Source organism: Nelumbo lutea, chromosome 2, assembly GCF_056320005.1.
Source record: "Nelumbo lutea isolate HS-2025 chromosome 2, American lotus-T2T, whole genome shotgun sequence".
Classification (NCBI taxonomy): domain Eukaryota; kingdom Viridiplantae; phylum Streptophyta; class Magnoliopsida; order Proteales; family Nelumbonaceae; genus Nelumbo; species Nelumbo lutea.
In genome coordinates, this window is record NC_142685.1 from 47,676,648 (window position 1) to 47,735,953 (window position 59,306).

A 59,306-nucleotide genomic window follows, 5' to 3' on the forward strand; every position below is an offset into this window, starting at 1 on the left:
CTTTTATTTGTCTTATTCCCAAAAAAGGCAAATAGTACTACAATCACAGACTATCATCCTATCAATCTCTATAATGTTTTGTACAAAATCATCTCTAACATTTTAGCAAATAGACTATGTACTGTCTTGGACAACTGTATTTCCCCCCACCAATCCGCCTTTATTCAATGAAGACAAATGACAGACAACGCTATAGTTGCCCATGAAATGTTTCACTTTCTAAAGCACCATAAACAAGGCACGAATTTTGTGGCTATTAAACTTAACATGGCTAAAGCCTATGACCACCTAGAATGGCCTTTCCTTCTTGAAATCCTCAAAGCCCTAGATTTCAATCAAGACTTCTACCAAATCATATTTGAGTGTATTTCTAATGTTTCATATTTTGTTTTTATCAATGGTACCCCAAAAGGAAAAGTCCTACCCTCTAGAGGAATTAGGTAAGGAGATCATTTATCTCGGTACCTATTCATTATAGCTATGGAATGCCTAACCAGAATGACTACGAAAGTTGAATCTGATAACCAACTTCATGGTATGCAGCTGTCAAGACAAGCTCCTATCATCTCTTATCTACTTTTTGCAGATGATATTTTATTATTCCTCAGAAGTCATAGAGATGAATTAGATAATATGAAAAATCTTCTACAACAATTTCAAGAAGCTTCAGGACAACTTATAAATTTAAAAATATTAGGAATTTATTTCAGCAAAAATACTCGTCCCAGACATCAAAGAATGATTAAAAGACAACTCTAAATTAAAAACATTCCTAAAAATTCTAAATACCTTGGGCTCTCTCTAATCTGGGGTAGGAATAAACACTCACAACTTTCTTTTATTCTTAATAATCTAAAAAGCAAACTCAATAATTGGAAAGCCTCTTCTATTAGTCAAGCAAGAAAAATAATCCTTATCTAATCGATTCTTCAATCCATTTCTTCTCATGCTATGACAGTAACACAATTACCCCAAAAAATAATCAACAACATTGATCAAATTATTAAAAATTTTTTGTAGGGTAAATCTGAAATGAACCCTCATCCCTATCACTAGGGACCTTGGCACAAGTTAACTCTTTCCAAATCTTTTGGTGGATTAGGCTTTCGGCAAACCAAGCTAGTCAATATAACTTTCCTAAAAAAACTTGCTTGGTGATTCCTTAATGAACCTCAAAAATGGTGGGCTCAAATTTGGAAATCCAAATATTTACCCCATAATACCTACTTTCCTTACTTCATTCCTAAAACCAGCTCTTTCTTTTGAAGATCATTTGCACCCAAACTTCGAGATCTTTCTCATGAGGTTGGCCATGTGGTATTAAATAATTCCAATGAAAATATCACTTCTTTCCCTTGGATACAAAATGCAGAAAGTTTTTCAATGATAAGTCAACCCATTACTTCTCATTTAACAAACAAAACCTTTGTTGACCTTATTATTAATGGACATTGGCATACATCTTCTATTCAGAATATTTTTTATGCTAATCAAGTATCTAAGATTCTTGATACTCCTATTCTCCCAAGTAATACAACAATCCAATGGATTTGGACCAAACATTTTTCATTCAAAATTTCCCTAGTTTACAGAGATCTTATCCAAGGTTGCATCCCTCAATTATCAAACCAACTACAATGTTGTAACAAATGGATTTGGTACTTGAGTTGCCCTCCTTGATATAAACTTCTCCTTTGGAGAATTATTCATAATTTCATTCCAGTCAAAGAAAAATTTGTTTCTAGTCAACAAGATAGATCTTGTGTCTTATGCCAAATGGAAGTTGAATCAGTGAACCATTTATTCCTTGATTTCCTTTTTACAAAATTAGTTCTATTTGCTGCTCCTTGGAATATTCTATCTCCTCATATTCCGTATGACTCTTGGATTAATTGTATTCTTTATCTTGTCCATAAGATTCCAGATAAAGTTTTTCTAAGGCAAATCCTTTCTTGATATGCTATTTCTTTATACTATATTTGGTTTGCCTGAAATGAAAAAATGTTTAGAGATAATAACATTTCAAACATTTGGGTCATTTGAAAAACTAACACTATTTTTCATGGAATTTCACCATCTCGGTTAAATACAAACATAATTGCAGAACCACCTCCACAATTATGCATACAGATTAAGATATTGATTGCATTATCTTCACTGATACAGGAAAGATCAACCAACTCTCATTCTCTTATGGTATTATATTTGTCAATTCTCAATTGGATTGTCTTCAAATTGCAGGAGGTAGACAAAGATTAAAATCAGTTGAGGAAGTAAAACTTTTTGCAATTTACTAAAGACTTTTAATCCCTCGAGATTTAGGAAAGTCTCATCTTTTGGTATATTCAGATTCCCAATCTGTCATCCAAGCGCTCCAAGATCTCTCTTCTCTGCATTGGTCCATTCTAGAACTTTTAACAGAAACCAAAAACTTGTTATTACCATTCAGCTCTTTTAAATTATTATTATATATAAGAAGAAGGTACAATACTCCTACACATCAAATAGCTAAACTAAGTAAACAATATTTGGAGGAATCTTTTGTATTTTCGAAATACCCTCCTTATCCAATTGTACAAAACTTTGTATTTTGCTCTTTTCGTTAATATAATCCTTTACCTGTCAAAAAAAAAAAAGTGGTTTTCAATATACAAGAGAAAATTTTAATCATTAAAAGATATTTTTAAAACTTAAATATCTAAATTATTCCAAAATATAAGAACACATTTCTAAAATTCTTTTAATTGGATCAAAGCTAAAGTGAAAGTCCGTCTAACATAATAATCACATAGAACTTTTTATCCCGATTATAAATTCCGAGGCATGCCCAAAGTCCAAAGTTGGAAAATGTAGTAAAAATTTTCCCGAGATTTTAATTGTGATCGATTTAGTTCGCCCTAGCTGAAACCAAAATTGCACTGAACTCCAGCTCAAACAGAAAATAATAAAATATAGATGAAAAACAGAGTAGGAACTCTTAAAAAAAAGAAAATCGTACAAGGATACCGTAGTACTAGGACAGTGAAGACAACCGACGGAGAATGCAAACGTCTAATCAGTAAAAGAAGGAATGAATGCAGCAATGCCACCCCCTCCTGTGAGCCGTGTGAGCTGTGGCCTGCTCCTGCTGTGAAGCGGGAAACCCCTCGTGTGTAGCAGTGTAGCAGTAGAATGTCCAAGTCCAATCTACCATTACAATACTAGCTCAGAGCCTCAGACCCCAGATACTATAGTCGGTGCGGTGTCAGAACTCTCTCTCTCTCTCGGAGAAAGAAAATCCGGGGAAGGACGAGAATCGAAGAGGGGCGTCGGATTGTGGGTCCCAGACCAGCAGCTCGTTTTGACTGGATGTTGTTGCGGTCGCCGACAACATATCCGAAGCCTAGATCTTCACAGACGGTGAGAGTCCCGACTGCGAGGCGAGGATTTGTTTGTCAATCCAATCGGGACAGGCCTTTGTCCCTCTCCGGCTCAGATATTTCTTTCTTCAAACTTCAAACTTCGAAGGATAGAATATAATACTCCTTATTCCTCAATTCCATTCCATACCAATCAGTCACAATACACAAATGCATACACGCATACTAGAGTTGGAGCAGAGAACTATACAACTATTAAACCACCCGTACCAAATTTGATTCCATCCATGTAATCAACCGAGAAGAAATTTCAATTTGGGCCCATCCAAATAGAGAAATTTTTTTCAAAGGAATATTGCCGTACAAGAATGAACGTGGAAGAGGAAATATGGCACCCCACGGACCACGGTGTCTGAAAATGAGGCTATAATAATTATAATACCAGCCAAGCCATGAAAGAAGAGAAAATCGGATTTGGTTCTTACAAAACCGTCATACAGCCCTTTCGCAGCGGTGCATGAGAGACGGGGATGTTCCCATTGTCCACCGAGGGAGTGGCTGGTTCGTTCCATCAGCTTTGCAAACTTCTGTTTCTGTGTTTCTTTGGTTTCAAAAAAACTTTATTTTGAAAACTTCCTGAAACGGATAGGCATTTATTGATATTTTACTGATGTGCATAATGACGCCTGTATCATAAATGCCCTTATTAAATGTGCTTCTTTTAGATAATTGATGTAATTCAAGACATTAACTCTTAGTTCCTCTGCCATCATATCCACAGTAAGACGTGTATGTCCCATAAGTCTGTCCATCTGCTATGAAACCCACCATTAGATGAGTTATGGCATTTGTTGCAACCATGGTTACTTTATTTTCTTGCAAGACAAGTACACAGCCAAAAAGCAATGTTTTAAATTTAAAACAAACTGGGATAGTATCCATGTTTTATTAGGGTTGCAAGAAAATGCTGCAATTATTGTCACCGCAGATTTAGTTCCTACTACATCTGGCATGTGTCAACTGTCAACCTGTAATACCTAGATGTTTCAAAATCGGAAGTTGGAACCATCTCATGTCTCCCAAGTCCCAACACAACATAGCTCAAAAACATGACGTGTATTTTTATTTGAAGAAAAACATGTTTTGTTTAAACCATTTGTAAGCCCTAGTTTTATCGAACTCACAAGTAAATAATCCATGCTGAAGAACACCCCCTGATGTAAGACAAGGAGAAAGTCCTAGGGATGAACGTGATGGTAAGGAGAATTAAGAATATGAGCCGTGAAGAGGATGAGATTCATCATTAATGTGTCAATAAAAGAAGAGAAAAGAAATAGCGCACTTTTAATTACCTATTTAGTCCTTTTTTGTGAAGAATTACCTATTTAGTGACACCCTAATCATAAAAAACTGACAAGTTTTGACCCCAGAAAAATAGACTCAAAGAAATAGTGTGATTGCATCTTCAACTTTTTCAAAATTCCAAAACTCGACAACAAGACTATATAAACTAAGAAATCCTTTGAAATAAGAATCCAAATGGTCTATTCCCATAATCATTAAGACAGGAATGAGAATGGGAATTGAAATCAGCAGGAATGAGATTTCATTCCTAAAGGAGAGGTAGGGAATAGTCATTCCCTCAAATGGAGGAATGACATTCCAGATCCCTATTCATGCAAACCAAACAGGGCCTAAACCAATCCTTTCAAATTACTAACTCTATTCCTAAGACACTAACTAGAAAAAATAAATAACTCAAAAATACTAAAATGTATACTAATAAATTACAAATGCCAAAACTTTATTTTCTCTCAATGGGTACTTTCCTTGTTTCCATGCCCGTATCACCCCCTTAGTTGCGTATAACCATGAATCATTTAAGATAAGGGTGAACAATTCAGAATGGACAACCATGTAGTGCCCCAGGGCAAGGATCCCTTGTGCAGAAGGGATGGAAAAAGTCAGCATCATATCTCAGTCAGCTTCTATAGATATTTCTTACTTTCCAATGAATACGCTAAAACTACATTATTATCATCATCCAAGTATCCCAACTATACGGGATTCCATTGTTAAATTATAAGTGCTTATGAATAAACTAAAAGCACATAGTTTTCATAATTATGATCCTGCAGAAATGAAACATGTAAGTGTAGTACAGATCCTGTAGCCCCATATCCACACAGACAAGTTGCGCTAAATGCCTCAGCCACACTATGGAAACTACTAAAGCAACTAGAATAATTATATGGAGGGAAAGACTGGCACCTCTAGTCATCTACTGGATCCTGCATCAGTGGGACGCCAGAAACCCTTTCTACCAACAAGAAGCAGCCCTTCGTGTAGACTGGTCTCCCAATGCAGTGACTGCAACAATGGGTTTATCTTATTAATGATTTCCATGTTGTCTCGCACCAAAATCCATCCACCTGGCCTTAATATCCGGTCCATCTCTACAACTACATATACAATGTCACACCTGAAAGAGGGCATTAATATTAAGAAATTAGGATGCCATGGTTCTCTTTTATTTTCTGGTTGGAGGTAAAATAACCCAAGTCTTAGTGAGAACTGTTGAAGTGTCTTTTTATCTTATTTCCTATTTATGGTCACAGGGGTATAGTTAGGATTTCATATTATGTTATGTTATTTTTCTTTTCTTAGATCAGAACCAACCACTGGGAAGCAATTATAAGGGTATTGAGGTATGTAAAAGGTGCTCCTTGCCAAGGGTCGTTATATAAAGGGAGGTGAGTTATCCCTAGAAGGGTATTCAGATGTAAACTAGGCAGGGTCCAACACAAACAAGAGGTCCACCAGAAGTTACTGCACCTTGGGGATAATTTAATTTCTTGGAAAAGCATAAGTAAAATGGAGTTGCTAGAAGTAGTGTAGAAGCGGAGTATAGAGTTATGGCTCATACTTGTGAGTTAGTGTGATTGAAGCACTTATTACAGGAAATTTGGATAGATGTACCCTCTCCTATGGAGTTGCTTTGTGATCATCAAGCTGCAATCCACATATCCACTAACCCAGTATTCCATGAGGACCAAACACATGGAAGTGGGTTGCAATTTTGTGAGAGAAAAGGTAGCAAGTGGTACACCCAATGTGAAGTCAGAAGATCAGTTAGCCAACCTCTTCAACAAAGGTGTAAATCAAGCAAGAACGAATTCTATTTGTAACAAGTTGGAGCTTTGTGATACTTATGCTCCAACTTGAGGGGGAGTCTTGAAGTGTCTTCATTTATCTTATTTTCCATTTATGGTTGGGAGGGGCATAGTTGGAATTTCATATTATGTTATGTTATTTTTCTTTTCTTTCTTACTTAGGGGTAAAGTTGTCATTTGCTACTTATTAGTAAATCAATAAAAGTGGGTGGCAGTTAGAGAGACAAACTGACTCAATTTCTATTGCTTTCATCCCTAGTTCTCATATCTCTCTCTACTCTCTCTTTCAGGCTGAGACTTCTAGGGAAGATTTCTACTAGTTTTCCCTTTTATTTTATTCTACTTTTATTTAATTTGAAGAACCAAGTAAATAACTTACCCAGCTGTAAAACTCATCAAAAAAAAAAAAAAACTTACCCAGCTGTAAAACCTGACACAAGCAAATCAACTTGGTCAATTAGCAAGGTTTCAGTCAAGCATAGATCTTAGTTTCTACAAAATCACAACTTTTTCCAATTTGTAATCGAGATTTTGGAAATATTATAGCACTATAAGCACAAGGTTCTATACAATACTTGATCAAGCAAAGAGGAGAACTTCAGTAGATTCAGACTTTGAGACATATTTCGGGTCTACCCGCATGACGGACCATTTTGACTTCTCCTATCCCCTGTTTTTGTAGGAGATACCTTGGACCCTTCACTAGGCATGTACCCTAGAATACTAAACCCTACCACTTCACCGGTTCAAACCCCTATTGCCATATGAAGTGCTGTCACTTACCCTTTTATGAAGTCTTCTGGACTTGGTAAAACCAGGAAATAAAAAAGAAATGGAATCAACTGACTCTTCTCATGCTGAGTTGTCAAAGTTGCAAGTATAAACAAAAAGGACCATTGTTATACCTTTGTATAAGATTTCCAAATAGGTTACTTGAGTGTAGAATATCATAAGTCCGAGGGTACGTGTTGAAAGCCTCACACCAATCATGATAAACTCCAATCAACCCTCTGTCAAAAATTACAGGTAGAGTATCTGGTCCATCAACAGGGACAACATTCATTACCCAAAGGGGTTGACCAATAAGTGCTGCAGCAAATCTGGTAAGGGGCAGAAAAATCAATTACACAAGATATACTAATCTTAAACAAGCACAACAAATATAAACTAGACATGTTAAAGGAGACTAAAACATGACAAGACACTTTTTATTGGTAAACATGGTAAGACATGTTAAGTAAAGCATTAAATAAATTTCCTAACAGATCATATGAACTGAAATGCAAAGGCAAGTTCAACCAAAGTTATAAGAAACCAGTTTCATTTACTGCATCCTTAAAATTGAACCAAATTTTCCCCTATAACAAAATGTCACATTGTAACTATCACGAACTCCTTCAAAATGTACCTTAGAAAGGAGATTTTAAAGACCCACCAAATCACTCAAAATCACCAAGTGCATAATTTCCTACTTTTGGCTACAAATATTTCCATGAAAATGTATAAATTAGCATGGGACATGATAGATAACAACTAACTTGTGGAATTAGTGAAAGAACCAACAGAAGCCATTCAACATATCCGGGCTTACAAATAACCTGATTAAAGTAAAACAAGGAACCATAAGTCCAGGAATAGTGATAAAAAATAGCACTCAATTTTACTACCAAAGAGTATTTACCCAAACAAAATTACTACCAAAGAAAAGGACTAAAAGGAAAGGAAAACAAGCACTCAATTTTACATGTAAATACAAAATAAGTTGTCATGCAGTGTTGCATGGACTCCTCAATGGATGAAATGTCTGTGTAGGACACATTGGATTTTGACACTCCATGGGTTCTTGAAGAACATTTCTACGCGACACTTTTCTTTTTCTCCTTGCTTATTCAACAAAACTGAACAGATGATGTGCACAAGGAATGTCATTGTTCCTATAAAATATCATTAAGTTATAAAGATAATCTTTTAAACCTTTTTCTATAGGTTTATAATTTTAAAGTTCAATATAACACTGTCAGTATATAAAAAAAAATCTATAGCATGATTTTAGATATTGTAATCAACATCTGATATATTAAGTGCTAACAGTTATATGGACTATTAACCTATACTTTTCTATAAAGATACCAAAAAGTCCTTTCTTTGTCTTGCCAAGTCAGACTCTGAGACATGTCAGATTCTGATTACCACGTACATCCATATAACACTGTCAGTATATAAAAAAGAATCTATAGCATGATTTTAGATATTGTAATCAACATCTGATATATTAAGTGCTAACAGATGTAACCCTAAAAAACCACACAACAAAAGATTAAAACGCAATTAAACTAACAGAATTTTGAAAATGAATCAAAATGAGATGGAACAAATGTATTCATCCAATAGACACCTGCCAGCAAATTCATCCAATGTGGATGCAAACATTACAACAGAATTAATATTATATGTAGAGCAGGTCAACTATTAGTTGTTAGTAAAACATTAGAAAAAGGTCATTTCAGATTTTTGAGAAACATAATTATTTTTCAATTTTCTTAATAACCATAAATGACTCCATTTAATATAATTTATTATAAGCCTTTATGCGACTGAAAACTAAAATCAAATTATTCATGCCACATTGCATCAGGACAGGGGTTACTAATGAACATTACCCTCCATAACCAGCATTCATATCAATCACATTCCTAATTCTCAACCAGTCAATGCCCAAGCCATTCAAGTAAACATCTGATACAAGCGCAGACCAGTATTTACTGTCCTCATAGAATAATTTTTCAGCACTCGGTTCCATTGATAGACTTGGAGGTTTACTGCTGAGCCTTACAGGCCAGTGTGTGGGCCAGTTGTGGTCACTGAGTGATCCAGCTGCTGACAGTGGGAGAAGACAACTGTCAAGGGGTGTATACCTGCCTCAACAACAAAGACAAGAAACCAGATCTTAGCAACAGTAATGGAAATTAGTTGGTCCTACAAACAAATATAATTCAGAACAGGAAAAGAAAAATACCATGAAATTTTGTTTCTATCCTTTTGATGACACAAAGGAATGATTCTTTCTTTGTGTTCTTCATAGCAAGAATTTGAGACAGGTTTCTGATATATTACAAGCCCAATACCAGCTGAATCCACAGCTTTTGCCACCATCTTCCAGCAGATAGATTCTGTCAATGCTACCATGGCTGCATGAAGCATCATAAAAGGAAAATAAGTTTAACAAGATCATATCATAGTACTGTTGTTACTAAACATGAAAAATCATTGATAGAAAAGGTAATTGAAACAGATCTGAACATGTTTCTCAACTTTCAAAAGCATCAGTCAGCATCATTGACAAAGCTGAAGTGTGAAGGACTGTAACTAGCATGAGATAGCATGTCTTCTAGAAAGAAAAACAGTACGCTCACAAACCATTCCAAACATTCCGATGCTTTTCATCATCACGATAAACTGGTGTTGCAGACCATATAAAAAACCCTCCTGGCCTAAGAATCCGGTTGAGCTCCAATAATGGCTTTCCACCTATAATTTCAGTCAAAAAATCTATAAAGCTTTATACTAGCTTCATAATATAAAGCATCAATAATGGTTTCCAAGATATGCATATATGCATATCTACAAACAAGGACATGGCATTAATTAGAACAGAGTGGAAAAACAGGATTCATGTAGCCGACCCCATACAGTTGGGATGAGGCTTGGATGATGATGATGATGATGTATAAACAAGGACATGGCATACCATCTTCATACCAGTGAACCCTACATCGTGAACAGTGAATCAAATCATATACATTATCAGCAAAATTCAATCTCTGTGTCCCAATGACAGCAAGAATTGCCGGAATTCCCCGTTCTAGAGCAAACTGTATCTGAGCTTCATGTCCATCCTTTGGGGCAAATGACATGGTAATGGCATTTTTTTCTAGCAAGTAGCCACCAAAGCTAGCCACACCACAGCCAACATCTAGGACAACCCTTGTGTGCTTCCCCCATCCAATAACTGGTAGAGTCTAGTGAAAACCAATGAAGATTTAAATCAGCCTGAATCAACGCCAACTCAATGATCAAATATTTATCAAATGAACATAAAACAAGAAACTTCAACACTCAATATATAATTAATTGCAGTCCAAATTGGTAACTAAGTATTGGATAATATTCTTATCCAGCACTATCTACTTAGCCAAAAACCCAGCTAAAAAGATCACAATTTCTTTTAACACCAATAAATCCTACTCTTCTTAGGAAGAAGAGAGTGATCATATCCCTCTATCACTTATGAACTTTTTACTTTGAGAGAAATAACAGTGCTCTAGTTTCTAGATAACAGAGTTAAGATTTTAATTAGATGAGTACATTCCCCTGTTTTAACTTAAAATGAAAGAAAATTTTGAATGGGTACAAGTTATAGGAGCACAGCAATAGAAAAATAACTTGCAGAACAAAGTTACATTTCTGAATATACGAGTTTGTTGCCTTCTTTCGGTTAACATATAAGAAAATCCAACAAGCATAAGCTAAATGAAGATAACAATCGAAGAATAAGTCCTGGATGAACTGTTTCATCTATGTACACGAATACACAGTGGCAGACTTTTAACCAGTAGGACAGATATACCACCTTTTCTATAAACTTGACATAGCTCGCCACTCCTCCTCTAAACTGCGTACCACCTCCAGGAAAAACAAAGTAATCACCAGATACCCGAACCCAGTTTTGGGATTTCTTGTACTCAGCGAGTTTAGGATGAGGGACATTGTTAAACCAAATCTGCAAATTAAAAAGTTGGACAACATCAACAATATTTTCTTGGTAGATAAGCTAAGAAGAAAAAAATGCTAATGATGACTGTTAAAATTCTTTTCTAGATGTATCTTGATAGCTTCAGAACTTGAAAGCAACTAGTTTTAATGAAATGCACAATAAGTTTTCTGTAGTTGACCTAACTAGAAGTTCTTAATATGTTAACTGATTATGAAAAGTTGCCAAGTTACACGTCAAGAAGTGGAAAGAGACAAAAGAAACTAAGAAAATACATAAAACATGTAACAGAGCATCCATTAATATGGAAATAATTATGTTTCCTTATGCTTGTTCTGAGAACCTATCATGATACATTCATCAATTTCAGAAATATAGATAGTGTAGCTAAAGCAGTGGCAGCATGTGAAAGAAGTAGAGAAACAAACAAAATAAAAAACAATACAAGCACATATATGGCTTGAAAAGTGAAATAATGTAAAAAACAAACCAGGACAATTCAGATTGGCCAGTACCAGAATAAATCTTGCACCTAACAGTCACAGAGAGAAGTTTGCCGTTAAGCATTGTATAGGAAACCACATGATAAGGCATGCTTTTATCTAGAGTGCTGGACCATCAAAATGTTTGTTCCTATGTTCAATTTTTACCAATAATAAGTTCTAAACAGTCAACAACCAAATAAAACCAACTTTTAGACTACTACAATCATCTGACCAGTACCAACTAGCACATCCAGAGATATCACCCATAAATACTACAGCTTGTAAATGAACAATCATGCACAATGAGTATAGCTATAGATATAGCTGAGATGAAACCTACAGCTGACAATATGCATAACCATTGCCTTAATAGCCATTGTATTATTGTGTAAGAGCATATTCTCAAAATAAGAAATAGATTGGCTTAAACCTGTATATTTTTTTGTGCAAATGTTTAATAATCACAAAACAATATCAACCATACACTGCATTCCCTTCAGATAGTAATAACTTTTTCCCTGCTTTTATTAGGAATCAGTGTTACGGCATTTCCTCATCTAAGCATTCTTCAAGGATCAAGTCATCATTCTCTGACTTATCGACCAAACCAAGGCCGGTTCGTAGTTTGTAGATTATGATCGTAGCCGCATAAGAAGGAATAAGGGATAAGTAGACTACACTCTACCTCAGAATTCTGAATTAATATATTTCTGGGGGCGTGTACTAATATATTTCAGGTTGGGGGTACCGCATTAGTGTCTGAAGTTTGAACTTTCTGGGGGCGTGTAGTAAGTATTTCAGTAAATCATTTAACTAATGAACAGTAAAGTTCTTCTAAGTCCTAAAAACTTTAGATTCCTCCAATTCAAAGTAATCTTGAATTGTGACGCGTGCCGTTATATGTCATAAACCAATTAAGAAACCAAGAAGGGGAAAAGAAATTGGGAGATTGGAGTGATCAATAAAATATTAAATTCAGAAAAATAATTATTTAAAAGAGTATTTAACCAAATTATGAAGCTATGCAGTTCAACATGCAAGAAGAAGAGAGGAATCATTACAGATAGAAATGAAACAGACTCCCTTCCTCTTCCCGAAGTATTATTCTCACCATATCCCTGCTCCTAGGCCACGGGACCGGGGTTTTATAACCCTGCGGAAGAGAAACCAAGCACAGCAGGCTAGGTTTAGGGCAATGCCGCTCTCTGTGTTCCATATGGCTTCTTGACTTCAACGCCTTTATGGCTTTCATGTTGTCAAGGCACGGTATGTAATCAACAGAAACTGGAACTTTACAGGACTCCCAGCTAATCGAGTTCAGTCCATTGCTGCCACTAGAGGTCCCATCCAAGGAAGGGACGTCAGCTTGCTTGGGTTTGGAGGAGGAGGAGGAGGAGGAGGAGGAGGAGAGCTTTCTTGACAGTCGTTGAGACTGGAGGAGGTGGAGGTGAAGGTGGTGGTAGTGGTGGTGGTGGAGGAGGAGGAGGAGGAGGAGGAGGAGGAGAGCCTGATGCATGAGTAGGAGACAAAGAGATTGCTTGAGAATTCTCGAGATTGGTAGCAGATAGAGAAGGGTATTGATCGTTTGTGTAGATAAGAACCCAGACGCAGACAAGCAAGACAAAGAAAGCACAGAGAAATGGATATTTTCTCGCTCTCAAGAGTTCTGGTATATATTGTGCCATTCCTTTGCGGGTTAGAGACCAAAAAGTCGGGTAGTTTGAAGCTTTTGGGGGGTCTGGGTGTGAGGGAGAGAGAGAGACAAAGAGAAAAGAGTTGAATGGGTCTGTAACTCGAGAGGGTGCCCATGAGCAAGCATTGTAGCAGAAAGAATGGCGGTAAAAAGATGGTAAAAATTCTGGACCTCGAAAGGAGCAGAAAGGCAATTGTTGGATCTCAATGAACCCCACTATTATAGTTTAATATATTGTCGATTACCAAAAGAAACTTTATTATAGAGTCCAGACTATATTAATAGTCAGTAAAGCACATTTGAATTAATTGATCTACTATATGTTTGGTATTTTGGTATAGATCCGTATATTCGGTGCATACTAGCGCAGATTCGTGATATCTTAAGCGAAAATTAAATAATAGAAATGGTTATTTATTAAAAAATAATTTTTATAATTTTATGGATTTACTAAAATCAATTTTATATTAAGCATTTTACTAAAATATCATTTATAATTTGTAATGTATTTAATAAATATTTTATTTGATGACAATGGAAAATGACATATTGATCCTCATGTTCATTTAAATAAATTTAATCAAAAGAAAAATAAAATAAAAATACCATTTTATCCTCAATAAGACATCGACAATCACTCTATTAGCTATATTTGGTCCATTTTGTTTTCTATACAAAAAAAAGTGTTAATGATATTTTTGGAATAAAAAATCATGGGTCTAATAGTAAAACAAATACTCCTTAATAAAAGATTAATTAAGTAAATAAGTTGTAAAATATATGGAATGTTTTAGTAAAATAAAAACTATAAGATAGGTTTAAGTAAATATGTAAAACTATAAGGTGTAGGAATGGCAATGGGACAGGGATCATATGCCCTGTCGCCCGACCCCAATTTTGAAATTAACCCCCATCCTCAAACCCTAACGGAAATGGATTCCCCGTGGGGACCCGAATCCCCAAAATGTTTTCAGATAATACTATTTTTTTAAAATAAATTTATTTTAAATAAATAAAAATTATAAATTATAAATAATTTTTAAAATATGTTTTGATATATATATATATATATATAATATAAATAATATAATAGTATATTTAATATAAAAAACATTTAATATATATAATCGAGGTCGGGGCGGGACGGAGACCTCAATCCCCATCCCCGACCCCGGTTGGGGATTCCTATTAATCCCCATCCCCACCCCCGCCCCCGCCTCTGCCCCGCTAAAACAATCCCCATCCCCAGCCCAATTGAATCGGGGAAGTCGGGTCCTTGTCGGGGATGGGGAAAATTGCCACCCTAAAGGTGTGTTCTAGTAAATAATACAAAAATAACAATAATTATTTTTTAGTTAGGTTTATTCATCAAACCGATGAAACCAACCAACCCAATCAACTCGACTTGAGTTGCTCATTTTTCTAGTATTTTAGGTCAGCTTTGGTTAAAAAATTTTCCAATTTGACCAACTTGGATCAGTTTCACTTTGGCCATTTACAAACCAACCAAAATCGAACGACCAAACCATGGATATATTAATATTTTATATTTTAAATATAATTTTTAATATGGAAAAGTGGAAAATTTCCCATATTTCTTAGTCTAAAATGCTTTATATCATAAATCTAATTTTTAAATTTATTTTTTAGTAATTGCACTATAATTTTTAAAATTTAATTTAATTTTTAATTTTAAATCTTTTGAACTGACTAAATAAACCAAAAAATCAATCCAAACTAATACAGTTCGAGTGGGTTGGATTTCACAAAAGCTCAATCGGTTTTAGCTGACCAACTCCCCAACCCAACCAAGTCATTTTGGTTGGCCACTACGACCAAACTGAACCAACTCATGAAAATTCATAATTTCAGCTAAATTAATAGTCTCATCTCTGATAAATAAGAATCATTTAATCTCCAATAATTATTAAAAATTTATAGTGAAAATACATAATTATTGAAAATATATTGATAATGAAAAAATACAATAATTACAAAAATACAATAAGTACTAAAAATATATTAACTTAGTCAATAAATAGAATAATCTCAAATAATAGTTTAGTCTCTAATAAAAATTAATCAATAAAAGTTATAACAAAAATATAATAAATACAATAATTATAATAAATTATATTTAAAATTGTCAATAATAGTAGTTTAATCTCCAATAATTATAAAAAGTTTTCTATTAAATAGCAAACAAAATAATTTATACATAATCATGGAAAATACATTTATCACAAAAAATAATAAATAATTACTGAAATATAATAAATATTAATTTTAGTATATATAATTATATAATAAATACAAATCAAGAGATTAAAATTATTATAATAAAATATTATTTTTGAAAGTTATTTTCTCGAATTATTACTTAATATAAATGAAATTAGTTATTTACAATATTATGTAAAAAAAATAAATTATTATTAATTTCAATATTATGTTTTAAATATTTTTCTACTTTGAAGAAATATATATATATATATACTCATTATTTGAATTCAAAAAAAGGAGAAAATTATTTAAACATTTAAGTAGTTTATAAAATATTTAAATATACTCATTATTTGAATTTTATATATTTAGTTATTGAAATATTTAAATATTAAATATTTTTCTATGTAATTATTTATCTATTTTTAGTATTTTATTATTTAAGATATTTAGTTATTCAAATAATATTTTATTTTTTAATGTTAAATTTCAATTATTTGAATAAAATTTAATTTGAATAATTTGGAAAATCATAATTTATATTGTTAGTACATAATTCCGTGATGAATGTTGTAAAAATATAAAACTATTAATAATATGAATATTATTAAATCTATTATAATTATTTTTTGTGTTTTTAATAATTATTTTAAAGTTTATACTATTATTACAAAATTTCATTATTAATTTTGTAAAAATATTAAATTATTATTAATTTGAATATTATGTTATGATTTTTTTATTTTATTGCATAATTTCCTTAACAGAACTATTTAAAATATAATTATGTAAAATATTTCATTATTTAAAATATTTAATTATTTAAATATTTAAAAATACTCATTATTTAAATTTAAGATATTTAGTTATTAAAATATTTAAGTAATTAAATACTTTTATATGTAATTATTTAGCTATTTTTAGTATTTTATTATTTAATATATTTAGTTATTGAAATTTTGAAATAATATTTTATTTTTTAATGTTAAGTTTCTATTATTTGAATAACATTTAATTTGAATAATATGGAAAATCATAATTTATATTGTTAATACATAATTTTGTGATGAATTTTGTAGAAATATAAAACTATTATTAATATGAATATTATTAAATCTATTATAATTATTTTTGTGTTTTTAATAAATATTTTAAAGTTATTATATAATTTGTTAAAATATTTAAGTACTTTTTTAAATTTTAATTTATACTTTCTTTAGATAGATATAGATAAAAGGTGGCAAAGAGGATACATAGGAATTAGAGATAATTTTGAGAGAATTTGTCTAGTAGATTAGAGATAAGTCAATGGATAAATAGGAATTGCACATGATTTAGGAGAAAGTGAGGGAGGTAGTTTAGGATAAATTTTAAGAGAAGAGATTGCTGGGGAAGGAGAGCATCTCATTAGTTCTTTAAAAAAATGACATCGAATAAAAAATAAAAAATTCAAAAAAGGAGAATAATTCTTGACTCTTTTGTTTTAATATATATGTATATGTGTGGGGGGGGGGGGTTGGAAGGGTGTATTTTGGTTCGGAAACATTGCTACCAGGTAGAACGTTTCTTAGGGCAACAACAATACCTTCTATTTGGTATCAGTGTTCTATATTTGTATTTACTGGTGCTTATTATAGGAAGTCCATGTCACTGCCACATCATGTTCTCATTTGCAGCAATGAGTTCCAAATTGAGAAAATGTCAAATTTTGTGTTTCTCCAAACCACACCTTCTCGATTTCCAAGGCATAGCTTGGAGCACCATTTTTTATGGAAAAACAATTCCAAACATGTTACCATTTTCTGGAGCACCGATTTTTCTAGTGTGGTGTTGATGTGTCACCATTTTTTGGAGCAATGGGATCAATGCCAAACACCGCCCTCAAAGTTTAAGTGAAGGGAAATTCTCGTTTAGTACCTTGTATTTTGGGCCTAATGCCATTTTGGTCCTTGAATTTTAAAATGAGACCATTCAGTACCCGAATTTTCGAAACATGTAAATCTAATACCTGCCATTAACCAGTCTGTTAATTAGCCATCAAGTGGCATTTAAAAAGATACAAATGCCCTTTGAGTGTCATCCAATTTTCTTTATCAACCATCCAAACAATGATAAAAAATGAACAGTCCCAAATCCTTGCATTTTCTATTCAAGAAAATTAGGATCATGTCTCAGTGGGCATTCTAATGACCCCAACTTGGGGCTATTCATTTTTTATCAACGTTTGCATGGTTGATAAAGAAAATTAGCTAACACTGGAAGTAGGTCTACAAATAGAGCAAATTCGAATTGAATCATGTCATATTCGAATTCAAATTCAATTACAGAACTAATGATTCAAATTTGATTCAATATTCGTCATATATTCAAAATTAAAAACTGAATTCGAATTTGATTAGATAATCAAATATTCGATTAATTCTTGAAACTAAATAATGAACCTCTTGTTCTTTTGAATGAACTACAGAGAAAGGAGAAAGTATCTTGTTCCATTCGAATGATCTATGGAGAAAAACATATTTCTGTAAACAATGAAGACAGACAAATACCAAGAGGAAAATGAAAATAAAATTAAAAACATAATAAAATTTAGAACAAACAATAAGTTTTCGATAATGTAGAAAAAGCAAGAGAGAGGGGGGAGAGAGAAAAAGAGGCTTCTACAATTTTTTCGTATGTTATAAAATCAATGAGTAATAGTTGCAACTATAACCGTAAAACTCTTGTTCTCCATCAATACATGGCCTTCTTTGCCTTCAATATGTGCTATTCATATTTTTGAAATCTTTCTTAAATCTTGTAAAAACCAGTAAAACCAAATGCTTGTCATTACAGGGTAATGGGGGAACATCGAAACTGGGCTAAATCGGGTCTTACAGAAGTATAATTCTCAATCAAAAGGTCTAAACTGAATGGTCTTATCATGGGAGAAGTAATGAATTCTCCCTTTATTTTTTGAGTTCACATCTGCACCCCTCAAATGTCCCACAACACATCCCCATCGTGTATTGGGAACATCTCCCAATGATGATATCATCATCGGGATCATCGGGAGATGTTCCCAATACAATACACGACAGGGATGTGTTGTGGGGCACAGATCTGAACTCTTATTTTTTAGGGTAAAATATAAAAACTTTACTTGAAGTTTCTGGCAATCATAAAAACCTCCCCTATAGTTTCATTGTAACAAATTTCTCCCCTGAACTTTTGAGAAACTTAACATAAACCTCTCTTTTATCACTAACCTAGACGAAAAACGTTGGTTGATGCATCAATTTCTTTTAATACCAATTTTACCCTTCCATCACTATCAAACATCATCAATGAAAGACACGCCATTCCCTCCCCCTTGGCTAGCGCTCATTGCTTTGAACTTTTTCCCACTTCTCTCTCAAGCCTCAACACTAAACTCCCGACCTGGGAAACAGGGGCAAGATGGAGAGATACAGTATAGCCAAGAAAGTGCGTGAATCCATGCCAGCTGGATTTCCGACACCTAAAGTTGCAACTTGCTTAGCTAGAAAACTTGTCAGTCCGTCCCTAAAAGAATGACGGTCTTTGGTCACTCCAGTGGATGTTTTTTTTTTCGCTAGAAAACAAGTCTTTCTGGTTGATTATGAGATAGAAATCTCTCATCATCTAGTTGAAGCCTCGCAATCTGGAGATCTGAAGTCAAGTCAGCATTAGTGAGAAAACTATGAAGAGAATAATAATTAAAACAAAATTATAAAAACCATAAGAAAGGGATAACTAAAAACAGCAAAACTCAAAGAAAGAGAAGAACTTTAGTGAGAGAAATTCTTTCTCATGAAAAACATGTACGAGAGGGGCCAAAGGTTACAATATATATACAAGTTTGGGGCAGAAAAATAGTAAGTAAAAGAAAAAAGAAAGTCTAACAATAGTAAGTAAAGGAAAAGGAAAGTCTAACAAGATATTGTACACCTCCCTAATTCAGAGGATATTATACACTTTCCTAATTATACACCTTCCTAAATCAGAGGATATTATTCACTTTCCTAATACTCCCCCTCAAGTTGGAGCATGAAGATCTGAAATGCCTAACTTGCATAGGAGAAATTGAAATTGTCGCTTGCCAAGACCTTTAGTGAACAAATCCGCTAACTGTAAATATGATGGAAGGTAGCGTGGTAAAATTTCACCAGAAAGCAGCATCTCATGTACAAAATGGCAATCTACTTCGATGTGTTTAGTCCTCTCATGGAAAACGGGATTGCTTGCAATGTGTAAAGCTGCATTGTTGTCACAGAAAAGACTAGTGGCTCATGATTGCGGTGTTAATAATTCACTCAATAGTCTCTGCAACCAGACTACTTCACTAGTAGCCATGGCCATGGCTCTATATTCTGCTTCTGCCGAGGATCTAGACACTGTGGATTGTTTCTTGCTCCTCCAAAGAATAGGAGAAAAACCAAGTTGGAAGTACAAACCTGTTACTGATTTTCTGGTCAAAGGGCAACTTGCCCAATCTGCATCGCAGTATCCTCGCAATACCATATCATTCTCACTATTTAGCAATATACCTTGCCCTGGGCATCCCTTGAGATATCTCAGAACGCGCATCAGGTCGTTCCAATGTTCAACTCGGGGTTGCTGGACGAATTGGCTAAGCACATGCACAGCATAAGTAATGTCGGGCCTTGTGATTGTCAGGTACAATAGTCGTCCCACCAATCTTCGGTACTGATTTGGATCAGAATGAAAATCCCCATTGTCGTACCCCAAATGATGATTTTGCTCAATTGGGGTGTCTATGGGTTTGCATCCAGTCAGTCCAGTTTCTTTCAAAATGTCTAGAACAAACTTGCGTTGATTCAAAAACAACCCAATAGTGGACCGAGCTACTTCTATTCCAAGGAAATATTTCAAATTTCCTAAGTCCTTTATCTTGAAACAACTGTTGAGATACGCCTTGAACTCTGCACACGTTTCTGAACTGTTCCCAGCTAGTATAATGTCATCAACATACACCAGGAGACCAAGAAAGATGTTTCCCTTTCTGTATATGAAGAGAGTGCTTTCCGCAGTGGATTGCCTGAAACCATACTCACGCAAGGAAGCTGTCAACTTTGCGAACCAGTTTCTAGAGGCTTGTTTTAGGCCGTATAGAGACTTTTGTAGCCTGCATACTGCATTTGGATTTTTGGAACTAAAGCCTGGTGAGAGCTTCATGTAAATTTCTTCTTTGAGGTCACCATGCAGAAACACATTGTTTACATCCATTTGATGAAGTTCCCATCCCTTTGCTACTGCCACTGCTAAAAAGACACGAACAGATACATGCTTTGTTACTAGAGCGAAAGTCTCTGTATAATCCTCTCCCCATCTTTGAGTGAAGCCTTGTACAACCAACCTTGCCTTGAAATGTTCAACGCTTTCATTCGATTTGTACTTAATTTTGTAGACCCATTTGCATCCGACCACTTTCTTCCCTGGAGGTAAACTCACAATTTCCCATGTTTTGTTTTCTTCCAGAGCCTCAATCCATCATTCATCTTTGATTGCCTGTGTATATTTGATGAATGATTCTTTGGTTGAGGAAAAATTCGTTGAGAGTCCCTAAGAATTCTGTTCCATTGTCACTACAAAATATCTTGATATCGACCCCAAATTGTTTCCCAACCATAATACAAAAAGACATGAAGACCTTTTGAGTTTCTGATTTATCATGCAAAAGATATACCCACGTAGTACGTGTAAAATCATCCACAATGGTTAAGAAATAATGGGCTCCTGAGAGAGATGGAGTATGATACCGTCCCCATAAGTCACAATGTACTAATTCAAATGCACGTGAAGCTTTATTGTCGCTTAAAGGAAATGGAATTCGTGCCTGTTTTGCACGATGACATATATCACAGTACTCAACATAATTACTATTACGGTCAAAACCACATACTCTAGATAAGTACAATAAGTTTTTCTCAGAAAGATGTCCTAGACGCTTGTGCCACAATTCCTCTGTATTCTTCTTGGCGGCCATTGCATGAGCACTATGTGTGTTTCGCAAATAGTACAAGCCATCCTTGAGATCACCCAGTCCAATCAGCGTCCGCCGAGTGGGGTCCTGTATTACACAAACATTCAAATAGTAAGTAATAGCACAACCCATATCTTCACTTAACTTTCTTGAAGATATCAAATTACATTTAAAATCTGGAACATAAAGAACATCCTTCAATTTGACATGTCTGATAATCATGATGTCCCCTATTTTATTCACTTTCAAAGAATCTCCATTTGGAATGATGACTCTTTCATACTTTCCAGCCTCTCGAACATTCTCAAAGGCTTTAAGATTACTAGAAACGTGGTGTGACGCACCACTATCAATAATCCAATTTGATAAGCGGACCAAGGAAAAATTCTTACCAGACAGTGCATCATGGATCATGTTTTCTGAATCACCTGTACCCAAAAGAGACATTAAACGATCAAGTTGGGCTTGCGTGAGGGACGACATCTGTACAGTATTGTTTGATGCTCCCACTTCTTCAGTGACGACACATGCTTGGCCTTGGATGGCATTAGCCGTAGATCCTTTGCCTCCGCGATTTCCATTGCCTCGTCCTCGACCATGGCCTGCTTTACCTCCATTTCAATTCTTCTAGTGTTCCGGGTACCCGATGATTTCAAAACAGCGGGATTTGTCATGTCCAGGTCTCTTGCAGTGAGTACAAACTACGGGTAGATCAGCAAAGTCTCGCCCTTCTCTTGTTTGACCCCTTTGATCTAATTTACTTTGGCTTGCAAAGGCAGCAGCTTGTATCCTTGGATCTTCGTGCTGCCCTGCCTTCAATTGTAATTCTTCTCTTGATATCATGGCAAAGCAGCGAGTGAGTGAAGGCAGTGGGTCCATGCTTATAATGTTTGATCTAACGGTACCATATCGATCATCAAGGCCCATTAAAATTTTATAGACCTTTTCATTCTCTCTTTCTTCCAATATATTGATCAACGTTTTGCACGTCGATCCGCATACACAAGTGTCGGTTTTAGTATACCGATCTAACTGATCCCATATTGCTTTCAGTTTAGCATAGTAATTTGTGACACTTAGAGACCCTTGCCTGAATTCATTTAATTCTCCCTTTAATTGATATATTCGGGGACCATGTCCTTGATGATATCTTTGTTGGAGTTCAATCCACAACTCTCTACCATCATCAAAGGAGATTATAGTGTTGTGTATGCTTTTGTCAACACAATTAAAAATCCATGAAACAACCATAGCATTGCATTTATCCCAAGTATTTTTGTCAATGTCATCCGCCTTAGCTCTCTCTAGAGTCCCATCAATGAAACTCAATTTGTTTTTAGATTTTAGAGCTCTTTGAAAGGCCTTTTCCCAAATATGATAGTTTTCTCTATTAAGAATGATTTAGCTTAGAAGCATACCTGGACTATCAGACGAGCTTAGATAATACATAGACGTGGGATCACGGATTGATGGAATCTTGAAAGAGGTGGATGAGCTGTTGCCAGTCATTGCTTCAGTTATGAGGTTACTCGAAATACGGCTGGATTGAAGAAGTGGTTCGGCACACACCGAACCTGGCTGTTACGAGTCACACAACTCCGCTTCTTCGATGGGCACACGCCCTCTGAACGGATCAGTGGTGAAACTCACCACGGCTCTGATACCATGAGAAAACTACGAAGAGAATAATAATTAAAATAGAATTAGAAAAAACATAAGAAAGGGATAACTTAAAACAACAGAACTCAGAGAAAGAGAAGAACTTTTAGTGAGAGAAATTCTTTCTCATGAAAAACATGTACGAGAGGGGCCAAAGGTTACAATATATATACAAGTTTGGGGCAGAAAAATAGTAAGTAAAAGAAAAAAGAAAGTCTAACAATAGTAAGTAAAGGAAAAGGAAAGTCTAACAAGATATTGTACACCTCCCTAATTCAAAGGATATTATACACTTTCCTAATAATTAGAATGCATCGTTGAACTTTATTAGTGCCATTTGCAATTATTGGTAATGTTTGACTATGGTTTTCTCTTATTTTGCTCACTGAAAGAAACCCACCACCACTACTGCCTATAGAACTAAAGCGATCTTGGTACATGGATTTTTCCCACAAGACACCGGAGGTGAAGGCGGAGGGGATTCTTCTTCAGTATCATCTTCGTCGTTGCCACCACCACTATCTTCCTTCTTCTAAGGGTGGGGTCTTAGTATTGCAAAGTAGTTCATGCAAAGCAGCTATGCTAACGAGATCCATGTCATTACTAGGGATAGGTCACGGGTGCACAACCAACAGAGTCCTTCAGTGAGTCAGTTTTGATGATTTAACATGTTTTACAGAGGTGGTTGAAGGCTCTTCGTGTACAAATTTAGAGATCTGAATTTTCATTTACTAATTAAGAAGTTTCTTCTGCTACAGCTTGTTCTTTTTCATCTTTGAGATGAATAACAACAACTATGTAATAAGATGGGAAGAGTGGCCGTTACAACATTAATTTTCTCCCTTTCGTTGATCTCGTAACCCAGACCTGCCTTGATCTCGCTTTAGAAATCTCTCCAAAGCATATATTGGTTTGGGTCTGACCTGGTCAACGAGAAGGAATAACGCAAAGACGATGGCGCCAGTGCCTTTGTTGCGTGGGTGGTCAGTGACGTTTTCCATCTAGGGTAGTAATAGAAGGGTAAACTTGGTATTTAAAAGAAATTAATGCATTAGTTAATGCTTTTTGTTTGCATCAGTAACGGAAGGGAGGTTTTTGTCAAGTTTCTCAAAAGTTCAAGGAAGGCATTTGTTACAGTGAAATTATAGGGGAGGTTTTTATGATTGTTAGAAACTTTAAGGGAGGTTTTTGTACTTTACCCTATTTTTATATTAGATAGAGTATCTAATATCAAAAAGTTAAGACACTTTGACCGAATTTTTAAGATTAATATATTTCTTTTATAAAAAGTCACAATACTTGTATTTTAATCGTTCAATCCACCCCTAAAAATCTTACCTTTATCCAAAAGATAGAATGAATCCTGACCGTAGATTGATGCCAAATCTATGGACAGGATGCGGTTTATAGAGGACTACTAGTAGACTAGGAGGTGGTATTCCATTCACAGTGCAAACAGTGACCAAAAATTGCAATCTAATCAACAAAATATGTTAACTAAGCATATGGTGTATATGTATAAAATTCTATGTACCTACCAAGTTAGTCCATCAAGAATATAACAAGTAAATGTAGTCATCTTCAATCCAACTACATCTATTTTTATCTTTTCATGAGTTCAATTCAAGAGAAGCAAGGTTCTTTTATGAACAAATTTGCATTAGTGTCAAAAAATTAAAAAAAAAAAGTCAAATTCGCATTGAGAAGTATTAAATGCATATGCATAGATATAATCGCTACCATCTGGTTCAGGTATGAAATTGTTGACTTCTTACGAGTAGAAAGCACTGTTTTCAAAACTAGACTGGATTGGACTGGACGGTCAAACCAGAAAAACCGGGAATTGATCACCTGACCAGTTCTGTTTTCCTCCAAAACCATTGATTTTGGTAAGCAAACTGCTGAACCAGCCGATTAACTATTCGAACCATTCGAATGGTTTTGACCATTTTCTGATTTATTAATTTTTTATTTTTTTGTTAAAACGGGCCAGTCGTTCGAGTCGAACGATCGAACCGTTCAAACCAGTAAACGGACCCCTGACCGGTTCAATCGCCGATTCGTTTTTAAAAACCATGGTACAAAGAAAAATTTTTAAGCTTTCCTTAAAAGAAAAAGGGAAAACTTTTACAAATACTAAGGTTTTTAAGTGGGGTTTACGTTAATAACGAATTAAGAGTGTCAATGAACTGGGTTGTGTTTGGACCCATTTTAATAAAAATCAATTTGAATGGATTAGACTACTAATAAAATATATTAAACTGGACTAGTACAGAGTTAATAGTCCAAAGTATTTATTATATTGGATTGACCCAATATCTAGTCCATTGACTTCAGATAAAAGTAACAGGTATCAATGAATCAGGTTTGAGTTGGATCTAATCTAAATTAAAAACTAATTTAAATAGTTCGAATGATCCAGACATTAAATTGGACCAGTTAAGAATGGTAAAAGTATTCATGAAATGGATAAGACCTGATGCATCTATAACGGACTCACACTAGATTGGAATGGATTGGACCAATATGAATATCCGATTCATTGCACTAGAAGGGAGCAAACCCAAATTGTCATTTATCCCATGGTTTTTAAAACCGACTCAGTGACTGAACCAGTCAGGGGTTCGGTTATCGGGTCGAATGGTCCAATCATTAGAACTGAACGTTCGGCCCGTTTTGACAAAAAAATAAAAACGGTCAAAATCATTCGAACGGTTCAAATGATTAACTGCCTGATTCAGCGGTTCGCTGATCAAAATCAACGGTTTTAGGAAGAAATCCGGTTTTTAAGGAAAACAAAACCAATCACCTGACCGATTCCCAGCTTTTCCGGTCCGACCATCCGATCTGATCCAATTTTGAAAACCATGATTTATCCAACGTAAAAGATGAATGATAGCATGTCAATGGAAAACTAATTTCATCTGGAAAAGATGAATGATGATTTATCCACCGTAAAAGATGAATAGCCTATTATTATTGTCAAGGAAGTTTCATCTGTCTTAGAATTTTACACGGTGCCAATCGGGTTGATAAGGTTCTGAATACTTGGGATTGAATCCCGCCTGCTGATTGTAGTCTTTGAAAAAAAAGTCTTTAAAATTATTCAACCCACGATACTTTATTGTTCTGTTATGAGCATTATTTATGCTATGTTTGGGGGGCTTTTCCTCCACTTTTTAAACAGAATTTGTTTTCCTTGTAAAAGGGCTTCTCCAAAGAATTCGTATGGCCCCATGGGTGATATTTTCAATGCACGGGAGACGACGGGCTGTGGGGCTTAATATGTACGGAGCCCATTCCGTTCTCCGAAATTTTGAGTTTAAATTTTTAAATTATTCTTATAGTTTAGGTAATTGATTAAATGTATTCTTAGTGTTTGAAAACTAACGCTACCCCTACTGATTATAATAATTGACTAACTCTACTTTCACCATTATTATCCGTTAACATTCCCGTTACATGTGATATCATGTGAGTAATACATTTATAAAAATTTTCAAAAATACCCTTTCCACCTCCATTCCTAAAAATACCACATATGTTCCTCAAATACTATCCCTAAAACCTCTCCGTCACAAACGGTAGAGACAGTGGTCTGTGATAGTGATCTGAGTATGAGTTTCGCCCGAAACCAAGACAACAATGGAGATTGATCAGCTTGTTTATCTCCATCTACAGGTAATATTTTCTTTTTCACGAAAAAGAAATTTTACCCAAAAAACTCATTAGTTGTTGTGGAGAGAGAACTGAACAGTTGATCCGAGACCGAAGACGATGAACAGTTGATCTGCCAACTTCCGAGCCCTCTGCAGATGAACAGTTTCTAAGATGGAAGACGATGAACTAAAAACGATAGCATCATCTTAGGCATCAAAGAGCTCACCCTCACCTCTGAGCCCTCCACAGATCCCTGCCAAATCCAGCACCATGCGTCAACGCTCGTCTTCAGTGCCAGTGATCTCTTCCACGACTTTAGCGACGAGTTGGTGTTTCCGCTCGTCTTCAGTGACGTGTTACCAGTGGCTATTAGAAGCAGCCGCTCTTCTTCCGCACTCTGCTCTTATCAGAGCTCGTCTTCAGGTTGTCTTCCGCGCTCTACACCAGTAACAAAACCAGAAATATGCTCACCAGTCACCAAAGTTGCTACAATTGCCAAATAGAACCCCAGTACCCCACCAAACACTCTGGGGTCTCCCTATCCTCTGTCAGAATGGATCCCTCAGCTTTACTGGAGTGGCAAATTAATTCGGTTACTAATCAGTCCAAGGGGTCAGAGTAGAGACTGTTAAGGCCAGCACTAAGTAAGTTCTCGATTGCGAGTTTTGCATTCTCTTTGTTGCCTTTGCTTCTCTGCTAGTTGAGACAGTGGCGAGGCTCGGTCCTATCATTGAAGAAGTTGAACAACTCGAAAGACAAGCAAGATTCAGACAGGTAAAGCCTCGTGAAGATCAACAAGAGCAGATTGAAATAGTAGAGAAGCAACCTGCAATCTGCCTCGCCACTGTCTTATTGTCGACTTCAGAGACGATATCCTTCGCACGATTGCTGCTCTTGCTGCTCTTATCGTCGACTTTAGAGATGATATCGTCGGACTTTAGCTGCGACATTGGTCTATTCCCTTGGCATCCCTTGGCCTCCATAGAATGAATGGAGGTGGTTTTGGAAACTAATTGCTGCTCTTATCATCGACTTCAGTGACGATATCCTTTGCATGGTTGCAGATTGAAAACATGGATGACTGTCACCGACAACAGCGGCAACCACCAACGGATCTCCCCTTCTTTTTTTTCCTGTTGTTTTGGTCGGACCAAACAACAGAGAGCAATAGCAAATCCCACCTGTTCATGTTGCTGAATTTCTCCGAAAGCCGATGACCACTGCTAACAGTCGACGGTTACTGAAGTTCATATGTTCTGTTACTTTGTCCGTGAACCCAACAACGATGGGGAAAAAGTAGTGATAGAAAGAGGGGGAGGCCGACGGGGAAAAAGAAAGAGGAGAAGTAAGGGTTTTTCCACCACGAGAAATAGGGGTTTAGCATGACCACGGAGTTTATAGTGGATAGAGAGTTGGCGTTATAGTTCAGCTCACCGGCGATGATTGTTGAGCAAAAACAGATCTAAAGGATAAAATAGTATTTTTATCTTTTTGTTAACGGGAAATTAAGGGGTCTTATCGGTAAAAGAAGTATTAGTCAATGGATAGATCTGTTTTTGCTCAATTCGCTAAATGATAAAGATAGTTCAATAAATTTACCCTAAGAAAATTTGTCTAAAAACTTATTTATGACTTTTTCACCATTTCTCTTAAATGCATCGTAACTTCTCAAACGTCCAGTAACCTATGTCAATAAGCTTTTATTTTTCAAACTCACCATCCGTGAGGTTAACCTTGATGTTCATTAGTAGAAATTATCGAGACGTCAGCATTAATGCAGTTTTGATGACCAAAAAACCCCTAAATGGCGAATCAGCCATATTAAATACAATTTTATGGATAATCTTCGTCATCCCAAACAGCGACGGCGATCAGCGATCTTCCCCTTTCCCTTCTCCCCCATCATCATTTCTCGTTTTTTTCTCTCAGTTTCTCTCTCTCTCTTCCTCACCTCCATCGGGTTGAAATGTATTCGTCTTCAACTTCAAACTTGAACTAGTTGCAGCAGCAGTAAAACTTCTCTCCTATTCTCACTCATCTCCAACATAAATTCAACCATTTTCTTCCCTCACTCCTTCCTTTACCGCTTCAGGCTTCTCCAATCATCCATCAACTTCCCTGGAGCAGAATCTATTGTAGCAGCTGTTGTTCGACTTTCATCCTTAACCGATCGACGGGAACCCAATAACGGTACTGAAGTGGAAACAGGTCAATGTCAGCGAGTGGAGAGAGTGTGGTCGGCAGGTCGGTGCTCGATGGCGTGTGTTGGGGTGGGTAAGGAGGAGGAATTGGTTTGCTGGGCTAACTCCGAGTCGACAGTTCGTGTCGGAAAATGCGCGGTGGGATTGGATGATTAGACCTTGGTGACCGGATCGGCAAGCAGACCTTTTCGAGGGCATCTCTTTGCCTTGTCTCCTTTTCCTGTAAATCCATCTGAGCTAAGGTGAGATAAAGGTGAATCTTGTGAAAGCCAAAATAACAATTGTATTATGTCTATGAAGACAAGTTGTGGTATCAATTGCCAAGCGTTCTGGTGTCTCTTGTTCTCGAACAACTCTCGCCATGGCCGGCAGATTCTTGCAGCAACTCGGTGTCCCTTGTAAGATAACTGAATTGAAACCGATTTCTTCACGTAGATTCGGATTCAACTCCATTGCTTCACTCATTTTTTATTTTTCCCCCCTCATGTATGACGTATCAATCTTCACTCTTTTGCAACCTTGGTGACCGGATCAGCCTATCTCGGTGCACCTCAGGGGTCTTCCTCTGGGATGAACGAAGGGCAAATTTGATCTCTCCCAAATATCATCGGCGAAACTTTATATCATTCATGTAAAGTTGTAAAAATTATATTGGAATTCAAATTTTAAATTTGTAAATTATAATATATTTAAAATTTGAAGTTGAAACTTAGAAGATTAGAACTGAATTAAATGCTTTATTAGATAGTATATTTTTATTCTCGTTTGTTGATTATAATGTTTTTTCATAAAACCTATTAAAACATGACTTTTATGTATAAATAAGTTCAAAATATCGATACACCCGATATGCTAATAAGGGCATATTAGACTATATCAATACTTTTTTTACTTTTTTTTTTTTCAAAACCAATTCTGGGGGCCGGTTTGAGGCTCCTCCACCCCCTGAACTGGTCTAGTCAGAACTCCAATACACCCTTGTAAGGACATGTCGAGAAGCTCCCAAAATGATACGCACCAGCTGATACATGTCTATACTTCGAACATTGTGTATAAATAGCTTATTTAAGTCCTATATTTAGTGATATTAATATTTATTTATAATTTATTAGAATATTTATAACATTTCCATGTGTTTCCATACATATCTTAATTTTTCATCAATATCCATATATATCCAAGGCGTATTTCGATACATCTCCATGTATAGCATTTCTAACCTTGTTTGAAAGGGGGGTAATTGCTATATAAAAGACATGAGCCTTGGAATTTATTTGTCTGTCAAATACTAGCAAAACTGTTTTAGTTATGTTTATGTATTTCTCAAAACAGTAACCTCCAAATTAACTCGGGGAATATTTCAATTCTCAACTAGAAAAAACCTGTTGAAAAAATATAGCTAGATCGGAAAAGGGGTTAATGATACAGAAAATGAAAATCCATTCTATACAACTACTATCAAGATGCCAACGAAAAATTAAACAAAGAAAAAAAAGAATCAATCTATTTGTTGCAATTCTACTCTGTTATCCCAGACGCTGTGTTTTCAAGATCAATTTCTCCCATCCCCGTATCTTCCTCTTCTTCACTGCCTTCATCGCCACTAACTTCTTCATTGTCAAGACGCAATTTAGCCATGTGCTCGGCAAGTAATTTATCCTCACGCTCGCTCACCTACAACAACAGTATACAAGTTTAATCCCATAACATGAAAGAACAAAATTTCGCATGATATAAGCATCTTCAATATTGTATTATGTCCAAATGAAATAAGCCAAGAATTCAATAGTTTTCAAGAAATAAAAAGTAAAAACCACACACATAAACAGCCAAGTATTAAAAGATTCAAGAGAGTGAAGAGATCGGTATTTACAGCTCTAGGTGCTTCCTTCACTACAAGTTTTCCCTTGTGACGCTCTATTTCATCAGTGCAGGCTCTGATTGCATTATTAAGAATTGATATCCCTTGTTCCTGACATCCACAACAGACATGATATGAGATAAGTAGACAACAATGGTGAAGTAAAATAAATAAATAATCATCATATAAGCAACAAGTATAAATGATAACAGCTTTAATTGCACTTTCAGTAATCCTCCAAGGCTACTAGAAAGACACCCTGAGGAACATGTCATACTTTGAGGTGTCATGCAAGTACATGTATTTCATACATGAAATGATAAAAGTGAAATAGGACTCCCACCAAAATAAAAGGCATAGCTCCTTTTGGTAACAGTTCAATCTGGATCAAACCATTTGGAATGTAAATGTTCTATAAGAATTAGATTTGAGACCTAAGATAAAAGGATTTTAGATTAGGGGGGACAAAAATAATGTCCTCCCTTACATACACTATAATGTCCCAAAATAGATAGAAAGATTTAAAAAATGATTGAAGAGGAACAACCAAAGAATAAGGAAAAATGGGAGAGGAGGGGGAGGAGGTCTGTGGCAACTTAGCAACACACTCATAGCGTGTCTGTGAAGAGACAAAACAAGTCCACCGACTATGTATAAATTATGTCTCTTTAGGTTTCAAATATTTAATAACAAAAATTTTGTTAGCATTTACTAAATAGTCACCTGGTAAATTGTTCAAACAAGTCAAGGGTTCACTGACCAAGTTAATGAGTTTTTAGCATTTAATAGGTCTGGGTTGACAAATTGTTTTCTCCTATCTCCTCCAGGCAACAGGCTCAATAGACTGAAAGTCTGGATCAACGGTGGGTTTAAACACTGAAAACAAGACATTCAGAAAGATGCCAGAAGAATTATCTCTGGCCATGGAAAAGAAATGTATTAGCACAAAATTGTCAAAGAAAGAGATCTCAAGGTCGACCCATACTATCATGGACCATGGGTGAAAATGGATCACGCTCCATTTAGAACCCAGACTTTTACACCTCCAGAATGAAGGCTGCAGTATCATATCCTTCATTTCATCAAGAAAACATGGTCTATCCTGGAAACTGGAATGTTCCATAGACCTTCATCTGCTCTTGCCACACCTAGAATATTCACACTCAAATAATCCTTTTCCTCTATCATGGAAAATACCAATGCTAGTCCTTTCTTCCTAAAGAATACTTTGGCTCTCCATTCACAGTCCAGCACTCCAACTAGAGTTTCACTCTGTTTCGAAAGCATGTGACAAACCAATACTTGGACTTATTGCAGAGGAAAAGAATGAGATGATCATACATTTGACCATATGTCTGTTTCAAGTGCCTTGAGGAGAAAAAGTCAACCCTTACCTCCTAACCAGGCAATTTTTCCTTGGACTTGGCAGGGATTGCTATTTCCATAGGACAAACTCCATGGAGCATTGAGGACTTGTTCAATCAATGGAGAGGGCAAAGACTTGGATTTAAGGGTAAAAACTACTAGGAGGTCATTACCCATGTCATGATCGAGTGCACATGAGAAGAAAGAAATAAGAGGATGTTTTAAAACAAAGAACACCCCTTTAGGTTTTAAGAGTTAGGATGCTGTCCATGCTTAGCTCATGGATGCTTCCAACGAAAGGAGTTCAAAGGAATTTCTTACAATGATCTATGAACAAACATATAGAAAATCATTTTATCCTCTCCTATGAACCCTCCTAATAGAGTCCATTCTTCTCCACCAACCACGTATGGGCTTTAGTATGGTGGAAACTCTATCAGGCATGACATTTAGGCCCTTTAGTGGATCCATTAGGGATGCAGATTCCATGGGGGCTCATAAAATGATATAAAACTTCAGGTCTCATCCCTGGCAATTGAGGCCACTCTAAGAATGCAATTGAGTAGTGACAGAAAGTTGGAAGTAGGCCTCAGAGACCAAAGCATTTTTTCAACCAAATTATATAAATTATGGCTTCATTAAATGGAAGACATAAATGGACCCCAAGAGACTTCTATTGCCGATATTCTCACCAGATCCGGGATAGAGAGGACCTTTTTTTATATACAAAGACTAACAATTTTCCTGCCTAGCTTTTAGATAAGGAGTGAGTTGTCTTTTTGTTTATATACTGTGCAGACCAGTACTCTCATGTGCACCATTCTATCTTTTTGTTACTTTTTCCTCAAATTTTAACAGGTACTAAGCTTTGTTAACCTTAGTTTGGGATTGGCTTCTTATATGCTCAGGTTGGTTTGGTTGAAACTCTGGGTCAAACGCCAGACTGTGTTAAAATTTGTGGGTTGGGCTTACATTTTGGAAACATAAATAAGTTATTGGTTTGATGTTAGAGCTTCAGTCAGCATGTCAAAATTCATACTTTTATAAATTAGATTTCTTCATTATGCTTTATAATGATATGCATTTAATATTTTGGCAGTAAATAACAATCAAAGAAGTTTTTACAGTAAAAAAGTAACAACATGAGCAACAACCTCTGAAAGAAATCAATACTCTTTTTGTTCAATTTATCCTGTGGTAGTTGCATTTGCATGATTGTAGGCTGCCCATCCTAGAGTCCACATTTTCCTTTTAGATTTAAACTTAGTTCTAAGTTTTAGCTTCAATCCACTAAAGCGCCCACGCGCCCACTCTCCTACCGAAAAGAACTAGGTTTATTCATTTTATATATATATATATATTATCAAATGTCTATAAGGAACTTAATTGGCAAACACAAGTTCCTTTTCACTTGGGCTCCACCCTTTAATTCAGATAGAACCAGACCACATATTGGAACTTAAGTTCACAAAACACACATGCAAACAAAGCAGGGAAGAACAACAACAAAGAGCTGATCAGGCTACCTACTAAAATGGCATCATAGAAGAAAATCAGTTCTGCATTTGTTTTTGGGCAGCAGAAATTGCATGAATCAAAAGCACACAAAACCATAACAACTGGATTGCAAGGTTTCCACTGACCTTAATGCTAAAAATTAAAGAAGTTTCCACTGACCTTGTCAAGTGTTTGAGTTGTAAGAACATAGAGTGGAGGAGCAACTAGTTTAATCTTCACCGGACAATCAATATTGCCAGCAGCTTCAGCTTTTCGCATGGCCTCCTACAAAATTGAATACAAACATTAAATACAATGTTTAAGGCTCAACAACACATTGGGCAATCTTGGGAAAGAAGTATGACAAAAGATGTGCACAATCAAAACCTTGATGTGCAAAACCCCATCAAACTGAAAACATTTCATTTCAATGTCTGCACGAATCTTCAGTGGTTGAGGAGTCATTCTCCTCCTAATATTTTTTATCAAGGCATCCTTCACCTCATCTGACATAGCAGGCACTACTTTAGTCACCTGTAAGATAAATGAATGGGAAACAAGCTTGAGTATCAACTCAAATAATGGCATCTAAAAACTCAAATAATGGCATCTAAATCTCAAGTATACTTTCATTACCTCCTGGCCATCAGGACCAACTTCTTTAATTTCACGAGTGAGCGAATTTAGAACAGAATCAGGATCAGTCACAATTAGCTTAAATGCCTGCTCAAAGAAGAATATTTAGGCTGCCCAACTTCAATATCATGAGCTAATGATCTCTGAAAATTTAAATAGGTTTATAAAATAAAAGATTTAGGATACAACCTCGAAAGCATGCCCATATTTGCGGTACAATGGCCAGCCAACATGGATATACAGATTCTGTAACAATTAAAGACCAACATTTAGCAAGTGGCGCAGCAGAATAAAATGGATAGAGTCCACAAGCATACCCACAAGTTTTTAGTCATACTACAAAACATAAGGACAAAAAGATATGGTCTGGACTGTTTATGTAAAACAAACATAAAACTTCTTCAATTAGAAGAAAATAAATATCTTGGGATTTCAAAAAATTAGATGCATGGGGCCAAATTATCAAGATTTCTTGGATCCACCCGATAGTAAGAAGAAATTTCATTCCATTTTTTTTTATTCTTGAGCATACACAAACTTCCAGGATGGGATACATGCTGCCAAGAGATAAAGACAAACCTCCTATAATGGCATATTAAGTCAAAAACTGATGTATGCTGCAAAGAAAAAGGAAAGCACTTCCCAAAAATGACAACTTGTATATATCTAGAGAGAAAAAGAGGTAAGGATGCAAGGGGGAGGGAGGAAGGATAGGAGTAAGGATAGAGAGAGATGGACACACTCTCCGAAAATGATATATGGTGCCAATGAAATCCCTTAGAATGAACTTCTACAGCTAGAAAGAAAGCATGCATGGTATGCAAGTATTCACTTCCCAGGATGACCTTTAAATTACTAAAGCATCCAATGATGTCCCTTAGAACCATAACCAAAAAAAAAATTATATGTAGCCAATTCCAACTTTTCCTCAATAAATGAAACAAACACATTAGAAGAAAATTAAAGCTCATCTTACCTCCTAAGTTCACTTGAGGACACAACTCATGGCAATCTTAAAACAGCAGTTCCTTTGTTTATTCATGATGTATTCCTGCATTTTTTTTACTATAATATTCTTTTTTATGCACAATTTGTCTTCCTCGGATCACAAATTAATGCAAATAAGCTCCCTTCCCTGGACTAGCACCCCATCTCTAGTTTAAGGAAGATAAGAACATAAGACTTCTAAATGGGGAAAGCGAAAATGTCATGGTGCTGAGGAATAATGGTTGTATTATTGTAATAGAGTTAAGAGAAAATGGAAGATTTAAAAAAGAGGAAATGAGTTTTGAAGGTATTCCAGTACTGGAGAAATCCAGTTGCTGCTGCAACTTTTAGCAATGCAAGTTGCGATTGTTAACAATACCACTGCCAAACAGCATGAAGGGAGAGAGTCAAGAATAAGAGAAAAAACAATTGAGGAATTACAGTATAACTAGCTTTAATGGGAAAACATAAGCAAAACATAGAATTATGGAAGAAAAAAATAAAGAGAAAGAAAGATTGAGAATAAGATCTACAAAGGTATCAAACCGATAAAATGAACAACTTTAATTAAATTATTCACACCACAAATTCTCATTAAATTGGGCCTTATCTATAAACTAATAAGATATTGTTAATTCACGTCTCTGGACAAATTAAAAGATACGATTTTAATCACTCTAAAACTAAGATAAGACAAGATAATATGGACCCATCAATATACCCTCCAAGACACACTTAAAATAGAGAAACAAATAAGGCCTTAATCCAAAACTAATTAGAAGACAATACGACAACAAAAATCCTAAAACTAATAAGACTACTGAATTCAATTAACTCAAATAAAGTAATTCCCAAATCCCAACATAGAATTATACATTTATATTTTGTCCAAAGGTCATTTAACTAATATCTGAATATCATAATCATGAGATTCTCGGTAGGCAATCCTTCCCTCTTTTGTTAATGAAAAGTTAACTTTTCTCAAAAAAAAAAAAAATCAATTGGCCTTTCTGCAAATAAGATATTTCCTTGCATATATGTTTATTCTAAATATGTCCTACCAATCAATCCAACTCAACTCAAAACTCTATTAAAACTCCCGGTACCCTCTCTCTGTGCAAAGTGTAAGCTGTTTAGTCAGAGATGGAGGAAATGAAATGCAGTAGCTTTTTTTTTTTTTGAGAAAATTTAACCAAGATTTTTTGAGAATAAATGGGGAGGGGGAGCCCTACAAGTGACAAAGGAGGAAGCTTGTTGCTATACAGATGCTCCAAATACACACCAAATTTAGCTAGGCCATCTGCAGTATGATTATATTCCATAGGAATCCAAACTAAGTTAACATTCAATCCATCCAAAGAATCCCAAGCTTCGGTCAGATAGTGATAAAGTCTCCAAGGGCCCCCTTTTTTGTCTCTTAACCATTTTATTGTATTTGCTGAATCACCTGCAATGATCAAATTCTGAATATCCAAATTCTTAATTATCTTGATTCCGGTGAGAGTATCCATCACTTCAACCTTTGTGGAGTCAGCCCAACTGATTGGGCCACTAAAATTCCAGTAGATATTGCCCCTTTCGTCGTAAAAATTAAGGGTCATCACACCTTCACTAATGGAAACGAGATGCCTCAAGGGAGTTTGTTGAGGATGAGGCAGAAACAGAAAGGGGTGAATATTTCTAATAATATCATTGATTGAAAGTCCTTTAAATAGATCTGAATTCACCGATCAAAGGATGCAAAGATAGGTAATATCTAAGATTAACTCCTCCAAGGTTCTGCTTTTATTGTCAAAGATACAAGTGTTTCTTTCATCCCAAACGCCCCACATTACTGCATGAGGCACTGATTGCCAAAAAACTTTACCCCCTTTGCTAAGCCCTATTCCTTGCCATTGATTCAAGTTGTCCATAATGTGTTTTGGAAAAGCCCAGTTGTACCCTGCCATATTCAAGAAATGGGACCATATCATTTAAGTGAAGTGGTGGGTGTCGAATCCAACCAAAGATAAATGTCCTACTCAATTTAAATATTTGTATATAGTGATGAGCAAGGTCGTCTCCACAGGGATTGGGTGGATTTATTTCCAAGTATACGAAGTAGGGGGTTGTTAAATTAAGGAAAATAAGATGAAATAAAAGAAAATAACAAAAAGCAAGGATCAAATCGATGGGAGATAGCTTCCGGTTGAAGGGACAAGTTCAGCTTTGATTCTTATCATTGATCATCGATGCAAAGATAAATTCATATGTTTACGAATAAATTGGTTATAACCATTAATAAGCTCTAACAGTCAGCCTCTACTCGTATTATTCGACAACGAAAACAAGCTCTTTGATTGATTCTCTTATTAATAGAACTCTTAGGATTTAATCTATTAATAGCATTAAGAGGGGAGAGACCCAATTCTGGTCAACGATCTCACAAGCTCGGACCGTTTAAACCAGATCATACATTTTCCTAACATAGATCGAAAACTCTTTTACAATCAATTTATGTTAGTTAACACCATGATCAAACCAACCAATCATATACGAAACTGGAGGTTCAATCGGCCATAGATTATTCTCATTGAATGAGCAAGGGCACCTTCTTGCTTAATCAATAAAAATAATCTTCACAGTTAATTGCAGAAAACATATGAATACCCATAAACAATGAACTGAAATAAAAATCAATTAGATCTCACAATGTTTATAGAGTCAAAGTTTCCCTAACTCTTCAACCATAAATTAAAACCTTACAGACACTTCATGATGAAATCACAACTTCCAGGTGAGAGTGGGTGAACTCTGCTTCCTCCCCCTTGGTTATTGATTGCTCTTCTTGAAGGCTGAAGCTCCCTTCAAGGATTTGATAGTGCCTTAGGTGCTAGTCCGCCCCCCTTATATAGACTTAGGAGGGAGCTGTCTCCTGCTCCTCTTAGGAGTTCTTTCTCCATTGAGAGTTTAGTTCTCTAATAGATAATGCCTAAATTAGATCTAATATACTCCTATCTCTTAACTGGAATCTTAATCTCTCTTATCTTTCTAGAAATACAGTAGAAAGTTAAATCTGATAGGACTCTTTGATAATTCTTATTCTTGCATGTTAAATTCGTATTGGGCTTCCTCAACGATTTGGGCCGCTGCAAGGCTTCTCTGTGAGCTGGGCTTCTGCTGCGAACTGGGCTTCTCTACGAGTTGCTTAGACTTCGGGCCCGATTTTGACCTCGATGCATTCCGAATCTATCAAAACTCAAAACACAAAAGTTGTAGAGTTTTTCCTTATCTTTCCAATGCATCTTGAATCATCTCAATCGGAGTCCGGATGGGAGAGTTATGCCCAAATTACCACGCGGCACCGAAATTGCTCAAAATTACCCGATTAGCCTTATTTTTCACCTAATGCCTTCTTTCGTGCCCTAAATCAAAGTACAAGAATAGTGAGTCCAATTAGGCACTAAATAAGTATAAAAGTCTGAATATTAAGGGATAAAAATATGATAATTTTCATTCCCATCATGAAGCTGCAATGAAGAAGGATGTGATCTACAGATTCACCCTCGCTGAGACATAAAATACAAACATGAGGAGAAATGAAGCGTCTTCCCAAAAACTTTTTCTGAAGGAGATCACAAGTATTAACTTTCTGGAGACAGGCTTCCCATACAAAGAAGCAAACTCTTGAGAGGATGTGGCTGCACCAAATTTTCTTGTAAGGAAAAGAGGGATGTTGATCTTCAGCGGTCAAAGCCTTGAACATTGACTTAGAAGAGAATTCGCCATTTGGGTGAAGGGTCCATATTCGGGTGTTAGAATGAGAAGGGGATATATAGGCATCTTTGAGGGTTTGGATTAAAGCTATTAAATCAGAAATCTCTGAGTCCCTTAGGGGTCTTCTGAGGTGGAGGTTTAAAGAATTCTCGGTGGACTGGTTTGGGAGGCAATCAAAAATAGAGGCTTCTTGGACAAGGGTGAGGTTAAACAGCCTAGGGAAAGAGGCATCCAGGGTAGATTCCCCCCACCAAAGATCTTTCTAGAATTTAATTTTAGAACCATTTCCCACTTTATACCTTATAAAAAGAAAGAAAGAAGTATGAATGGAACATATACCTTTCCAAGGATTAATGGCCTTTATCCTGCTCAAATGGAGATTGCTACCCCACCCGTTTGTATTTCGTCCATATTTACTTGAGATGACAGCAGTCCAAAAAGCATTAGGTTCTTTCAGAAATCTCCAGAGCCATTTGCCTAGAAGAGAGGAATTTTTCTCTTTAAGTTGTCCAATACCCAAACCACCTTCCTCTTTTGGTCTGCATACTTGTTTCCAGCTGACTAAATGGTTTCTCTTATCTCCACCACCTTCCCAAAAAAATTCCTTTGAAGCTTCTCAATATGATTTCTGACTTTGGTCGGAATCTGGAAGACAGAGAGAAAGTAGACCGGAAGATTTGATAAGGAGGCCTTTAAGAGAGTAAGCCTAACCCTTTGGAGAGAGAACACTTTTTCCAAGTCACTAGTTTCTTCTCGCATTTCTCCAACACAGGACTCCAAAAGTTGAGGGATTTTGGATTCCCACCAAGAGGCATCCCAAGGTAGGTAATGGGGAGATTCTCCACTTTGCACCCCAATAACGCTTTGAAATTTTCTAGAAGATCCACTTCCACTGAGTTGATAGCCACAATACTGCTTTTGCAGAAATTAACTCTCATACCAATGAGAATACAATTAACTCAAATAAAGTAATTCTCCAAGGCAAAAAGAAAACCCCCTTTTTTCTCTTCTATGTTACAAATGAATTATACAAGAAATGTATGAGGTAAGGATTAAAAGAGTCTCTAAAGTCTAAACAAAATAAAAATAACCTAAAGTTGCCTACCTTATCTCCAATAACAGCCCAGGTCTCTCATTATAGACCATCCAGTTTATAAGGCTTTTCAGAAAGCCATCACATGAAGAAATGGTCCCCAAGGTTCTCAGAGAGACAAAACAGACGAAATAGGTTTCCTGGTTCTCATGTCACATTGATTCAAATGAACATGAGAAAGAAGTAGGGTCCTTAGTTTGGACGGCCTGATCAAGAAAACCATATCATGTCATGTAGTTATAATCACTCGTTGTGTGCTCTTGTTCAACTGATAAAGATATGAAGATGGTTTAACAAATAAAAGCTAGGATGTGGCAGGTAAACGAGAGATACCACTCTTATAGCAGCTAATTTTGGATTTGACAGCTAACTGCAGGCTTAGAAGGACATGAAAAAATGGTACTTAGGCATGCAGAGCAAGACGAAGAGGTCCATATGAAGGACGAAAAAGTTAAGAATTTCTGCCAAGCACTCTTCGAATCTGAAAGATATAGCTCTGCATCTGTATCAATTAGGGAAGAATGGGCAATGTGCCTAATATATATTTTGGCAATAATTACCATCTAACAGCTAAGATTCCTTATGCGAAGTACACTAGAGCACCGGTTAAAAAAAACAAGTAAACTTGTTACACTAAAAAGAATTGTTTACGAATTAATTAAATCAACTCGACCGAATTGAGCTTCTACTTGAATCTAACAGAATGAGAGCTTCTAAAACTTGAACTAGCTTTCAAATCTAAAAGAAGCATAGCCATCGAAAGGCCGGAATTGAGCTTCAGGATTTGAAACCTTATCCTAACACAAATATCGCAGATATAAGGGTAAAAGAGCATGGATCCATGTACCTCTAAATCAAGTTGCATCATCTCTGCAACATGGCGCATGATGGAATGAACAAGTTTACTCTTGTTATACCTCTCCTCGCATGCCTGAATATCTTCCTCCGACACCCTTCTCTTGCTGAGATCAATATAACCTTTCTCCTTATCAACCCTAAGAACCATAGCCGGCTCTTGTCGTCCTACCTTTATCAAACTGCTCACACTGCGAATCCGACGACGAGAGAGTTCCGAGAACAAAATCATACCCTCTATGTTATTGTACTCAAGAAGAGAAACATAAGCTCCCATATCGGCAATGTTCTTCACTTGAATCATTACCGCCATGTCAACTTCTGGGTACTTCGCTTCGTACATCCGGCAGTCTAAGTTCGGCACATTCGTCGCCATGTCTGAGGAACTAAGCTAGGTTTTCTAGGATTCTAGAAATTCTTGATTTCTGAGAGCAAACACAAAACTAGGGTTTTCGCCTAGAACAAGAATTCAAGGTTTTCTTCTATACGATGTGATGGTTGAAACCTTTAGGCTGGGACTTGAATAAAGCAAAGCTGTGAGCGTCTACGCACTGGTCTGAGAGCTGGAGTCCTACGTGTTTTACGGCCTAGGTGAGAATTATACAAAGACGATTAGACGAAAGATGTTTTTTCTATTTTGTGAGTTGGTATCATCCTCCCATCCATCGGCAACTAAAGTAAGGGTTATCCTCCAGATTACGCGCCAAAATAAATACGTGGAAATAAAACGTCGACAGCAGGATTCGAACCTGCGCAGGCCAAGCCCAACAGATTTCGAGTCTGTCTCCTTAACCACTCGGACATATCGACATAGTCCCTCGAAGCTTTTACCTAAATAATCTGTGATTTGCTAACAACACCTAGGAATCCAAATCATCATGAATTCGTGATTGAACGGCCACCTTTCAACCATTCCCACCTTTTGATTGCCTTGGTAGAATTGGTTGATATAAATTAATGAACTAGCGGGTATCCGTGCAATGTACAACAAAACAAAATGCAATTTTTGATAAATTATTGTAATTTATTTAGGTTCATATTATTTGATAATTTGAATTAACTATCATCCTAAGTTCTACTAATTTCCGGAATGTAATGGTTATTTTTACAAAGTTATACTAATTTCATCTATTTTATCATATTTTATGGAAATTAATGGTTATTTTCCCTAAGTTCTACTAATTTTTATTATATAATAAATTATGATAATTCTTGGAAAATATAATATTTTATATAAATTAGTGGTTATTTTTGGCTAAGTTCTACTAATTTCTGGTAATTTGTATTATACTAATTTATGAGAATTCTTGGTCAATATATACTTATTTTTTATACTTTTTTATAAGATAGTTTATTGGTTGATTAGTGGAAATTAGTTCTATTATATAATTTCTACTAACTTCTATTATATACTAATTTTTTGGTAAATATATTCTAATGTATTATATGATAGTTTATTGGTAAATTCTAGTAATTTATCAATTTTATTGAATTTAGTGGCTAATTTTTTGGACATTTCTACTAATTTATGATCATTTTTGGCAAATTATTTTAATGTATTTAGAATTATATTATTTGATAATTTCAAGTAATTATCATCCTAAAGTCTACTAATTTGTGATAATTTCTTTTGATTTATTTTTAGTAATTTTTGTATAAATATTGGTAATTTATGTCTAATAATGGTAATTTCTTTTAATTGATAATCTTTATAGTTATTTTACAATTGTTATTGTTACATTATTTGACAATTTTAGGTATAACAGTTATTAAATTTCAAAAAAAAAATCAAATAGCAATATTTTTAACTTACAATATGTAACAATCTTCAAAGCACAAAATATATAGATGTAAATCAAAGCAATTCAAGGTTCAAATATTGGCCCATATTGGCCGAAATGTATCATGTCGATGGCTTCCTAATACACCCCTACATGGGTTGTATTGGGTCAGCCACTAGTTCAAAGGGTAGCTAGGCCTTAAATTGGCCCCTCTAAACCGATTTCGAAAAAAAATAAGTAAAACATAAAAAAAAGGCACCAACACAGGGCGTACTGGCCCGTGTTGATATTTAGAACCTTGAAACAATTAATTTAGTGAAATGCAAATAGCATTTTTAACTAACATTATATAACAACCTTCAAAGCACAAAACCCAAAAATTTAAACCAAAGAAATTCAATAAGCAAAAAGACAAACATTATTTTAATATTTAATAAATAACAGCATTTATCAATTATAGTAAGTAATTATAATATTTTATTAAATAATTAGTAATTATAGTTTTAATAATATTATTTAATTATTTTTAATATAATAGTAATTATTAAATTTATGATTAGGATTTATTAACAATATTCATTAAATTAATAATTACCAAAATTAAATTAAATTAATATTATTTATCAGTAATAGTCAATAATTATAATCTTTTATTAAATAATCAATAACAATATTTTTAATAACATTTTTAATTATTTTTAGTATAACAATAATTACTAAATTTATTAATAGTATTTATAATTTTAATTTAAAGTAAAATTAAAGTAAATATCTATTTATTAACAATATTTATAATAACAGTAATTATTAATTATAATCACTAATTATATATTTATTAAATTATTGTAATAATCAGTATTTATTAAAATCGAATTAAAATAAATAGATAATAGTATTTATCTAAACTAGGTTTATAAATAAAATCGGGTTTGGTATTTATAGTCAGTAATAGTTAGTAATTATAATCAGTAATGGTTAGTAATTATAATCGGTAATTAATTTTAATCAATAATTAAATTACTTTCATTTGGCAAAGTTAGTAATTATTTTTGAATCAAAGGTAACTTTTTATTAAATAAGAAACAAACAGAAGTACATGAGAGGATGTATTGAAGCCAAGAGAGGCTTGGCCAGCTTACAAAGGCAAACAACTGTCACTAAACAAGAAATCTCTAGAGACCCCTGATTTTGTTAGGAAATTAGCAACAGAATTTTGCTCCCTAGGAATCTAGACCAACTTCACATTCATAGAGTCTAGGATGTCCCTAGCTTCCACTAAAAAGTGGGCTAATCTCCAAGGCCCTCCTTTATCCTATAACCAAGCTATAACATTTGCAAAATCCCCTTTAATTGTTAAGGAGGATAATCCTAGCTGCTTGGCGAGGCAAATTCCCGTGAGTGCTACCAAAACCTCAGCCTTTGTGGCATCAACCCTCCCAATCGGACCACTATAAGCCCAACAAATATTCCCCCTTTCCCCTCGAATTACACCCCCAATTTAATGGAGATCGAGGTGCTGGCCAAATGGCTTAATCTAATATTCCCAAATATTCTCAAAATCCTTTGCAAGGAATTAATGGTCCAATGACTAGGGCAAGGACAAAGATGATGAAAGAGGCTTTACAAGGCTTAATCATGGAAGTGCATGACAAAGAGGCTATTCTAGAATATTCTAAGACAGTTCTAAAAGTTTCCAAAGCTTCACCAAGGATAATCACTTATCTATATGTGCAAGACGATGTACAAGACTTAGATCTTAAAGAATAAAGCTTGGAATCCATGACATAAGACCAAGGCGCATGGACATGATAAGAAAAGGCCCAATCCGCATGCTAAGATGTATTGATGGGTTTGTTTTTGTCTTGTTTTGTTTTACATGCTATATAAAGCCAAATTTGTTTTCTTAAATTAAAGGGATCATCATTAGATTAGGTGTTTCCTTATAAAATAATGATGTTTACATGCTATATAAAGGCTACAATTATGTAAAACGAGATCATCAATAATATAGAGGTATTTCAGTAGGCTTAGCTTTGCCTTCTTGTGTTCTTGATAGAATAGAATATCTTAACTCATCAAGGGAGTGATCAACCTTTGTGGCATCTTCAAGATTGGATTCTTTAGAGACTTAGTTTCCTTAAGGTTCTAATCTGATCAATTACAATTTTTTTTCTAGTTTCTAAGTGTGCATAACAACTTGATTCAAGAGTTCCTAGAGCAGGTCATCTAGTGGGTTCTTATCACAATTCCTGCTTGACTTGTGGAACCTTGGGTGCTACTATCAAAGTTTAGAATCGTTCCTCCTCCTTCTCTAGGAGCCTATCTTATAGTCCACTCAAAAGTTGGAGAGGAGTGTAGGATTTTCGGTAGGTTTCTCTGGAGATCATTTAGGGAGAGCCCCTTGAACACTTCAAAGTTAATTACCCAAAGATTGTAGAGATGTATGATGTAGGTAGTTAGATCTTCAATATTTCTAGCTTTATTTTCAAAGGTTCTAATGTTCCTTTCTTCCCAAATACCCTATAAGACTGCATAGGTCACTATATTCCAGTAAAGTCATCCTCTTTTTCCAAGCCTTCTGCCTTGCCATTGCAACAAAATGTCCACCACCCTCTCCGGGAACACTCAGTTGTAACCCACTAGGTTTAAGAAGAAGTACCAAACCTTTCTAGTGATCGGGTAGTGGAGAAGGATGTGGTCTGTTGTCTCCCCATCACCAAGACAAAGAGGACAAACATGAGGAGAGATGCATAATCTTCCTTTAAACTTTTTCTACAGCAACTCGCATGTGCTTATTCTCTTTAAACAGGCCTCCCACACAAAGAAAGAGACTCTACGGGGGATGTGTGGTCTCCATACTTTCTTAGTTGGAAAAGGAGGTCTTGGGTCTTCTAACACTAGAGCCTTAAAGGAGGAGTTAGGGGAGAACTTACTGGCGGGGTTAGGTTTCCAAATTCTTTGGTTAGGGGTAGTGGGAGAGATGTAGACCTCATCAAGGGAGTTTAGCAAATTAGCTATATCAACAATTTCTATTTCCCTTAGAGGCCTTCTTAGGTTTAGGTTCCATGTTGTTTCAAAGGGTGAGTGGTTGAGGTTAGAGGCAATCGTGGCTTCTTTGAAAAGGGACAGGTTAAAGATTCTAGGATAGGAGTTAGCGAGGGTGTCCTCCCCTCACCACAAATCAGACTAGAATTTGATTCTATTACCATTCCCCACCTGGTATCTAACAAAAACAAGAAAAATATCATAGATAGAAGTAATACCTTTCCAAGGGTTTGATGCTTTGACTTGGTTCAAGTGGACCTTGCTATCCCAACCATTGGCATGTTTCCCGTACTTGCTCTTGATGATTTTTGTCCACAAAGTTTCCATCTCCAAGGGATATCTCCAAAGTCATTTTTCCAAGAAGGGCCAAGTTCCTTTCTTTAATATGTCCTATTCCCAAACCACCAACTTCCTTTGGCTTACAAACCTACTTCCAGCTTACTAGATGACACTTGTTTTTACCACCCCCTTCCCAAAGGAAATCCCATTGTAGTTTTTCAATCTTGCCTTTTATTTTGCTTGGGGTTCGGAAAACTGACAAATAGTAGGTTGGTAGGTTAGCGAGGGAAGCCTTAATTAGTGTGAGTCTTCCACCTTTTGAAAGAAAGCTTTTCTTCCATGTGGCCAATCTTTTCTCACATTTTTCCACTACCGGGTCCCAAAAACTTTGACTTCTCGGGTTCCCCCCAAGAGGCATTCCCAAATAGATGATAGGGAGCCTCTCCAACTTACACCCCAACAGCTCCCTATACCTCCAATAGAGATTCACCAACATCCAGCCCCACAATGTTGCTTTTAGAATAATTAATTCTGATTCCAATCACCATCTCAAAACTCTTTAGCACACTCTTTAAGATGGAAATGTTCTCTCAATCTGCCTCCAGAAAAAGAATAATGTCATCTGCAAATATTAAGTGAGAAATTGGAACTGCCTCCCTACCTATCTCAAAACCTTTTAGCAAATTTAACTCTCTCGCTTCTTTTATCAAGTAACTCAATACATCCGCCACCAAAGTGAAGAGTAGAGGGCACCCTTGTCTCAAGCCCTTGTTTGCATTAAAGTAACTAGTAGGTTCCCCATTAATCAGGACTGAAAACCAAGCAGAGCTAATACACCCTTTTATCCATCTCATCCACCTTCTCCCGAAACCTCTCAAGCTTAGGATCTCTAACAAGCAATCCCAATCCACTTTGCCATAGGCCTTTTCAAGGTCCAACTTGATTGCTACCCCTGGCTTGCCACTTTGTCTTCTCTCTTCTACACATTCATTGGCCACTAGAATGTTGTTAGTAATTTGTCTTCCTCGCACAAAAGCAAATTGATTGTTTGAAATTAGATCATTCAACACCTCCTTTAGTCTAGTCGCCAAAACTTTTGCTACTATTTTGTATAAACTTCCCACCAAACTGATAAGTTTGAAATCCTTAACTTCTAAGGATCTCTCTTTCTTTGGCACTAGGGTGATGAGTGTTGAGTTGTTACCCTTGTTCATAATGGTTGAAAGGTAGAAGTCTGCAAATACCTCCACTAGATCAAACTTGATTGTATCCCAACAAAGTTGGTAGAAAAGAATAGGGAACCCATCCAGTCTAGGAGCCCTATCACCATCCATCTTAAAAACTGCTTCTTTAATCTCTTGTTCTTCAAAAAGTCTTTCTAGCCACACATTTTTGTCTTCAGACAATCTTGGGCCTTCCTCTCTGTTCAGAGGAGTTATATTACTACCATCCTTTGAGTAGAGCCCTTTGAAAAACTACACGATGACTATTGAAATTTCTTCCTTGTCTTCTACCTTTCTATGCCCCATCCTCAGTTTTGAGATGTAATTCTTTTTTCTTCTCCCTGAAGCATAGCTATGGAAGAACTTTGAGTTATTATCTCCCTCCTTCAACCATCTCACTCAAGACCTTTGTCTCCAATAGATTTCCTCCCTTAATATAATTTTCTCCCACTCCCTTCTAATAACTTCTCTTCAACTTCTACCTTTTGCATTCAAATTCCTTGTTTGCTCTCTTTGATCCAAATCATCAATCTCTTGAAGTGAGTAATTATAATTGATAATTAATTATAATCAATAATTAAATTACTTCCATTTAGTGAAAGGTGTGATCTCCCATTTTATATTAATATATATATATATATATATATATATATATAAGATCAGCCCACGGGCAATTTTTAAATATAAAAAACAAGGATGATATATGATGGAGCGCGATCCGGCTGGTCTTAGCTGTCCGCTGCCTTGCTTTCGAACGAGGTAGCAAGGACCCTGAGACAGGAGAGATGGGAAAGCTCCGGGGGGAACCCGGTGTAGAGGCTCTGAAGCTCAAGTTAGAATCTTTCAAAAGCAAGGTAATACCAGATAGCGCAAAGTTTTTGCATACCTCTCTTATCGGGGGGCAGGGGGCTCTTATAGTCGCTTCGCGTACTCATCCCGAGGCCCTTGTCAGATCGGGTATGATTACTCTGGCGCTTGCCAACTCGGCCGTCGTCCCTTCTGCTGAGACAGAACCATCACTGCCTAACCGTCACTGCCTAACCGTCTAACTGGAAATGGCGACATCAGTGGCGGTGGCAGGTAGCCATTTAGAGTGCTGCTGCCAAAACGTCAGATCCCAAGTCAGTCAGGCGTGGCGCCCTCGGGCACGGAATTCCCTGGTGCCAGGCATGGTACGACTTGTTTGGCTTTGGTGCCTAGAAGATGATGTGAAGTGCTGAGCGAGGCAGTCTTGAGCTCGGAGGTATCCTGAACTGTAACAAGGTGGGTCAGTTCGGCGAAGTGTGTCCCAAGCTGTTACAAGGTGGCAGTTCGGCGAAGTCTACCCCGAGCTGTTACAAGGTGGCAGTTCGGCGAAGTCTACCCCGAGCTGTTATAAGGTGGCATTTCGGCGAAGTCTATCCCGAACTGTTACAAGGCGGTCAGTTCGGCGAAGTCTACCCCGAGCTGTTACAATGCAGTCAGTTCGGCGAAGTCTACCCCGAGCTGTTACAAGGTGACAGTTCGGCGAAGTCTACCCTGAGCTGTTACAAGATGGCAGTTCGGTGAAGTCTATCCCGAGCTATTACAAGGCGGTCAGTTCGGCGAAGTCTACCCCGAGCTGTTACAAGGTGGGTTAATTCGGCGGAGTGTGCCCTTGTTGCCGCCTAGGCTTGACCCCATTTGCCGAGCTGTCGTTCCTGCCACGTGTCTCATAATAAAGAGGTCGGGCCAAATTTTCCTTCATCAATATATATTAAAGAAAAAACTAAAAATTTATTTATAATGATCAGTGAGAGATAAAATAAAATGTCAAGTGAAAGTTAATAGGGTTATCACATGTTAATTATCTATTACTTATCAATTAGATAACTTAATTGCCTATTTTTAATAAGGTTGCAACTTGGGCTGGGTTAGGTTGATGCTCGGGTTAGGGTTAGGGTTGAAATTTATGAACCCGACTTTACTTCGGGTTGGGTTAGGGTTAACACCTCGAGCAACCCGACCCAACCAACCTGAATCTATAGTACATATCATATATAAATATATGTTATATATATTATATAATTATATCATACATTGATTTGTTTAGATGCATGATAGTTGTATAGCCCCCACCACATACTATCATTTATTTCTTTTAAGATAATAGCTTCACTTAATCCTAATTGGAAATACTAAAACTTTAATAACATATTTTATGTTTTTGAATATTTTATTCTTTATTTCCTCTCTGTTGCTTGCCACCAATAGCTTATTGCTTATAAAAGATCTATTATAAGTCATAACTCATACTAAACTATAGTCATTTCAAACACTTCTTTTTTTCTAAATTTTGTATTTAGATAACCAATAAAAATATCAACAAACAAATACTAATAAAACATAAGATTAATATACGTAGTAAAAGTTGAGTTAAGATATTAGATTAATAAGTTCTTCAAGATTAAGAAGGTTGGGTTGGGTTGGAGGTATTTAGTTAGGATTAGGGTTGGGGTTTAGAACTTAGAGTTGGGCTAGGGTTGGCCTCAACTCGACCTAACCCAGCCCGACTTGCAGCCCTAATTTTAACCCATGCAAATGTGAGAAAAGATAGAGGATTTTACTTACATGTGGTTTGCAACTGCAAGGGTTGCTCACAAACTTATGAATATTTATAGATCCACACCAATCTCTTAATGTAATAACTACATAGCAAAAAGAATTTTCTAAGGTTTTTGATTAATTTACAAGAAGTTGAATGAATTACAAAAAGGATAAATGATGCAATCATCTAAATTTAAAATTACAAATCTTAATAAAAATAATTCATCTTCCATAATTAGGAATCATGACGGAAAGAAAGAGTCATAGCTTTGAGGTCGAGATATTTGTTCTTAGATGATTGTGTAGGAGATTTTTTGAGTCACAATCTCATTGTTCGTAAGTCTCTGTTTGGAAAGAGTGCAAATACAAATATGTATAGTACAAATACATGCAAAATAATACAAAATACAAGTTTCTTCACTCTAGATATTTGTATTTGTGCTCCTTCCAAATTGAGGCTAACCTGTAGAGCACTCATCAAATAAGGCCATGTTTGGTTCAATTCTCATTCTTTCTCATTCTTACCCAAGATGAAATTTTAAAATGGAAAAGAATGGGTAAAATAGGTAGAATGAGAAAATATTACTATGAACCAACACTTTTTTTCTAAAAGTGAATTCTTTTTAGACTGTCAAGTGTCCTATGTTGCTCATTTTCATTATTCAAAAAAAAAAAAAGTGTCGATATTCACAAACCGCCAGCTTATGTCTCCAATAGTTGATGTTTATCAATTGGCATAGATGTTTTGTAAAAGTACTTTCGCAAAAATACTTTTATAAAAGTTCTTTCCTAAAAATGCTTTTATACTTTCGTAAAAGTGCTTTCAAAAAAGTACTTTTCTAAAAGTGCTTCCATAAAAGTGCTTTCATAAAAGTACCACCATAAAGTACTGTCGTAAAAGTACTTTCATAAAAGAAATTTCGTAAAAATGCTTTTGTAAAAGTGCTTTTGCAAAAGTACTTCCATAAAAGTGTTTTTAATAAAAGTACTTCCATAAAAGTACTTTCTTAAAAGTGCTTTTATAAAAGTACTTTTGTAAAAGTGCTTTCATAAAAGTACTTCCATAGAAGTGCTTTTATAAAAGTACTTTTGCAAAAGTGCTTTAGTAATGTACATTTATAAGTGTTTTCATAAAAGTACTTCTGTAAAAGTGCTTTCACAAAAGTACTTCCATAAAAGTTCATTTATAAAAGTACTTTCGTAAAAGTACTTCCACAAAAGTGCTTTCCTAAAAGTACTTCCATGAAAGTGCTTTTATAAAAGTACTTTCATAAAAGTGCTTTCATAAAAGTTCTTCCATAAAAGTGCTTTTGTAAAAATGTTTTCATAAAAGTGCTTTCGTAAAAATGTTTTCATGTAAAAGTACTTTTATAAAAGTACTTTCGCAAAAGTAAACAACTAAACATCTATGGTAACAGTTCTATACGTAGAGTTTCCTCAAAGAATGAAATGAACAATATGGGGCATGATTATTTTTCATGTTGCAGGCTAGTCTATTAACAAAGCCTCTGAAAAGTTCAGATTTTGTTTTATTTGGACTATGAAGCTTAGAACAAAGCAATAAAAAGAAATACCCAAATAGAAGCAGTGGTTAAACTGTTCTCTAGGTCCAACTTCTTACATGGATTAAACAACTAAATTTGTAAGAAACATAAACTGAAAGAAACAACTAAAATTACAACTCTCTAATTGGCATGGTTCAACCTACGGACTGAGGTAAGCTATGAATTAAAGATAAGTGCAACAGAATTATGAAGGCTTGAAGATTAAACAAACAGAGCCTTGAAGCATTGTCTTCTTCATAAGGAATATTGGTTTCATGCAAAATTTAAACCTGTTACTCCAGAATGTTATGGCCCATTAAAAGTGAAGAATGTTGCAGGGTGGGAGAAGTAAAAAAGCAATCCCTAAAGCTCAGTTTGGAAGGAGTATAAATGCAAATATGTAGAGTGTAAAACCTTGTATTTTGTATTATTTTATATGTATTTACACTGTACATATTTGTATTTTATATGTATTTACACTGTACATATTTGCAAATACATATAAAATACAAATACATATTTGTATTTTATATGTATTTGTATAAGTGTAAAACTTCTATATGCAAATTTAAACCCTTTGTAAAGTGTCCAATAATCATTGGAATTGGGCCTAGGAACGATGCAAAAAACAGAGGGTTCTCACTGTAAGCACGGCCATGGCGTTGAAGACACTGAGCCCACCAACAGTGAAAGTGATGATGTAAGCACCAACCCCCTCGTTGCTTCAAACAAAAATGAAAGCGTAGAAAAAACAGATCAATAAGCGAGAACATCTCGGCATTTTCATCACAACAGTCAAGCAATTTGAGAAGTATAAGGCATCCGAGAGCTAACAAATTTTCAAGGAACAGACAATTGTAATTTTTTCATAACTATAAATTTAATAAGCCATTATTTTAACCGTGTCAATGCAAGATCATTTTGACTCTGTTCACACACCATGACCAAGCAATATATTACTAATGCCACTACAATCTATACCACCACACCATTCTTCAACACCACATACTGCAGTTTGTAATTTGTATACATGCAGCTTCTTACTATTGAGTACGACGGATCAACTAAATGGTGATGCGGAACCACATAACTATTTATGCTGTACTTTCCATCTGGCGCCTCCCTGGGCCTACTTCTGCCCAAGCTCTTTTTGTTGTATCTTCTGCCTCGCAAACTCGAGGGGCCGGGCCTTCTTTCCCCATTACAATGATCTCATGAGACCGTGCCAAGCAAGCCTTGGGAACAGCAGAACCTTTATATGCCTTGCATACATAGGTTATATAGTTCTCATAATCCTACAACCAAACAAACAATGTCGTTTACATGATACTTTCTCCACGGTCTGAATTGCATCTCAACTTTCCTTCTTTAAATGGAATTTAATTGTTTATGGCCTTGAGAACAGAGGAGAAAAATGAAAAAAAAAAAAATCAGCAGGTAAGAGTACAGAGTTAAAAATTAAAATGCAGCACGTACCATATTTACATGGTTACCGGGAACTTACCTCATAAAGTGGTTGTCCATCCACAACCACCCAAGGCACATATTTATGAGGAGGCTGAAGAGCATCAGTTTCTGCGGCATATCGTAATTCAAGCTGCAATTCAATTATAAACTTGATGTCATGCCGTGGTGGAACATATAAGAGGAAAGAATTTACATAGTACAAACATAAATAGATAAATAAGCTAAAACTCCAAACTGATGCTTTTGAACAAGATATCCAAGTATAAGTTGACAATGCACAGCCATGGCCTTGCAACAGCCAGCAGCCTAAAGGAAAATATCCATTCCAATTTTATCAGATGTCTCTGAAGAGACAAAGGAAATATTCAGGGGGTGCGGAGTTGTACCTGTCTGACACACACAAGCATGCATAATGATTAATTCTTAAGCAGATTTTCCAACTTATTTTACACTTATAGTTCAAAATGGGTTCCAGCACTTCACTATGACATTACATATTCATGCATTGTCCAGCCATGTCTAGGTAGCATACTTTCTGATGTAATACAACAAAAGCCATCGGATTTTATCTCACTCAACCCCAACAAATTTATGCTTACCTGCAAAAGCTTTTGTATGGTTGAAAGTGAAAAACAATTCATCAAGTTATGCACTTGCTATAGATTCCACCACATCTAGTGTTGAGTAGGTTAGTTTTTCCTGGCATTCGGAGTTCCAAAAACCACTGTATTATTTTCCATATAAATAGATTGTTTACTAGCCATCACCTTCCATATCTCAAAGAAACTTTGCCCAGTTCCAGTGTCATGGCCCAACCAATATGAATAGTGCAAATAAACAGGTCATAGACTAATGCTATATTAGCAATTCATAAATCTGCTTCCAAACCACTGTATTATTTCCCATAGTGTAGATCTATGGAAAATTGGTAAAAAATAGGCAATGCAGAACTCTTCATTTATGCTTCCCCAGTCCTTGTTTCCAATTTTAGAAAAAGATGTCTCTTGGGAATTTGTAAACATTTCTTTTATCTCACTTCCATTTTAGTATAACTCAATCTTTATTGCATTTCAATTTTTTATCCTCACATAGGTTCAATATCAGTAAAACCATAAATCAGGAATAATTGATCACAGACAAATATTCTTCTTAGCTTTTGCTTCCTTTCAGATTATTTCTCTTTGGTAGTTACAGTGGACACGGGCAGTTCAACCTGTTAGAGGAAATATGTAACTCACTCAACATGAATATATGACCATATGTGCTCATCCTGCTTGACTAGGAGGGGTTTGAGGTTTTCAATTCGACCTTACAGAAACTGTGATACTGATAACTAACAACTATTAGACATGCAAAACAGTTAAAATACTTATTGCAGGATTTTAACACAAGCAATCAATTGCACCAAGATTTTTTCTGTTGAATCTTTTAATACCTCATAAAATTAATACAGGGAAGTTTCCCCTCTACATGCTAAACAATTGGACCATATGCACCAACATGCAATCCTTCAAGGTATACATGCACAGGTACTGCAGACAGAGGATTAAAGAAGAAAGCTAACCTCTTTTCCATATCCATCATTATAGCAATCTGCAATAGGTTTTGGATCCAGCCCCATTTTTCCAAAACAGGATTCCCATTCATTGTACTTCCCCTGTGTGACTAGATGCTCAATGCAATAAATGAATGTGAAATGCTTATTCTGCATCAGAATATCATAGAGATATGTTTAAGGTGAAATCAGGAAGAAAGAGTGAAAAAACTATTGGCATTATAGGTAACTTTTAAGTTCTGAGAAGAAACAATTTAGCAATATGATCAGAAACCAAAGAACAGCTGTCTCAAAAGTGAAAACGCACATATTCCCTCAAATAGATTTAACCCAATTTGAACAGTTGAGAATGCTTTCTTCAGCAAACACAAACATAAAAACAGATCTGTAAATAGCAATTGGAAACTCAATCTATGACCAAGATATCACAGAAAGCTTTAGTTTAATTAATTTGATGGATAATAGCATATTGTTAATTTACCTCGGATGTTGCATGTAAGTAACTCTTGCTGCTGAAATCTGTGAAGTCAGCACAAAGAAAAGTTGCACTTCCACCATTTCAGAGTTAGGGAAACACGACTCATACAAGTCACTAAACATTATTGTGCTTGTTTCTGTTTAGACTTTGGAGTGCACCATATCAATTAAGATGTTTTCTCAAAACTGTTAAACAAACAACTATTTAACTAGATGCATTTTTCTTGGTTTACATTCTGCCAACTGCCTTGGTGTTCCAGTATAGGTGAAAATTGTTATAATTTAGGCAAAAGCATTATTTTAGCAAACAAAAGCATGCAAAGAGCTTCTTGTACCATGTCTAACAAATCTGGTTGTTATCAGTACTAGGACTCTTAGGTCATTGTCGAATAGCAGGTTCATTGTAAAAGTTTGTGGTACGTTACCTCTAAATTCTTTTACCCATCGAACACAAAGTAATGTTTTAGGGAGTCATTGCTTGGTGTAATGGGAAAACCCAGGCATGGCAAATGCGAGAACATGGGCTTGAGTCTGAGGGCAGCTACAGCTACTTTGTGCAAATAATAAAAATAATAAATAAATATGATTAGGCCCATAACCATAGTAGCGTTTTAACATTGTGTGCCATACAAAAAGTAAAACAGAAATAATTCATCTCATGGCTACTGTGACACAACATCAAGGAATCCAGATCACTGGCTTCTAATGTGAGCATCTTGTTTCACCAGACAGGCAGAGACCAAGGTCAACCTACTCTAAAGCTGACAGTATGGCAAGGAGAGAAGTAGGAAGGACTTTGATGTATCAGGGTAGTGCATCCCAGGATAGTTTTGATATCTTGTGGATGTTTTTTATGTTATGTTCATAACTCAGAGATGCATCTTAGGCCTATTGGATTGGGTTTAGGCCCAGACCAGGCTCAACATCTGAGTTGACTAGCCCAAGCAAATTCTGATACAAATCAGGCTGGCCCTGGGCAGGTTGGTTGGGTTTGAAGATCTTCTTGATTCTGTTTTGCACTTAGCTTTCATTTGGGTTTTATAGCCCAAATTAAATATAGAATAAAAGAAAATTACATGCAAATGTCAGTAGATAATAAGTATACATACATATGTATATAAATATGGTTTTACCAAAAATAAAAGATAAATGGCATAGCATGCATAATATATGTTTATTGTTTGTACATCTTTTTATTTGAGTGTGGGCCCGGATTGACCATATATGTGTTGTAACCTCCAGAGTATACATATTAGTGTATGGTATACACAAATAAATGTAGCATATATACACAATGTACATGTATTATGGGGTAGATATACTATAGTAAGCAGGGCTTCCGTTTGGCTAGGTTTTGATTCCGTGGGATCCTAATCAAGCCCAAGTCAAATTGAGACAAAGCCTGATTCTTTAGGCTCTGGCCCAGTTCAGAGCGTGAAAATCCAAGTCCAACCAGTGCAAAAGTTCATCTTGGGCCTGCCCAAGTTGTAGCTCTACATTAGGGGGCATTGTGGTCTTGAGGTAGGCCTTTCTCTTTTTTTGGTCCTATCATCTACTTTTACCCTTCACTTTATTAACAAAAGTTCTCAAGTTACTCATCAAAAAACTTAAAAAAATAACAGACAATGATTGAGGAATATTCCATTCTTATGTGAAGATATAGGTTGCCATGTTTTCTAAAAGTAATTCGTAAATAGATTAAGCAAGGGTTTCATTCATACAGAATCAAGAAACCACTCTATATGCTACATGTAGACAGGACACAAATGTTTGTACATCCAGCTATCTAAATACAAGGTAATTCTATATAGAGATTACAGCCGGGTAGTTACATTACTAAAAAAAACCGAAACGTCCGATGAAAAGTGTCCAGCCCCATATTACTGAGATATATAGTCATTGATGATATGGATGCTGTACATGTGGATGATGACAATTAAATGTTCAGTCATCTGTTGAACTAGGCATGCCTTGTGAACTAAAGAAATTGACATGACTTTGGAACTAAGCATTGGAAAACCGATTCTAACCACACTGCTGATTGCTGAAGAATCTTTTCGTTGAAGTACCACACTATCCCGTAAGTCATGGAGGTAAGAATGACATTAAATATTAGAAGCCTAGGATTGCCCGAATGCCATGAAATTAGGCTAAACACGTGCCGCAAGTATTACAGAATGTTTGGACGCTATGGTAGCGTGCACCCACATTAGAATCAGAGAACTGAAACCACATTCTTCAGGAACATTGTACATTTAGGCTATCTATCTGAACTCGTGCAGGGAAGATGGAGCATGATTTCTGGATTCAGGATTTCTTGAAATATTCCTCACATAGTATGAGTAGTCTGTATAGATCCACATATAAAGGGGTTTTTTTTTTTTCAAAAATTGGGAGACCCTGGCCCCTCCTCTGCATGTACTATGTAAAATTAACTACTCATATCCAGAGAAGCACGTCTTTTTTTTTCGGTAGGAAGAGATGCAATGAGAAGAAGTGTAATGCATGGCCATGTAACAACAAATTAATAATTTATTAAAAGAAATTCGGCGGGGGTTGTGGGTGGTCTTACCAGATCCGGCCAGACATTGATCGCACAGGCTTCGACGGTGTTCAGTAAGCATTCGTATGAGCCATGCTGTGAAAAGTAAATAAAATTAATGATTAAAGACAACGAAGTCCATCAGGTTTTTGTTTATTTATTTATTTTTATTCGTCAAGAAGAATGAATAACCATTTTGTTCCCGAAAGGCGAAAATGCAAGTTAGAGAGAAAAAATGTCTAACACATGTGTAATTCAAGGCTTCAAGTCCTCAAGCGACATAGCTTTGGACCTTTCAGCGCAACCGCGCAAGCTTGAATTTGAAAGTTGAATCCTCTCCAGCTATACTTGTAAACAGTAACCAGAATCCATCCTTTCCGATGGAGAGGGCTATGGTCACTCCACTGATTTAATAGCGCATAATCGATACTGAAAAAACCAAATTCTAATAATTTTGATAAAAAAAAAATATGCTTTAACTGCTTTGCCAGTTTAATTATTATTAAGCTTCTTCCTACGGGCCTTGTACCCGCGGATTTCATCCAGATCACATTCGCACGCCCAAACGAATAAAAAAAAGGCCTCGTGTCGCTATTATCGAATTTAAATGACCAAAATCACCTTTAAGATTAACTGCAATACCTCTTGACCCCTTCAAACATCAATCACATTTCTCAGGGCGATTAAAATGAAGAAGCGAAGGAGAAGGAAACCTGGCAGGTGATGGTGTTATTGGATCCGACTTTAGCATTTCCGTAAGGGACGAGCTTGAGGTCGACGATCTTGATAAGTCCTTTCTCGAAGACATTGGCCAGATGTTTAACTATGAAACTCGAGCAGTAAGGACACAGGGTTTCGTAGTACAGAGCCAGCGATACTTTACCAGAAGCAGAAGATGAAACCCTGGCAGCTGAACAATAAGAAAATAGAGAGCCAAAGAGGAACAGATAGGACAGAAGAAACAGAGAAGCGAATCGACGAAAAGCCATGGCGGAAAACTCCTGGAGATGTGTTAGATGAACTGAGTGAGATTCGAAAATTAGGGCTCCGGTGGTATTTAATTTCAACAGACTAGGGCCGTTGGCCCCGCCATTTCTGCACTTGGAGAGGGGGAGATACTCGTTAGTTTAGAATTTGGATGACACGATCGAAGCGAAGAAGCCCCCTTCTAAATAGCAGGATCTCTCTACTCTCTAGCCGCTAGATCGGTCTGTTTCATAATTTTGCCGATATGACAGAAATACCCTTAGTAAGGTTCGTTAGTAACTTTTAACTCTACTCTAGGCCCGAATCAGAAAATGACCCTTCGACTTTAGCTTTTGAGGACTGATGAGAACCACGCTTTCTTTAGAGGGTAGTATTTTAACTTTTTTCGAAAACTTTGTGTGAAGAATGATTTAGACACATACTTTAGAGGGTAGTATTAAAAGACGAAACCCCCCTCCTGAGTTTCGAATTTTCAATTGTGTTTGGTTTAATGGAAAGAAACATAAAGTTGGGGAAAATTGTTCAGAAGTTTTGTATATTTTGTTAAGAATTTCTTTTAACTT

General features: G+C 35.8%; 3 protein-coding genes and 1 non-coding gene across 4 annotated transcripts; all 4 read right to left on the reverse strand.

Annotated features, from left to right (window-relative positions):
• Positions 1–5,332: 5,332 nt before the first annotated feature.
• LOC148870443 (putative methyltransferase PMT23) lies at positions 5,333–13,617 on the reverse strand. Its single transcript, XM_088967274.1, has 9 exons — positions 13,198–13,617; positions 12,900–13,166; positions 11,163–11,312; positions 10,281–10,551; positions 9,950–10,060; positions 9,549–9,720; positions 9,193–9,447; positions 7,438–7,632; positions 5,333–5,841 (listed from the first exon to the last, which is right to left on the reverse strand). Exons 1-9 carry the CDS (start codon positions 13,471–13,473, stop codon positions 5,637–5,639), a joined length of 1,902 nt encoding a protein of 633 aa, XP_088823400.1. The 5' UTR covers positions 13,474–13,617; the 3' UTR covers positions 5,333–5,636.
• Positions 13,618–30,468: 16,851 nt separating this feature from the next.
• LOC148870444 (Eukaryotic translation initiation factor 2 subunit 1) lies at positions 30,469–42,038 on the reverse strand. Its single transcript, XM_088971428.1, has 7 exons — positions 41,271–42,038; positions 34,777–34,833; positions 34,588–34,674; positions 34,339–34,485; positions 34,132–34,236; positions 31,102–31,200; positions 30,469–30,902 (listed from the first exon to the last, which is right to left on the reverse strand). The coding sequence occupies exons 1-7, from the start codon at positions 41,652–41,654 to the stop codon at positions 30,747–30,749; spliced, it is 1,035 nt and encodes a 344-aa protein (XP_088827554.1). The 5' UTR covers positions 41,655–42,038; the 3' UTR covers positions 30,469–30,746.
• Positions 42,007–42,088, reverse strand: TRNAS-CGA (transfer RNA serine (anticodon CGA)). The gene has a single exon. It is a non-coding gene; the product is annotated as a tRNA-Ser (tRNA).
• A 10,464-nt stretch (positions 42,089–52,552) lies between these two features.
• LOC148870446 (gamma-interferon-responsive lysosomal thiol protein-like) lies at positions 52,553–59,051 on the reverse strand. The gene is made up of 5 exons (XM_088971429.1): positions 58,470–59,051; positions 57,787–57,852; positions 54,747–54,887; positions 53,220–53,312; positions 52,553–53,010 (listed from the first exon to the last, which is right to left on the reverse strand). Exons 1-5 carry the CDS (start codon positions 58,743–58,745, stop codon positions 52,810–52,812), a joined length of 777 nt encoding a protein of 258 aa, XP_088827555.1. The 5' UTR covers positions 58,746–59,051; the 3' UTR covers positions 52,553–52,809.
• Between the last annotated feature and the right edge of the window lie 255 nt (positions 59,052–59,306).

Bases quoted from the DNA above. Each gene is read 5' to 3' on its own strand.
- LOC148870443 (XM_088967274.1), bottom strand. From the start codon at position 13,473: ATGGCACAATATATACCAGAACTCTTGAGAGCGAGAAAATATCCATTT. The intron at 9,448-9,548 runs GTATTTTTCTTT...TTGTTGAGGCAG, and splicing joins GATAGAAACAAAATTTCATG to GTATACACCCCTTGACAGTT. The intron at 5,842-7,437 runs GTATAACAATGG...GCCCTCTTTCAG, and splicing joins TTTGGAAATCTTATACAAAG to GTGTGACATTGTATATGTAG.
- LOC148870444 (XM_088971428.1), bottom strand. From the start codon at position 41,654: ATGGCGACGAATGTGCCGAACTTAGACTGCCGGATGTACGAAGCGAAG. The intron at 34,834-41,270 runs GTACATGGATCC...TAATTGTTACAG, and splicing joins TGATGCAACTTGATTTAGAG to AATCTGTATATCCATGTTGG. The intron at 31,201-34,131 runs GTCAGTGGAAAC...TGTGGATGTCAG, and splicing joins CAACTCAAACACTTGACAAG to GAACAAGGGATATCAATTCT.
- LOC148870446 (XM_088971429.1), bottom strand. From the start codon at position 58,745: ATGGCTTTTCGTCGATTCGCTTCTCTGTTTCTTCTGTCCTATCTGTTC. The intron at 53,313-54,746 runs GTTAGCTTTCTT...ATTGAATTGCAG, and splicing joins ATGATGGATATGGAAAAGAG to CTTGAATTACGATATGCCGC. The intron at 53,011-53,219 runs GTAAGTTCCCGG...GTTTGGTTGTAG, and splicing joins ATGGACAACCACTTTATGAG to GATTATGAGAACTATATAAC.